General features: G+C 49.2%; 2 protein-coding genes across 2 annotated transcripts; one reads left to right on the forward strand and one right to left on the reverse strand.

The window, feature by feature from the left end:
- The first annotated feature begins 2481 nt into the window (after nt 1-2481).
- On the forward strand, nt 2482-14102 carry TRMT10B (tRNA methyltransferase 10B). Its single transcript, XM_066604390.1, has 8 exons — nt 2482-2829; nt 5699-5804; nt 8225-8352; nt 8916-9068; nt 11640-11718; nt 11805-11872; nt 13045-13168; nt 13947-14102. The coding sequence occupies exons 1-8, from the start codon at nt 2635-2637 to the stop codon at nt 14066-14068; spliced, it is 975 nt and encodes a 324-aa protein (XP_066460487.1). The 5' UTR covers nt 2482-2634; the 3' UTR covers nt 14069-14102.
- A 1737-nt stretch (nt 14103-15839) lies between these two features.
- Nucleotides 15840-34353, reverse strand: EXOSC3 (exosome component 3). The gene is made up of 4 exons (XM_066602017.1): nt 34087-34353; nt 25723-25872; nt 19623-19774; nt 15840-16121 (listed from the first exon to the last, which is right to left on the reverse strand). The coding sequence occupies exons 1-4, from the start codon at nt 34321-34323 to the stop codon at nt 15917-15919; spliced, it is 744 nt and encodes a 247-aa protein (XP_066458114.1). The 5' UTR covers nt 34324-34353; the 3' UTR covers nt 15840-15916.
- Between the last annotated feature and the right edge of the window lie 22594 nt (nt 34354-56947).

Genomic DNA, 56947 nt, shown 5'->3' on the forward strand with positions numbered 1-56947 from the left:
CTTTGTGTTCAATAGGACAGTCGAACACCGCGCGCCACGTCATGTGACGTGTACCATTGACAACAACGATCCTCCAACACGCGTGTAACACGCGCCAGGGGATCAGTACTTCAGAGACGTTCCCTTGCATCCACGAGTCTAGTTCATGTTGACAAGCGCAGCATCAGGCGCAGATTCTCAACCAGAGTAGAGAAGCCCGCAGTATAGTCCGACCCCGACAGCCCGCACAGTCGCTAGGCGCTGACGCAAAATTCGCGACCTGTCTGCAATGTTAATTGCGAACGTGCCGCTGGTCAGACAAATTCCAATGACTTCAATGGAAGACGCCTGCGCAAAAATGGAGCATTCTGCAATTTTTCTTCCCGCAATGAGTTTTTCCAAGCGTTTTTCCATAGCGTGCTATGGACGGTATGTACTGCGGACACCCACCGCAGATTCCGCAGCAAAAATCCGCCCGTGCGCCAGCTACCTCAGGTCACTCCCACACCATCATTTTTTTTTTTTTGCTGCATATTACGCGGATATAAAATACGTGGTACTAAACCTCCGTGTATTTCAGTGGCGCGGCTCAACTAGCGTCCTCCGCTGCGGATTTTACGTACCAGAAATCAGACGCAGCATGTCTTATTTTCGGCGTTTTAGCCTGGATTTCATGCTTAACCCGCCCCTTGAAATGAATGAAGTAAATACGCAATCGCACGTGTACTTGTGTTTTACCGCGTTTTTTACACAGGTCGCTATACTATCAAAGAGGAAAAAAACGTGACATCATCAGCTGGTCTGCCTTATTACTGCGCAAAATATGAAGAAAAACGCAGGCAAAAGCAGATAAAATGCAGTGAAACGCGGCGTAAAGGAAATTATAATAATTTTGTAAGCTGATTGCCGTAAATGTGGAATCTAAAAAATACCTGTGAATTTTATTTTTTTTTACCGGATCGCCCCAAAATGTAAACGTTTTATAGAAAAACATTATATGTACCCCAAAATGCTGCCATTTAGAAACACAACTTGTCGCACCAAGAACCGTCCCGCGGCGGCGGCGACGGAGAAATAAAAAGGTTATGGCTCCTGGGATGCGACGATAAACCAAACTGAAAAAACGATTGGTCTTTAAGGACTTGTTCACCGCGGCGGAAGTGCATTTCGGCCGCGCAAATCTGTTTTTTGTTTTTGAAATACGCCTACGCCCATATATATTGTTTTTCACGTGATCAAACACCATGTAAAAAAATACTATGTGCAGAAACCCATGGAAATGAATGGCTTCTGTTCGCCGAGGAGATCCGCGAATGTGAATGCGCCCTAAAACAGGTGCGTCACAGGAGGGCCCTTTCATGCGGCGGTATAACAGTGCTGCGGAATACGCTGTACATGCATTATACGGAAACATCTGCACGTTAGCAGATTTATTTCGGTCTGAATATTCCGCAGGAGCGCGTATTACACAACGCTGTGGCGGAATATTCCGTACGGTAAAAAATCCCTTAGAGGTTGACATAAATATCACTGCGCCAAAATGTCGGCGGTGACCACTGCAAAGTCATTACTAAAAAAATATAGTGACTATTCGTCAGTTCTACACAAAACTGTCCGGCTATGCAGGGGTTAAGCCGTCGTGTTACCGCGCACCCCTAGTATAATCCAGTATTCCTCCGCACCGGCGTGCACAAGTGATATCAGTCCGCGCACAGCCTCTCGTGCTGGAGTCACGTGACCGCCAGGTAAACACGTGACTTTGACGTAACGCCTTCTAGAGACGAGCCCACTTGAGGCTCTGCCGCTGTGTGATGACGTCACGGAGAGCGACGAGTGTGTAGCCCAGCTGGTTACAGTGGAGTGGTCTGTGAGTATCCTGGGGTGGGCAGAGAGGAAGACTGATTCTTCTGTCTGCTTCATAGTGGGAGAGTAAAGGAAAAGGGGGGTTCTGGCAAAAACGAGGATAGCCCACCTATAGTTAGATCCTGCGCTCGGGATCCTCAACGATCAACTGATCACATTATGCGCTGTCAGCGCAGCGGGCCGGGAACAAAGGTGAAATCAATGGGGCCTGAAGCCGGCTATGAGGGATCATTTACACGGGCGGAAGTGCATATGCTGCGCGTTTGCGTGACTGATATGCTCTTCCACCTGCGTATTTCACTCCGCCGGCGTGTATTCGTCTGTTCGATGCGCCGCCTGTTTGCGTACACTTAAAAAAATGCGTACGTAATCGCATTGACTTTGCATATTTGTACAGTGACTGCGCAGGTTTTCGGCGTATGTTCTGCTTCGGCTCCCATCGATGTCAGTGGCACTGGAGCCGGCTGGGGCACTTCCACTCCCGTCTCCTATGACATCCCGCCCGTGGCGCTGCAGTGTGTGCGGCGATCTGGGGATCATCTATACGTGATCTACCCGGAGGGTGGGCACCAGTGGGTTTTGCCCAGAAAACCCCTTTTAACTGTCTAGAGCTCCAACTTCCTGATAAAAGTCCGCCTGTTTGCTGCGTCCGGATGCCGTGACCCAAGTTCTCGTTGGTCATTCAGTCGGGGCGTGCCTTTACACTGAACAATTAGATGCCTGTGTAAGAGGCCCCATACCCATCATTAATGTTTGTATCTCTAGACGACTCGCACGGGACCACCAGAGGACATGATGAGGCTCACCGAGGACCAGATCTGCAGCGGGACGGTAACTTGTACAGTCGGCACAGAGGCTGATGGTGTAGAGAGGAAGGAGACCCCGGAGGAAACCCCCTCTTTACTGGATCACCTCCCTTTAATTCACATTGACTTCGATGGTGATGAATCCCAGCTGCGTTCTCAGGAAGACCACGCTTGTTGTTCGGTAAGTGTGCGCCCGCTGTCTGCCCGCACGATGGCAGTTATGTTGGGTCGGTGACAGGAACGTCTACAAAATGCATAGTTGCGGCAGATTTATTGAAAATGGCCAAGAAGTGTCTTTCAAGCTTTTCAGCATGTCTGAAAAAGGGGGACGTGGCTTCACAGGAAAAGGGTGTGGCCTAATTGTGACTTTTTGGCATAAAGAATGCTAAACCCGACCGGACCGTCCGAAGATCTATCATTCAGCGTGCGCCACTGCGACAAATCTAGATTAGAAGGCTGTCACATGAAAACTTTGCATATGCAATGCATTGAAGATAGACCCCAATGGGTTCGTTCACAAACACGTATTCTGCGTGTGCAATTATGTCTCCGTCCAAAAAAACGCAGCATGCTGTATTTTTCCTGTGCGTTTACGCAGGTGCAGAATACATCTTGGGCGCATTACACTAATTGGCTGATTCAGTAGCTGAGAGCAGCGGTGTGGTTTTCTTTTTTTTTTTTGCATGCGCAATTGCACACAACTTGCGTGTTCAAAAAGTACAATGAAATACACCAAAATACAACGAACATTCTGCAAAAACGCAGCACAAACCCTCTATTGTGAGACAGGCCTAAGGGTGGCTTCACACCAGCGGGCTTTTGTGCGTGCATACAGGCGGACAAAAACATGCTTCTATTTAAACCAATGCATTCCATATGGTGTGTGCACATGTCCGTGTTTTACAGGTACGTGCCTGTAAAGATGGGACATGCGTGCACCACAGGGAATGCACGCATTGTCTTCAATGTCATGAATGGATGAGTGCTGCCTCTGATTGGCTGAGCGTATGCGGCAGATGTGTTCTTCATCCCCGCGGGGACATGTCTGCGAGGTACGTTTTTGTTTTTTTTTTACACTAAAATTCTTGTTTTTCAGGGAAGGGCATACATGTAAAGCCCTGCCCTGAAGAACAATTACAGGATGCCGGCAGCTTAATCCAATACCGCAGCTGTCATCTGTGACAGCTGTGGTAGGGAATTCTTTATTCCCCACAGGGATGAAGAATTCCTTTGCTGCATCTGTCACAGATGTGACAGGTGCAGCAGGAAAGTCTTTATTCCCCGTGGGGATGAAAGAAACATCTGCCGCATGCAGCAGATGTGTTCTTCATCCTCGCGGGGACATGGCAGCGGCAAAGAGGTACGTTTTTGTTTTTTTTTTACAATAAAATTCTTGTTTTTTCAGGGAAGGGCTTATATGTAAAGCCCTGCCCTGAAAAACAATTCAGGGGTGCCGGCAGACCATTGCCTTCAATGGAGCCGCTGGCAGCAGCCGCGGCTACGTTGAAGGCAATACACGGACCTTCATACACGCGTGTTTTTGCACGCACCTATGTATGCACAAAAACACACTCATGTGAAGCCACGCTAAGTGTTTATAAAGGCCCGTCCTCGCAGCTCTATTTTTATGTGTAATATGGAGTACGCAGCAAATACCCATGTTAAATCCGCATAGCCTATATTGATACATAATACGTGCGTGAAAAAAGCTGCATGTGTTAAAATTGAATTTTATTCATTGCATCATAAAAATGATCGCGGTCGTGTTGGGATTTTTATGAAGACTTGGGAGTAAGGCTGCCCCCGGATTCTGCAGCAAATACCAGTCATGGCATGCTATGGAAAAGCAATTTTTCCTGCCCACGAGTGGAAATCAACTGTTTTTTTTTTTGTTTTTTTTTTCTTTCTCCTCACGGGGAAAAATTGCAACATGCTCTATTTTGAGGCGGATTCCGTGCAGACGGCTTCCATTGAAGTCAATGGAAGTAGTCCAACCTGCGGCCCTTCCACAAACATCATTATGGAAAGGCTGCAGGATCCGGCATAATCTGTACTGCACATTTGCGTCGGCACATCTACAGCACAGATAAAGAAGAATCCGGACAGGTACGCAGGAGTCACCGGCCTGGCACAAGGTCCGCATGCGGAATATGACCCGTCCGTGTGCAGGCGACCTAACACCTTTCTGCTAAGCCGCACCCACTTTTTTGTAAAATGTGGTACTTGTGGTGCAAAACTGAAAAAAGTTGTGAATTTTGTTTGTGTGTGCCAAAATGTTTGACTAAACGAAAAGCGTATGATACTGTGTTAGCCAGTAGAGCAAAATGTAGCCCACTGATCAGGGATATGAAAGTTTTATTGTCTCTAAATTGGTGTTAGGGGGTTACCAGGCCAGTGTGTTATCTGTCCTTCAGATTTCTCATTCTCCACTGAATCCCCACTGAGGTTCATTCCGGTCTTGAGTGTCTTTGTACTCCTAAATTCTCCAGTGACGTTGAATTCCTCTCTTTGATTGTGTGGCGATGAGATCTCCTCCTCGCTCTACGGTTTTGTCCCGTTTCTCTAACATAAAGCCCCTCAACAGGACATTTACTGCACAGGACCAGAAAATGTTTGACTATAACCCCCCGTCTTCCGGCACACATGCCTTGATGATCCAAAGCCATAGAGAATGCAACAGCATAAAATGTGAATTTGTATTACAATACAGTCCAAGCAATTCTCAAGTGTGAGAACGGCCGGACTGCATGTTTCTTCGTAACTTCTGTGTGTGAATATTTATTTGGATCTAGAGGGGGGCGTGCCCCCCCCCCCCAACCCCCCACTCCGACCCCATCCTCCTCTGCATCTGCATGTTATAATTATGTGCCATCCAAACTAGTTTCATTCATTAGCCTGACAAAGGGGGCGATATGCCTGAAAGCTCGCTGTAACATCATGTATTTTTGTTAGCCATTAACTGGTATCATATCTACAAGGTTACTTGGTTTCTCTTGCTGAGAACAGTCATACTTCATGCTTTTGTAACATTGTTATTTTACAATTCTCAGAGAAATGTCATGAGGAAGCAGAGACACTGGGAAAAAATAGTCGCAGCCAAGAAAAGTAAAAGAAGGCAGGAGAAGGAGACAAGAAAAGCCAAGCAGTGTGACGCCGGTAATGTCCTCTGAGATCTTCACCCTGTAGGGGATGCCCAGGGTCCTGGGACACTTCTGTTCAGGCACTTGGTCCATGTTCTGGATAAGCTGCAGATGGAGGTGCAGACAGTATGGTGGAGCGGTTGGCCAAACTTGCCTGTTGAATTTGGAGGATGCTAATTAAGGCATCTTTTACACGGCATGACTATCAGGCGAATTCAAAGGATAGTCGTTTGGTGTAAACATGGCCACCGACAGCAAGTTCAGAGAAGAGTTACCAAGTTGGCGAGCGGTCTACAAATCATGTCCTATGAGGAACGGTTAAAGGATCTGGGAAAGTTTACTTTGCAAAAGAGAAGGTTGAGAGAAGACTTAAAGGGGTTGTCCGGCCGCCCAAAGGGATTTTATTCCCCCATTAATTCCCTGTATAGTAAAAGCATCACACACTACAGCATTACACATAAAAATCGATGTTCTGTTAACCTTTTTATTCCTTTTCTTCTCCTTATAAAACTGACCTGCAGAATATTTCAAAGATGGCGCCGCTGGGTAGTTCCCATGATGCCCCGCTCTCTCTCCTCCTCAGCGTGCACGCTCCTGATGACTGGCACGTGACTGGAAGACTGGCATCCTTATGGGAGATGCACGCTGGGATGGGGAGAGCAATATCATGCTGTGAGTGACGGCCCGATATAGCTCTCTCCCTCCGTGCGAGTCTCTACTGCTTTCAATGCAGCCGGCAGCCGCCCAGCCCCATTCAAGCCAATGGGAGAGCAGTGCGATTTCCCCTGCTACAGCTGTGACAGCTGTAGCAGGAGACTCCATCTCCCTGGCATGTCCCCTCATCACTGGACACTGGGACAATGATGTCACCGTGTCCAGTGATGAGGGGACATGCTGTGCAGATGGAGTCTCCTGCTACAGTAAACTTACAGCCCCCTTCCCCTCACAAGTAGACTGACAGCACCCCTCACTACCACGGTGCGGCAATTACAGCAACAAGTACACTGATAGCACACAACCCCCCCCCCCCCATCTAGGAATGAAGGGGGGGGGGGGCACCCCTGTAGGTAAGTATAAAACTTCTGTATGGCTCATATACAGTGCACAAAGTAATATTATATTAGTGTATTGTAATGGCCATACAGAAGTGCATACATGAACTTGTCACAACGGGGAAAACCCCTTTAATAGGTGTCTACAAATATCTGAAGGGCTGTCACAGTGCAGAGGGATCAGCCCTATTCTCATCTGTACAAGGAAAGACTAGAAGCAATGGGAAGAAACTGAAAGGGGGGAGGCACAGATTGGATATTAGACAGTGAGGGGGATCAATGAGTGGAACAGGTTGCCATGGGAGGTGCTGAGTTCTCCTTCAATGGAAGTCTTCAAACAAAGGCTGGACAAATATCTGCCTGGGATGATTTAGTGATCCTGCACTGAGCAGGGGGTTGCACCCGATGACCCTGGAGGTCCCTTCCAACTCTACCATTCTGTTGAGGGTGACTAGCACTAGTAGTTTAATTTCAACTTACCAAATTTTTGCTGGTTGATCAAAAGTCGCTCGGTGTAAAGTCACAGCCAGTCGTATTTAAACTCCTTGCGAACAAATTTTTATGGAGATCCCCCCCCCCTCTATGAACGACATCTTGGCAAACTGATGAACGACTTCTTAGCGACCATCTGAACAGTAGATGCTCCTCGGAAAGGCACATCTAGTCTATTTGGTCACCCGTTTATTTCCAGTGTGTGAGGGGCGGGGGCGGGGCGGGGGCGGTCCTGCGCCTGCTTACCACTGGGCATACTATTTTTTTTGAAAGTGGAATGCCTATGTATTGAAAGCAATACTCTGTGAATAAAGCCATATGGTTGACCTAAAAATGGAGGGCAGAGGATGACTTCTGTGGGGTGTAATTCTGGGCTTCTTCTACCCCAAGGTTGTCCAGCTGCAGGTTTGGTTGCGTTTAGATTGACAACCAGCGATTGATAAATGTTTTTCGTGTCTCTGTTGGTTATTTCACTAGTTCTGATCCAGTAACAGCCGTGTTCCTCTCTAACGAGGGCTCTGTTCACAAAGCGCAGGTGTAATTACTGGAAACGGCCAGCAATGCATTGGAATGGAAACCACGATGTTGGTGTGACATGGTGTACCCTGTTCTATATACTGTCTAGGTGTTTAAAGGGGTTATCCAGGCAGCGCCTGCCTGGGGTTGGGGCGGAGCAGTGGCTTCCGCTGTCTGAATGACCCCTTTAAAACTTTAACCTGCTCCTTTGTATGAGAGCAAAGTATTAGCGGCATCACTGCCGCTCTGTACTAATAAGGTTAATGTCCCCCTCTGTGAGTCTTGTGGTCAGTAGGGTCCCTTTTTCTGCCAAGTATGAAGAGGCTGCGGCATTATGCGCACACGATATACTATCTTCTGTTCCTCTTTCTTCCAGGTGCCGACCGACAGCAACATAGCAAAAAGTTTTTAAAAGCCTTAACCAAAGAACGTCTCCTGGCAGCGAAAGTCTCCGGTTCCAGACTTTGCATTGACCTGAGTATGACCGATCACATGAGCAAGAAGGTAATTCCAGGTTTGATGTTGCCGTGCATTGTGCTGCAGGTTTTTCTTTGTTTGCAGCATATTATTTTTTATACCTCTTGCGCAGACCTCGTACACGGCTTCAACAATGCTGTAAGGGCGCTTGTGAAACTTCAGTGAAATCAGTAGTTATTTATTGTAGTTACTCCGTAAGAAATCTGAAGAACTTGGTTGCAATCTGTGCAAGTCCTGCATGCGCTCGTCGGCACCCGGGTGTATGCAGGAGGCTGCTAAGGGAGGCGCTCATCCACCAGAGAGGACCACAGCAGATTTACAAGAGGTCATCCTCTCCTATACTCCTCCTCACATGTGGCAGGCCTGTTGCAGAAAGTTCTGTACTGTCCCCTACATCTGAGTGGGGTCAGTATAAATCTGCACAGGCTACAGGAACAGCCCCTAATATATAATATATATGACACACGCACACTGGATGATCTGCCACTGACGTACCGCTAACACTTCCATCTGCAGTAGGCCAGGGACTTGTATTATTTAGTGTAATCTGTATAAAAGTATCTTAAGTCTTTTGTTCTTTGGTCTTCCAGGAGATAAGTCGTCTCGCTGCCCAAATCAGAAGGCTTTATGGGTCAAACAAGAAGGCTACAAACCCCTTTTGGCTGTACCTGACGGGGTTTGTAGAAGACGGTCCATTACACGATGAGTGCGTGAGAATGAACGACGGATTTGACCGTTATCTAGTAAGTTCCTGTCCTTGTAGACGTGTTAGAATCCATCAGAGAATTGTCTGAGCTTGTGGGAACTTCAGCCACTTTGTAATGTACTAAAAAAATATTTGTTATGATTTTATTTATATATATATATCAGTGAGTGTTAGGCCGGCTTCACACGAGCGTGACAGGCTCCGCTGCGGAATATTCCGCAGTGAAGCCCGTCACGGCGCTCCCCAGAGACCCCATACTTACCAGCGGAAGATAGCGTGAAGACGCTTCCCCGCCCACCGCCGTCGCGTCATGTGACACGCCCACCGCGTCACGTGACGCGGCGGTGGTAGGCGGGAAAGTGTTTTCACGCTATCTCCCGCTGGTTACAGCGGGAGATAGCGTGAACGGACGGCTTCCATTGACTGCAATGGAAGCCGTCAGCGCGTACAGCCCGTCCTCACCCGCAGCAAATAGAGCATGCTGCAGGTGAGGACGGGAGATTTCACGGTGCGAAATTCAGCGGTTGAATTTCGCATCATGAGCATTGTGCTATTAGGTTCAATAGAACCTAATAGCTGCGGGCAACGCTTAGAATTTCACAGAAATAGAGCAGCCGCAATTTGTTTTCCATGTGTGATTTCACGCGGACAAATCACGGCCGTCTGCCTACGATTGTGTCATCTAATGCAATCCTATGCAGGCGGGCACGGGCGGAAATTCTGTGGGAAATCCCGCCCGTGTGCAGGGGGCCTTAGGCAAATTTGCTGTCGAAAGCTAATCGGATGTTGGCATCTGCATTGTGGTTCTGCTTTGGATTTGGTGTCTGTGGTTCTAAAAACCACTACCTCCTCCTGGCACTTCGGGAGTGTTTTTCACAGGTTGCCATGGTTACGACCTGTAGGCATTCCATTCTTACAAGTCAGGTTTACTCGGTTAGAATGGCCAGGGGCAGCTTTTTTTCTACTCTACTCTCTGGAAGGGATTGCTGAGTGGGGATCTACACAGGAAGGAAGTATACAGCAGGGAATGGTGGTAAATACAGCTGCCTGTCGGCAGGGATGTGACGGCCATCTTGGAAAATGGCAATAGGGGAAACCTCAGAAACGGAGGACAGGAGAATAAAGTCCTATCTGCTCGATTTATACCCATAACCGGCTGTCCATAAACATGCTGCAAATACTAGATGTGGAAATGTTTCGAGACTTCCCTTCATGACTGGAATAACCCTTTAAGTGCCAGTTTCCTCTATTTAAAAAAGAAAACCAGTTCTTTAACAGGTGAGGTTGTATGTATAATATAAGGAGTGCACGGTAATGTATCCCCCTAATGATGTAACATGGTGTGCAAGGCTGAAAAATGTTGTCTGTCCAGTTTAGCCTATGTTGATCCAGAGGAAAGAAATTGCAGCTTTCTCTATACTGCCGTGATTTGCGATGTCTTCTAGCCCATGTTTCCCTACGGAGCCTCCTTGTTTATCGCATGTCACAAACTAGCGATTTTTCAGGAGATGTGATACATTTCCCTACCCCTTAAATAAGCCCTATCTGTATTCCCAGGAAAAAAAGAGTACTTACCTAGCAGGCGCAGTGCGGGTCCTGCAGCTTCTGTCTGAGGATCGGCTGTGCGTCCTGTGGTCCTCGTTCGCCCATAGAAGATCTCTTCATGGTTGTGGGAATCAAAAATCCCGCCTCCAGGGAGTAATGGCTCTGATTGGTTCATCCAGCCTTACATTGATTGCCTGAGCAGAGTTTGAAGAACCAATCCTGTGGAGGCGGGATTTATGAATTGGTAAATCAATTTTGTGGCTCTAACTCATAAATCCCGCCTCCACAAAGTGATTGGTTCTTCAAACTCTGCTCAATCAATCACTTTGTGGAGGCGGGATTTATGAGTTAGAGCCACAAAATTGATTGGCCAATTCATAAATCTCGCCTCCACAGGATTGGTTTTTCAAACTCTTTGCAGACTTTCAGGTATTTTTGGCTTTTTCAGTGAATATGTGTTTTTTTCTTTTTCCTCACCTCTGTTTTTCAAACTCTGGTTCATCCAGCTCTGCGTTGATTGACTGAGCAATCACAGCTATCGCATCAGTTCATCGAGCACTGCAGGAACCAATTGGAGCCATCGCTTCCTGGAGGCGGGATTTTTAAATCCCACAACCAGGAAGTGATCTTCTGTGGGTGAACGAGAACTGTAGGATGTCCGGAGGAGCTCTGGAAAGTAGTGGGAGGACCTGGTTTGTGCCTGCTAGGTAGGTAAGCATGCTAAAAAAAATTGCGGGAACACAGCTGTGATATCACTGTGATTTCTTTTAGCGAGAATATCTTTGTCGCCCGTGTGAAAGAGGCCTAAGGGAAAAAAGTATGTGCTAATTCTAATCTGGCAGTCAGAATAATCCCCAGATCAACAACTCATGTAGTTTATTAGGACTCTATAGCTCTAGAATCTGCTGGTCAGAGGGCTCCTTGTTAATCCCGAAGATCGTTGCCCTGACAAGGGTGCATGCTCCGTGCATTACATGCTTGTCTTCACCTAAATCTGCGATTTATCGGTTACTTATTCAGAGACTTCAGGTTAGGCAGTAAGTTGTTGATTTTCTATTTTCAGGTAGAGTCCACAGAAGACGGCTTTCTTGACCTGTTCCCACTGGAGGCCATCGTTTATCTCACCCCAGACTCCGACCACGGTAGGTAGGAAGAGCTTTATGTATTGTTCTATTGTCGGATACTCACACAACATGGAAAATGTGTCTATTTATATTTTTCTTTCAAGTTCTGGAAGACCTTGATCCTACAAAAGTTTATGTTCTTGGAGGCCTCGTGGATGAAAGTGTTCGGAAGGTCGGTTACAGAAAGATTTCAGCGCCTTGTGGTGTTATTGTCTTAATGGCTTCCATAGTGATGAAAAAATCCAACTGTCATTGTTTTGGAGTCCTTCATGTTATGTGCGAATAACTACTACTGAAAAACATGGAGAACGTGTGCCTGATTCTGCAATGTGTACACACAGCTTTGCTGCCAAAGCAAAACCAAAGAACTTCATTCTTAAAGGTTCCACCTCTGTGGTATCTTCTAATGCTGGTCTATGTGCCCTTTATCTAAGTTGAAGGGAATATCTCGCATCCGTTGTCACGTGGCAAGGTGAAGGGGGAAGGCTCTTAGATTGTGGAGTGACTGGTACCGAGACAAGTTTCCGAGACTCTGCATGTCAACCGGACAAGCAACCATCCCCTACAGCCTCAACTCTACAGCAATCTGCCTGGCCCTGCGTTGTAAATCAACTTGTCCTTCACTGGACAAGAGGAGAGAGGGGAAGGGACGATACCTACCGATCCCACCTCTGTCCTCAAACACTCTGCAGTATTGCAAGCTGGCAGTCGTTAGGATACAGGCTGAGTTGTATCTAGCTTTCCCAGACTTCTGCACGCATGCGAAGTGATCCGTCCTAAGGCATTCCAGAGCTCTACAACATGCATACAAAACCGCTGCCACCACCAATATCATAATGCCAAATTGGAAAGCCAGTCAAAACGCGTGCTTGTGAACGAGGCCATTGAAATCAATAGGTTCTATTCCCTGCATATTGCACACGCAAAAATCTCATGTGCGAATTCAGCTGAACACCCCTTTGTCAGCTGACTCTAGCTCTTTGGTAAGCGCAAAAAAATATCTGCTGGTCGGCGGCACATCTTCCAATGTGAACAGTGAGATGTGCAGCTGAGCAATGATGGTTGTAAGGGGCGAAAGTTACAGAAAAAGGGGGAAAACTTAGCAAAATCGCAGAAAAATGGCCATGTTACTTGCCAGGGGCCCCAGGATGTATCCAGTTTACATGCTGGATAGAAGGACTCCTAACTGCAGTGACCTGTTAGTACAAGTGGCCAGAAGTGACCAGAGCTGTAAAGCGTCTGGACAAGCAAGGAGTTTTGACTGTATTTGACTGTAATTTTAAGTGCAAATTTCTGTTACTGCAACGCAAACTTTATGTAACTTTTTTTTTTTTTCTTTGTAAGAAAGTAACCTTTCAAAAAGCTAAAGCCAACGGCCTGCAGACCGCGCGACTGCCGATACAGGAATACATGGTGAAGAAGGAGAACACAAAGAACTTCCACTCGGAGATACTGGCCATCAATCAGGGTGAGTGACACGAGTTCACATGGAAAGTGAGGTTTGTACATGAGTATATATGTATACTGATGCAGATCCCCTTCTGTGAATGCCACTACAAATATTACTTTTAGCTTTCTTTTACTCTGAAATAAAATTAATGCGTGTCGTAGTTATGGGCACACGTGGCGGATAGGGGCGGGAATTCCTTTACCTAAAATGAAGTTTTTGGTTTGAAAATACTCTCTAAAGTGCTGGCCATTAGGTCTTCCTTCCTCCTAACTTGTTCACTTACTGCTTGCAGGGAGATGTTAGAACAGGGTGAGGGAGGGAGGGGGTGAGTAATTGTGTTCATTGAACTGTATGACAGCAGGGGTGGAGGGACACTGCCTGCAAGTTAGTATTTACAAGTCATTTTTTTTTTTTACTGTATTTTCACTACAAAAATCACATCTCCACTGCTCACTCTTGCTGTATGATGTTCAACATGACTTTATACTTGTGAGTGTTACAGACGTTGCGATAGTCACTGTAGTTCTATAGGGTTCTCCGTCTCTTTTAGTTTAGACTTATTTTTCTTATGCGATGTACTTGAAATGAGGGCTGGCGATGGGTAGCGCTTTAAAATAAGTTGTTTCCGTTTCACAGCGGGAGGCTTTAGTTCTATCATAATATGAACTCCTTTTAGCATCTTTCTGTAAGCGGCCTCAAACAAGTTATAATTTTATATCTTCCAGTTTTTTGGATTGTTTTGTGCAGGAAGTCCTTCTGCTTCCAGCTCATTAATATACATTGTTCTATTCCGCAGTGTTCGATATTTTATGTAGCTACTGTGAAACCCGAAGCTGGCCCGAAGCCCTGCAAGCTGGAGTGTCACCAGGAAAAGGCTTTGTTCTTCGAGACGCGATTCTACCGGAAAATCCTCGATGAAGCAGTTTTACAACAAACTCTTAGAATATTAAAGTTTAACAAGAAATGGACTTTTTTTGGAAATCTTGTTTAACTTTCCTTTTTTAGTGGCAATAAATCCCAGGTTTGTACAACTCTTCAGAAGAAAATGAAAGCGTACTACTAATGGGTTAGAGAATCGGACGCAGCAAGTTGGGACACAAGTGTTTGGCGATTTACACTGCGGGCCTCCGACCCACCAACCTTCACAGTGAAGTACTTGTTGTGAAACTGCAAATATTTCCGGCTGTCTTATTTCCCCACCGGTAGGCCGGATTGTGTTTATTTTTAACGCTATTGTCAGTGGGACTTTAGTGTTAAACGCATCGCAAGTTTGTGCTTTGAGATTTGTGGGATGCGGTTTTAACATTAGAAAGTCCCATTGACAATCACATGAAAAACCGCAGCATCAAAAAAATGCAAGTGTGTGCGAGTCCTTATAGGGGTGAGAAAACTACACAAGATGTGCAAATATGAACCCCGTTCTTTTGAATGGGGTCAGTCATACACATGAGTGATGTGATATGCAGGACATCTCCGGGTCTTGATGGGGCCGGGGGCGGCATCACTTTGGGTGCATGCGGTGTGATGTGGTTTTGACGTGAACACTCCTCACACCTGTGGCAAAACCAGGCCGTGATTCATGGCCCCATCTCGCACTCGCCTGTGTGACTTTAGGCCGCTCTTGCACTTTTTTTTTTTATACCACTTATATGAGGGAAGTAACTATACATTACCGGCAATAGTGCCTCGAACAGTGCGTGAAATACGTGTGCACCAAGATAGTTATGTGAATCTGTTGGCACACAGCAGTGTACTGCATGCCTTAGGGTGGCTTCATAAGGGCATATCGTATGTAACATACAGACTTAGCCCTCCTGCCCACAAACGGATTTCCGCCGCGTAATTCGCAGCGGAAATCCGCGGCGGTGCCCACAGCTATTAGGTTCTATTGAACCTAATAGCTCAGGGCACACAGTGCGGAATTCCGCACCGTTAAATCTCCTGTCCTCACCCGCTGCATGCTCTATTTGCCGCGGGTGTACGCGCTGACGGCTTCCATTGCAGTCAATGGAAGCCGTCCGTTCACGCTATCTCCCGCTGTAACACAGAGGAAGATAGCGTGAAACCGCTTTCCCCCCTACCGCCGGCACGTCACATGACACGGCCGGCCGCGTCATGTGACGCGGCGGTGGGCGGGGAAGCGTCATGCGGGAGCGAAGAAGCCGGATCCGCTGGTAAGTATGGGGTCTCTGGGGGTCGCCGTGACGGGCTTCGCCGCGGAGCCCGTCACGCTCGTGTGCAGATGGCCTAAAACCCAGTGATAGCAAGGGGTCCCTATACATCTTTTTTTCACACATGCACAAAAAAAAAAAAATTAGGACCTACTCTATTTGTGTGCATTTGTGCACCAAGGTTCCCCCAGATGTCTATGGGAGGTGTGCAAGTGTGTGATAAACACATCTGGGCCTCATTAGCCATTTAAATTGGGGTGTCTTCATCTGCGATGCTGAAGCATGCACAACTACACATACGCCCTTATAGGCCTGGTGTCACAGGCTCCCTGCAGCTGGCAGGAAGGATGAGGGAGAGCAATGCAGGCATCAAAGGCGATGATAGGAAAGGGGAAGTCTATAAATGGGCTTGTACTGCAGTAAGATTAAAAGGGGTTGTCTGGATTTTTTTTTAAAATTAACTTCAAGCACACGCTGCCACCATGACAGACAGCAGGTCCGCCCGTTGTACAGTACACTTGTAGCAAAAATAGTACTTTATTAAAAAGGACATTAATATTTAAATGAGAACCTAGAAACGGCATTTGCGCCCCAATTACACATTATCTGAGAACTTCGCAAAGACCTGCTTCCTCTGGGCAGTCGTTAAATATTCACAGGCTTCCAGGATATTGGCTACTATCAGAGTCTGTTGGATGGTTCTGGCCTTCACCCATATTCTGCCATTCATGCCAATAACCAACTCCAGTGGGAAGACATTCATGAGTTCCTGGATGATGTCATTCTGAGGGGTCAAAAGCCTGAAATGAAAGCAGTAGATTGTTAGTAACCACAGATTAAGTTCTAGGAGCAAATATATCTTCCCATTTACCTACAGGATCAAGTCCCATTAACCCTTTGAGCCACTGTTGGACCTCATCTGACATTGAGAGTTCCCAGCATAGCTCTGCTGTCAAGGGAGGACCAACCCATTTCTAACACGATGCAGAAGAGAGCTCCGCCGTTGGAGCTCACTTCTGAGTAGTAAAATATACAATTATGCATACATTATATATCACACTATGCAGATATTCATGTAGTATAATGTACATTAACTTATGTTTCGTTTAAAAAAATTGCTAATTAAATCAGGACAAAGTGAAGCCAGCTTCAGACGAGTATTAAGGAGTACATTTTTGAACTTACGATACAGACAACTATATTGACTTCATTTAGAATAGATCCGAGGGCCAGCTAAAATATAAAGTCTTAGAATAGACAACACTAAAATTCAAGTAGTGCAGCCAGATTCTTGCTGCCATGACCTTTAGTAGGTGCAAAGCAAGGCTGCTAATACAGAAAGCCCCTACTTCCGAACAGGTTCAGTTTCAGGAATGTCCAAACAAATGCTTGTATGGAAGGAGATGGCAGATGGATCCCGCTGTATACGATGTTGGGTGCCAGCTGATTCTTACAGCTGACAATCGCACGCAACAGCTCCGATAAGTTGCGCTGCTCATCGGAGTCGGCTGTAAGAATCAGCCGGCATCAGACTTCAAGGTTCCCCCATACAGCCTTCTGTGATGAGATCGTGAGTTGCCAGGGCCCCAAGACTGCCTATACAGTGTGCCCATCATGCCTATGACATGGCTTGATAGATTTCCTGTCCGATCACTGAAGAGTAGGATGTAATGCTATAGCATTACATCATACTTAGACAGGTTTGTTCATATCTAGTGAAGTTTGAAAGTCGAACATTCACAAGTAGGGGACTATCTGTAGTCAACACTGCAAGACTTGTGCTGCAGATGTGGGAGTAAGGAGAAGGAACGCCAGAATTTCTGTGGTTTTAAGGGGTTTACAGAAACTTTCAAAGAAAAAGAAATATGGGCAAGAAATGGCACAAACTATGCAGTAATGAATGTCCCACTTGTCCGGTGCAGCCAATCACAGATCTCAGCAGTCATATGAATGATGCAGGAACTTCCTGGACAGCAGTGGCTGCACTGGACATCTACCTGGTGAGTACGGGATCAAACTACTAACAAACACTTGACAGTGAGCGTTTCTCATGCTCCCCCACTGGTGACATCATTGCAGGTCCTACAGCATATATAAAACACAGAGCCTGACCGACAGAAGAACAACACAGTTAGGGCTCTTAGAAGAGGAGAACAAAATAAGAATACAACTAAACCGCTATTATGTCAGATAACTCAGCGGTCCTGACAGAACACACTGACCTACCATCACCACAGAGATCCGGTGGGCTAAAGGACCTGCGGTGACGTCACTGCTGTGGGAAGAGCCATTGTGCAGTTTGGTAGAAAGTACTGTATATTGGATAAACCGACAGCCGCTACTACCAGGACCTGTGATGACATCACCATCATGTGATCACCTGTGTGCGTGGAGTCATGGATCACATGACCAGGGGCTGATCACTGTATCCAGGAGTCTGCTGAGCTGGTGATGTCTAGAAATCAGCATGATGTACCATGTAGTAGAGCTGTGTGTGTAATGGGTGGGGATCATAATGGATGTACCATGTAGTAGAGCTGTGTGTAGCGCATTGTGCTACCAGAAACACTGATACTGATTTCCTAATAATTACTAGTAGTTTGTATTAATGGGAACTGTCCTTTGGCATTCCATCAGTGTTTCCACCACTTTTTACAGCATTCAACATTATTCTTGTTGTTAAAACAAAGGCCACCACAGAAAGTCAACAGGACGATCCCTCACTACTAGACCTCTCCCAAGCTGCTGGTGGTGGTGGGGTGGGGTAATATCGCTGCTGGTGGTGGTAATATCGCTGCCGTTGGGGAAGGGGGGGGGGGGGGGGGGGTTAATATCGCTGCCGCTGGGGGGGGAGGGGGGTTAATATCGCTGCCGCTGGGGGGGGGGGGTTAATATCGCTGCCGGTGGAGAGGGGGGGGGGTTAATATCGGGGGGGGGGGGGGGGGTTAATATCGGTGGAGGGGGGGGGGGGGGGGTAATATCGCCGCCGGTGGAGGGGGGGGGGGGTTAATATCGCCGCCGGTGGAGGGGGGGGGGGTGTTTAATATCGCTGCCGGTGGGGGGGGGGGTTAATATCGCTGCCGGTGGGGGGGGGGGGGGGGGGTTAATATCGCTGCCGGTGGGGGGGGGGGGGGTTAATATCACTGCCGGTGGGGGGGGGGGTGTTAATATCACTGCCGGTGGGGGGGGGGGGTTAATATCGCTGCCGGTGGGGGGGGGGGGGGGGGGGTTAATATCGCTGCCGGTGGGGGGGGGGGGGTTTAATATCGCTGCCGGGGGGGGGGGGGGGGGTGTTTAATATCGCTGGGGGGGGGGGGGGGGGGGGTTAATATCGCTGCCGGTGGAGGGGGGGTTTAATATCGCTGCCGCTGGGGGGGGGGGGGGGGGTCAATATCGCTGCCGGTGGGGGGGTTAATATCGCTGCCGGTGGGGCGGTTAATATCGCTGCCGGTGGGGGGGTTAATATCGCTGCCGGTGGGGGGGTTAATATCGCTGCCGGTGGGGGGGGGGGGGGGGGGGGGGTTAATATCGCTGCCGGTGGAGGGGGGGGGGGTAATATCGCCGCCGGTGGAGGGGGGGGGGGGGGTTAATATCGCCGCCGGTGGAGGGGGGGGGGGGGGGTTTAATATCGCTGCCGGTGGAGGGGGGGGGGGGGGTAATATCGCTGCCGGTGGAGGGGGGGTTTAATAGCGCTGCCGCTGGGGGGGGGGGGGGGTAATATTGCTGCTGGTGGGGGGGGGGGGTAATATTGCTATGGGGTTACTACTACTGTGGGGTCGCTCTTACTACTGCGACCATTATAGGGGTCGCTACTACTACTACTACTGGGGCCACTGTTGGGGCTCGTTCACACGGGTGTAATTGTATTTCGGTCGCACAAATACGCTACATATTTGCGCAATAGAAAATCGCTTATGCCTGCATATTTGGGCATGCAAAAAAGAACGCAGATGGGCCCACTGAGATGGTGCGCAAATATGCAGTGAATACACAGGTTTCCTGCACATTCACCATCTATTTGCGCAGCCCAATCACTTCAATGGGCTATCGTGGTGCGTAGAACGCAACAAAATAGGTCCTGCTGTGTGACAATATACATCATGTGAATGAACTGAATGAGATCAATGGCTTCTATTCGCTGCCTATTATGTACGCAAATACGCCTGTGTTACTATACTGTCTTCCAACCGGCCCTTTAAAGGTCACCAGAAGCCTGATGTGGCCCTCAGTGTAAAGGACTTTGACACCCCTGCTCTAGTGTATTACCCCAAGGCTCTGTAGACAAGTGGAGGGTCACTTACTTTCTCACAAGTCCCAAGGAAACTTTAAACATAAAGCCGTCCTGTCCAAAGACTCCCATCCCGTTGGCTTTCCCGGAGCCATCTATACACGCCAACTCGGGCTCCATGTCTTTATTGGCCACGATGAACTGTCCGTAGACGAGATCTCCGACCTGCAATACAAGAAACACATTAAATAAGACGTTCGCTAAAAACATCTACAGGGGACCTTCCATCCGTCCTGGATCTTAGTAAATACCACTTCTCCATGGAGTTAAAGGGCAGGATGGGATATGAAGGGGGGGGGGGGGGGGGGGACGCATTGTGGAGTCTTTGTTAAGTCTGGAGACGTAGCAGAAGAAGTAGGCCAGCGGTTATTAGCTCTCCCTTGTCTGCTAGTGACATCCCCAGACTGTAGGGGGCACAACACTGACAGTACAGCATTATCATTCCATTTGTCAGCTTATGCTGGCGCTCGATGAGGTGCGTGCAACACTGCGGAATCCCGCTGGACACCACATCTGGGACCAAGTGGCCATTTACAATCAGTGCATCTGCGTCCCGTTCGGATGACCGTGCCCTACGGGCAGAAAGACAGGAATTAGGTTTACCTGTTAATTCCTTTTCTGGAGTCATCCTGACAGCATACACATGGAGGATGTCCACTGGACCCCTGTTGGGACAGGAAGCGGAAAAACATACAAAAGGCACCTCCCGCCACCAGCTCACCAGTGTGTACCAAATAACTACAGTGACCCGGCTTTGCTTAATCACTCATTTTTAATAACGAAACTTATAGTACAATACGTTACTTCACGTAGAGAAGGATAACTGAAGGGGAGGGAAAAGCCCCTATGCTGTCAGGATGACTCCAGAAAAGGAATTAACAGGTAAACCTAATTCCTGTCTTCCCCTCGTCATCCTGACAGCATACACATGGAGGAATACCAACAATCACAGGCTTTAGGGAGGGACCACTGCTTGCAGAACTTTCCGCCCAAAGGCAGTGTCCCGGCTGGCCCCCACGTCCAGACGGTAGTGTTTTACAAAAGTATGGGTGCTTGACCATGTGGCGGCTCTGCAAATCTGGTCGGTTGTCGCCTGGGCTCTCTCCGCCCAGGAACAGGCGACCGCCCTAGTAGAATGGGCTCTAACTTCGCCCGGGAGTGGGATCCCTTGGGATCTGTATGCCTCTTCTACGGCCCTCCTGACCCACCGCGCTAGGGAGTCCTTAGTAGCGGCCCCTCCTCTGCGTGGACCCTGAAATTGAATGAAGAGGTTATTAGATTTCCTAAAGGTATGTGAGACCTCTAAGTACTTCAGAACTGCTCGTCTCACGTCTAGGTTATGGAACCTCTGTTCCGTAGTGTTCCGGGGTTCCTGGCAGAAGGAGGGAAGTACTATTTTTTGCTCTCTGTGAAAGTCCGTAAGGACTTTCGGTTGAAAGAAGGGGTCGGGTCTAAACTCTATCTTGTCCGGGAAGATGGTCATATATGGGGTTTTTATAGAGAGAGCTTGGATTTCCCCGATCCGCCTGGCGGATGTAATGGCCACTAGGAAGGCAACCTTATATGAGAGGGTCTTAACTGAGAGTTCTTCCAGGGGCTCGAAGGGATGTGCGCAAAGGGCCTGTAAAACAAGATTCAGGTCCCATGGGGGCATGGTTCTTCTTATAAAGGGGTGAAGTCTAACTGCTCCTTTAAGGTATTTTTTGACTAGCCTATGGTCGGCTAACGGGAAGTCAAAGAAGGCTCCTAGGGCGGCCACCTGGACCTTAAGGGTACCAGGTTTTAGGCCCATGTCCAGTCCATCCTGAAGGAACTCTAGAATCTTATTAATGTCTGGTTGTTGGAGGTCGTGAATACTGTGCCCCAACCACTTAGAGAAGGTGTCCCACACCCTGGTGTATATGTTCCTGGTGGACTCTTTGAGACTCTCACATAAGGTGGTGGTCACCCTCCCTGATAGGCCCTGGTTCAGATATTTTACCCGCACAGCTTCCAGGCCGCTAGTCTGAACTGTCGGGTTTTTGGGCAAATCAGGGGACCCTGTTGTAGGAGGTCGTCTCTCCACGGCAGATGTAGGGGCTCCTGTGTTGATAGAGCGGCCAGGAGCGGGAACCAAGGTCTCTTGGGCCAGAATGGGGCTACCAGGATAACGGAGCCCGGGGACCCCTGGATCTTCTTTAGAACCCGAGGGATCAGGGGAATAGGTGGGAAGGCGTATGTCAGGTCCCATTCCCATGCTTGGGATAGTGCGTCTATTCCCAGGGAGCCCCCGTCTGCCCCCCTGGAAAAGAACCGGGGACACTTGTTGTTCTCCCGAGAGGCAAACAAATCCACCTTTGGAGTCCCCCATCTTTCTGTAATCAGTTGGAATGCCTCTGGATGTAGTGCCCACTCCCCAGGGTCTATTCTCCTGCGGCTGAGGTAGTCTGCCATGGTGTTCTCTGGGCCCCTTACGTGGAACGCTGAAACGGAAGGCATCCGCTGCTCTATCCACCCGAGCACTTTCGCCGCCAGGTCTTGTAGTCGGGGGTTCCGCGTGGATCCCTGGTGGCGAATGAGGGACACAGTTGTTATGTTATCCGAGAATATTTTAATGGGTCTACCCCCGATCTCTGTCTCGAGGTCACGGATGGCCCTCCAGACCGCGCAAAGCTCCTTGTAATTGGAGGATTGAGTGGCCTCTTTCTGGTTCCAGACCCCCTGGACATAGCGACAGCCTAAGTGGGCCCCCCAGCCAGTTGCGCTCGCGTCAGTGAAGATGGATACTGGGGATGCCGGGTCCCAACTTGTGGACCTGGCGAGGTTGGAGATAGACGTCCACCACCCCAAGGAGGACCTTACTTTGTGAGTGAGGGTGACTTCCTGATCCAGGGAAGCTGGAGATTTGTCCCAGTTGCTCAGGATAAAGTCCTGGAGAGTTCTACCATGTAACTGGGCCCACGGGACTACTCCAATACAGGCTGTCATGAGACCGAGGACCCTCATGCCTCTCCTAAGGGAAACCTGGGAGGCTAACGAAAGTGCCCGGCTTTCGTCTTGGATCGTTTTTTGCTTTTCTAGCGGGAGGGAGGAGCACTGGTGGTGTGAGTCCAGGATAACCCCTAGGAACTTTTTGCTTTGTTCGGGCTGAAGATTGGATTTGTCGAAGTTAATGATCCAACCTAGCGACTCGAACAGGCGGAGGGTGAGGTTGACCCGGTGCTGGAGTTCCGAGGGTGATCCTGCTATAAGCAGGAAATCGTCGAGGTATGGGACAATTAGTACTTTGTCCGTCCTTAGTGCTGCTACCATCTCCAATACTAGCTTGGAGAATACCCGAGGTGCGGAGGAAATCCCGAACGGCAGGCATGCGAATTGGTAATGTGAGACTGACCCTTCCATCATCAGGGCGAATCGAAGAAGCTGTTGGGAGTCTGAGTGTATAGGAATATGATAATAGGCGTCTTTTAAGTCCACCGTGGCCATGACGCTATCTGGTGTGATTAGGGGGATCGCTGATCTTACTGATTCCATTTTAAATCTTCGGTATGTTATAGATTTATTCAGGTATTTCAGGTTGATTATAACTCTGTAGGCCCCGTTAGGCTTCTTAATAAGAAACAAGGGGGAGTAGCAGCCTTTGAACCGTTCCTCTACGGGAACTGGGATAATGGCCCCCCGGGGATAGCAGGTCCCGTACCCCCGACTGGAGGGCCCGGGCCGACGCGGGTGACTGGCAGGGGGTAACCACGAACCTCCGGGGAGGGGGGGCGGAAAGCTCAATTGTGTAGCCCTCTGAGACCAGGCGAAGGGCCCAGGGATTGGAGGTTATTTCGCTCCATCTATTGGCGAACCCCCTAAGTCTGCCCCCCACCTGCCGGATCCCGATGGGCGGATTCTCACCCTTTCCGCCTTTGGGGTAAGACCAGCGTCCGGTTTTCCCCTTCCCCCTGTATGTTCTCGGGGGGACAAAGGGAGGAGGGTAGGAGGAGGAAGGCCGCTTGACGGGTCTGTCTGCTGGTAGCCCCTGACTTTTGTCTGAGGCCTTCTCCAGGAGTGTATCCAGGGAAGGTCCGAAGATGCGATGTCCCTGGAAGGGCAAAGAGCAAAGCCTGTTCTTGGAGGCATTGTCCCCTGTCCAGGCTTTTACCCAGACGGCCCTCCTGGCTGTGTTCGAAAGTGCCGCCGACCGGGCCCCGAACCTTACTGACTCCATCGAGGCGTCCGCCAGGAAGCCGGTGGCCTGTTGGAGGAGGGGAAGGCAGTTGGCGATATCTTCCCTCGAACCCCTTTGCGAGACCAGGGCCTGGAGTTGGTCTAGCCAGACCGTCATGGATCTCGCTACCGACGTGGCCGTAATGTTGGTCTTCATGGTGAGGGCCGCCGACTCCCAGGCCTTCTTCATTGCCGCATCCACTCGTGAATCCAGTGGGTCCCGCAACTGGGAGATGTCCTCAAAGGGGAGGGCAGCCTTCTTCGAGACCCTGGCGACCGCCAAATCCACCTTCGGGACGGTGTCCAAGAATTCAATGTCTTCCGGGGTGAAGACCATACGCTCTCTAAACTCCTTAGACAGGAAAAACTTGCGTTCTGCCTGTTTCCACTCGGTCAAGATGAGCTGTTTTAGGATATCGTTGACCGGGAATGATGGTTTGGGCTGAGGTATGAGTCCCCGGAACAGGGTATCCTGGAGGGATGGCTGCTGTGGTGCCTGTTCCTCCACCTGCATGGTGTGACGGACCGCTGTTAGTAGCTGCCCCAGATCCGCCGATGCGAAGAAGTACTTCCTCGTTTCTTCCATGGGCGGTATGGATTCTGAGGGGGAATCCTCTAAGAACCCTTCCTCCGAGTCTGATTCTTCTATCCGTGACCGCCTTACCCTTTTCGTGGGGGGCGGAACGGAAAGAGACGAGAGAGAGGCCTCGATCTCCTCGCGGATCATAGCTCGGATGTCTGATATGCCCGAGGGGCCTTCCTCCCGGACCACCTTCTCTGTGCAGGCTGCGCATAAGGGTTTGGTGTGTCCCTCGTCCAGTCGCCGCAGGCAGACTGGGCACTTGCGCACGCGCTTCTTGGCCTCTCTGCTCTTTTGTGCTTCTCTGTCCTAAGAGACGGAGACAGCAGAAAAAAAAAGGGGGGGGGTTTTCCAGCACCTGACCCTTCGTTACCCCTGGTGTGAGCCCCCAGAGGTTTACTCACCAGCGGGTTGCTCTCCGTGTCCTCTCTGGCCGACATCTTTACTTAGGTGCAGACCGAAGACATGTGGGGAATCCTGCTTTCTCCTTTTCTTTTTTTTTTTTTTTTTTTTGGATTTTCAAATTTGGCGCCTTTTTTCCCTGAGGCCCCGCCCCCCCCGTGACGCGGCCGTGCTGACGTCATGCCGCCGCGCCGGACCCGGGGGATACACTCTGCGTCGGCTCTGAGGAGGGCGCATAGATGGCCGGGGACGTCGGATCGAGCGCAACCGCTCGACCCCCCCCCCCCCCCCCTCGCTGGCATACCTGCTCACGCCGACAGAGGATCGCTGGAAGCCAGGGTCCCGGGCCGACGTCCAGAGCGGGTGCCTGATCCGGAGGAGGCTTCCAAGCCCTGCAGGTACGGGCTGTATCTTCCCAGTGCGACAACCCCACTGGGCAGCGCGCTAGGGAAGGGTTCCCCGCAGGGAACGTGGTGCTGGTTTTGGATCCTGCGGGTGAGGGTCCCCACGTAGGGTCTCACCCGCGCAAGCTCTGCCAGCCCGACCAGAGAGTCGTCCCCCCACGGGCGGACAGGCTGCATAGGAATTTTCTTCTTTCTTCTTGCCTCCAGCATACCCCTGGAGGCTTCCGCTTGGACTGTCCTGTAGGGACAGGAAGACACTGGTGAGCTGGTGGCGGGAGGTGCCTTTTGTATGTTTTTCCGCTTCCTGTCCCAACAGGGGTCCAGTGGACATCCTCCATGTGTATGCTGTCAGGATGACGAGGGGAAAAGTACAATTACGTACGCCGATACGGGCGCAAAAAAAGCCTCGTGCATAGTGCAGAAATGTTGTGTAATTCCACGGGGTGGGTGGGGGTGCTATAGAAGGTGGTCAGGACCAGGACTAAGCGGTTATAAGGCGTGTAGTCAGAGCGCCGGCCGCGGTGTAGACTCACCCTCACGTTGGGTCGGTTCTTCTTAGTTGCACCTTCAAACGCCAAAAACGATAGTGACGCTTGGTCGCTACCGGCGACGTCCAGCTTGAAGATATCCCCGGACTTCATGGTGACGATCCCGATAACATGGTCGCCCTTCACCGGAACATACTGTAGGAGACAGACATTACTAGATCTTCACCTGTGGCGGGAGTCTGAGCAGGACAAGCCCCACCCCCATGGGCGGAGTCAACAGAGCCCCTCAAAGGGTTCCGTGTAACAGATTTTACCCCTCAGATAGTAAAGGGTTAATAACCCCCACCCTGCGCTCTACGCACCACAAGTTTAGCATCCTGATTTCCCCCGCAGTGTGCGCGATATGTTTAACCCCGTGAGGGCCGCCCCTTTGTTCAGCCTTCCCTCCTCTCCGGCGCCGTCACGCTCTGCCGTTGTAGATTTCAGTGGTGCCATTTAATGGCCCGAAAAACTTTAAGTGGGAAAAAATATTTTAAAAAAGGTACTATTAAAAAATAACACTTTAACAATTTTTTTTTTATGCCAGCCATAACTTTTTTACATTTCTCCATCCGCCCGGCTGTGTGGGGCTCGTTTTTTGTTAGATTTCCCGCAGTTCCTGTTGGTACAACTTTTTGACCGTTTTTTAAAGTTTTTACTTGGAGACGGAGCGCCCAGAGTTGTGCGATTCTGAGTTGCGTTTTTATTTTCCGGACGGCCTTTACCATTCAGGATAAAGAACGAGGAACTTCCACAGTTCAAACTTTTAGGCCTCGATCACATGGGCGACACGGCCCCGCCACGAGAAAACCGCAGAGATATCGCATCGCTGGTCCGGGCGACACGGCACCGCCACGAGAAAACCACAGAGATATCGCATCGCTGGTACGTGTGACACGGCACCGCCGCAAGAAAACCACAGAGATATCGCATCGCTGGTCCGGGCGACACGGCACCGCCGTGAGAAAACCACAGAGATATCGCATCGCTGGTCCGGGCGACACGGCACCGCCGTGAGAAAACCACAGAGATATCGCATCGCTGGTCCGGGCGACACGGCACCGCCGTGAGAAAACCACAGAGATATCGCATCGCTGGTCAGGGCGACACGGCACCGCCGTGAGAAAACCACAGAGATATCGCATCGCTGGTCCGGGTGACACGGCACCGCCACAAGAAAACCACAGAGATATCGCATCGCTGGTCCGGGCGACACGGCACCGCCGTGAGAAAACCACAGAGATATCGCATCGCTGGTCCGGGCGACACGGCACCGCCGTGAGAAAACCACAGAGATATCGCATCGCTGGTCCGGGCGACACGGCACCGCCGTGAGAAAACCACAGAGATATCGCATCGCTGGTCCAGGCGACACGGCACCGCCGCGAGAAAACCACAGAGATATCACATCGCTGGTCCGGGCGACACGGCACCGCCGCGAGAAAAAAAACCCAGAGATATTGCATTGCTGGTCCGGGCGACACGGCACCGCCGCGAGAAAACCAGAGAGATATCGCATCGCTGGTCCGTGCGACACGGCACCGCCGCGAGAAAACCACAGAGATATCACATCGCTGGTCCGGGCGACACGGCACCGCCGCGAGAAAACCACAGAGATATCACATCGCTGGTCCGGGCGACACGGCACCGCCGCGAGAAAAAAAACCCAGAGAAATCGCATCGCTGGTCCGGGCGACACGGCACCGCCGCGAGAAAACCAGAGAGATATCACATCGCTGGTCCGGGCGACACGGCACCGCCACGAGAAAACCACAGAGATATCACATCACTGGTCTGGGCGACACAGCACCGCCGCGAGAAAAAAAACGCAGAGATATCGCATCGCTGGTCCGGGCGACACGGCACCGTCGCGAGAAAACCAGAGATATCGCATCGCTGGTCTGGGCGACACGGCACTGCCGCGAGAAAACCAGAGATATCGCATCGCTGGTCCGGGCGACACGGCACCGCTGCGAGAAAAACCAGAGAGATATAGCATCGCTGGTCCGGGCAACACGGCACCGACACAAGAAAACCACAGAGATATCACATCGCTGGTCCGGGCGACACGGCACCGCCGCGAGAAAAACCACAGGGATATCGCATCGCTGGTCCGGGCGACACGGCACCGCCGCAAGAAAAACCACAGAGATATCGCATCGCTGGTACGTGTGAGACGGCATCGCCGCGAGAAAAAAAAAACACGGAGATCGCATCGCTGGTCCGTGCAACACGGCCCCGCCGCGAGAAAAACCAGAGAGATATAGCATCGCTGGTACGGGCGACACGGCACCGCCGCGAGTAAACCACAGAGATATCACATCGCTGGTCCGGGCGACACGGCACCGCCGCGAGAAAACCACAGAGATATCACATCGCTGGTCCGGGCGACACGGCACCGCCGCGAGAAAACCACAGAGATATCGCATCGCTGGCTTGTGCGACACGGCACCGCCGCGAGAAAACCATAGAGATATCGCATCGCTGGTCCGGGCGACACGGCACCGCCGCGAGAAAACCACAGAGATATCGCATCGCTGGCTTGTGCGACACGGCACCGCCGCGAGAAAACCACAGAGATATCGCATCGCTGGTCCGGGCGACACGGCACCGCCGCGAGAAAAAACGCAGAGATATCGCATCGCTGGTCCGGGCGACACGGCACCGCCGCGAGAAAACCACAGAGATATCGCATCGCTGGCTTGTGCGACACGGCACCGCCGCGAGAAAACCACAGAGATATCGCATCGCTGGTCCGGGCGACACGGCACCGCCGTGAGAAAAACCACAGAGATATCGCATCGCTGGTCCGGGCGACACGGCACCGCCGCGAGAAAAAACGCAGAGATATCGCATCGCTGGTCCGGGCGACACGGCACCGCCGCGAGAAAAAACGCAGAGATATCGCATAGCTGGTCCGGGCGACACGGCACCGCCGCAAGAAAACCACAGAGATATCACATCGCTGGTCCGGGCGACACGGCACCGTCGCGAGAAAACCAGAGATATCGCATCGCTGGTCTGGGCGACACGGCACTGCTGCGAGAAAACCACAGATATCACATCACTGGTCCGGGCGACACAGCACCGCCGCGAGAAAAAAAACGCAGAGATATTGCATCGCTGGTCCGTGCGACACGGCACCGCCGCGAGAAAACCAGAGATATCGCATCGCTGGTCCGGGCGACACGGCACCGCCGCGAGAAAACCAGAGATATCGCATCGCTGGTCCGGGCGACACGGCACCGCCGCGAGAAAACCAGAGATATCGCATCGCTGGTCCGGGCGACACGGCACCGCCGCGAGAAAAACCGCAGAGATATCGCATCGCTGGTCCGGGCGACACGGCACCGCTGCGAGAAAAACCAGAGAAATATAGCATCGCTGGTCCGGGCAACACGGCACCGACACAAGAAAACCACAGAGATATCACATCGCTGGTCCGGGCGACACGGCACCGTCGCGAGAAAACCAGAGATATCGCATCGCTGGTCTGGGCGACACGGCACTGCTGCGAGAAAACCACAGATATCACATCACTGGTCCGGGCGACACAGCACCGCCGCGAGAATAAAAACGCAGAGATATCACATTGCTGGTCCGGGCGACACGGCACCGCCGCGAGAAAAACCACAGAGATATCGCATCGCTGGTCCGGGCGACACGGCACCGCCGCGAGAAAAACCACAGAGATATCACATCGCTGGTCCGGGCGACACGGCACCGCCGCGAGAAAACCAGAGATATCGCATCGCTGGTCCGGGCGACACGGCACCGCCGCGAGAAAACCACAGAGCTATCGCATCGCTGGTCCGGGCGACACGGCACCGCCGCGAGAAAACCACAGAGATATCGCATCGCTGGTCCGGGCGACACGGCACCGCCGCGAGAAAACCAGAGATATCGCATCGCTGGTCCGGGCGACACGGCACCGCCGCGAGAAAACCACAGAGATATCGCATCGCTGGTCCGGGCGACACGGCACCGCCGCGAGAAAACCAGAGATATCGCATCGCTGGTCCGGGCGACACGGCACCGCCGGTCCGGGCGACACGGCACCGCCGCGAGAAAACCACAGAGATATCGCATCGCTGGTCCGGGCGACACGGCACCGCCGCGAGAAAACCACAGAGATATCGCATCGCTGGTCCAGGCGACACGGCACCGCCGCGAGAAAACCACAGAGATATCGCATCGCTGGTCCGGGCGACACGGCACCGCCGCGAGAAAACCAGATATATCGCATCGCTGGTCCGGGCGACACGGCACCGCCGCGAGAAAACCAGAGATATCGCATCGCTGGTCCGGGCGACACGGCACCGCCGCGAGAAAAACCACAGAGATATCGCATCGCTGGTCCGTGCGACACGGCACCGCCGCGAGAAAACCACAGAGAGATCACATCACTGGTCCGGGCGACAAGGCCCCGCCGCGAGAAAACCAGAGATATCGCATCGCTGGTCCGGGCGACACGGCACTGCTGCGAGAAAACCACAGAGATATCGCATCGCTGGTCCGTGCGACACGGCACCGCCGCGATAAAAAAAAAACAGAGATATCGCATCGCTGGTCCGGGCGACACGGCACCGCCGCGAGAAAAACCAGAGAGATATCGCATCGCTGGTCCGGGCGACACGGCACCGCCGCGAGAAAACCAGAGATATCGCATCGCTGGTCCGGGCGACACGGCACCGCCGCGAGAAAACCACAGAGATATCGCATCGCTGGTCCGTGCGACACGGCACCGCCGCGATAAAAAAAAAACAGAGATATCGCATCGCCGGTCCGGGCGACACGGCACCGCCGCGAGAAAAACCAGAGAGATATCGCATCGCCGGTCCGGGCGACACGGCACCGCCGCGAGAAAACCAGAGATATCGCATCGCCGGTCCGGGCGACACGGCACCGCCGCGAGAAAAACCACAGAGATATCGCATCGCCGGTCCGGGCGACACGGCACCGCCGCGAGAAAACCACAGAGATATCGCATCGCCGGTCCGGGCGACACGGCACCGCCGCGAGAAAACCACAGAGATATCGCATCGCCGGTCCGGGCGACACGGCACCGCCGCGAGAAAACCACAGAGATATCGCATCGCCGGTCCGGGCGACACGGCACCGCCGCGAGAAAACCAGAGATATGGCACCGCCGGTCCGGGCGACACGGCACCGCCGGTCCGGGCGACACGGCACCGCCGGTCCGGGCGACACGGCACCGCCGGTCCGGGCGACACGGCACCGCCGGTCCGGGCGACACGGCACCGCCGGTCCGGGCGACACGGCACCGCCGGTCCGGGCGACACGGCACCGCCGGTCCGGGCGACACGGCACCGCCGGTCCGGGCGACACGGCACCGCCGGTCCGGGCGACACGGCACCGCCGGTCCGGGCGACACGGCACCGCCGGTCCGGGCGACACGGCACCGCCGGTCCGGGCGACACGGCACCGCCGGTCCGGGCGACACGGCACCGCCGGTCCGGGCGACACGGCACCGCCGGTCCGGGCGACACGGCACCGCCGGTCCGGGCGACACGGCACCGCCGGTCCGGGCGACACGGCACCGCCGGTCCGGGCGACACGGCACCGCCGGTCCGGGCGACACGGCACCGCCGGTCCGGGCGACACGGCACCGCCGGTCCGGGCGACACGGCACCGCCGGTCCGGGCGACACGGCACCGCCGGTCCGGGCGACACGGCACCGCCGGTCCGGGCGACACGGCACCGCCGGTCCGGGCGACACGGCACCGCCGGTCCGGGCGACACGGCACCGCCGGTCCGGGCGACACGGCACCGCCGGTCCGGGCGACACGGCACCGCCGGTCCGGGCGACACGGCACCGCCGGTCCGGGCGACACGGCACCGCCGGTCCGGGCGACACGGCACCGCCGGTCCGGGCGACACGGCACCGCCGGTCCGGGCGACACGGCACCGCCGGTCCGGGCGACACGGCACCGCCGGTCCGGGCGACACGGCACCGCCGGTCCGGGCGACACGGCACCGCCGGTCCGGGCGACACGGCACCGCCGGTCCGGGCGACACGGCACCGCCGGTCCGGGCGACACGGCACCGCCGGTCCGGGCGACACGGCACCGCCGGTCCGGGCGACACGGCACCGCCGGTCCGGGCGACACGGCACCGCCGGTCCGGGCGACACGGCACCGCCGGTCCGGGCGACACGGCACCGCCGGTCCGGGCGACACGGCACCGCCGGTCCGGGCGACACGGCACCGCCGGTCCGGGCGACACGGCACCGCCGGTCCGGGCGACACGGCACCGCCGGTCCGGGCGACACGGCACCGCCGGTCCGGGCGACACGGCACCGCCGGTCCGGGCGACACGGCACCGCCGGTCCGGGCGACACGGCACCGCCGGTCCGGGCGACACGGCACCGCCGGTCCGGGCGACACGGCACCGCCGGTCCGGGCGACACGGCACCGCCGGTCCGGGCGACACGGCACCGCCGGTCCGGGCGACACGGCACCGCCGGTCCGGGCGACACGGCACCGCCGGTCCGGGCGACACGGCACCGCCGGTCCGGGCGACACGGCACCGCCGTGAGAAAACCACAGAGATATCGCATCGCTGGTCCGGGCGACACGGCACCGCCGCGAGAAAACCACAGAGATATCGCATCGCTGGTCCGGGCGACACGGCACCGCCGCGAGAAAAACCACAGAGATATCGCATCGCTGGTCCGGGCGACACGGCACCGCCGCGAGAAAAACCACAGAGATATCGCATCGCTGGTCCGGGCGACACGGCACCGCCGCGAGAAAAACCACAGAGATATCACATCGCTGGTCCGGGTGACACGGCACCGCCGCGAGAAAACCAGAGATATCGCATCGCTGGTCCGGGCGACACGGCACCGCCGGTCCGGGCGACACGGCACCGCCGGTCCGGGCGACACGGCACCGCCGGTCCGGGCGACACGGCACCGCCGGTCCGGGCGACACGGCACCGCCGGTCCGGGCGACACGGCACCGCCGGTCCGGGCGACACGGCACCGCCGGTCCGGGCGACACGGCACCGCCGGTCCGGGCGACACGGCACCGCCGGTCCGGGCGACACGGCACCGCCGCGAGAAAACCACAGAGATATCGCATCGCTGGTCCGGGCGACACGGCACCGCCGCGAGAAAAACCACAGAGATATCACATCGCTGGTCCGGGCGACACGGCACCGCCGCAAGAAAACCACAGAGATATCGCATCGCTGGTCCGGGCGACACGGCACCGCCGCGAGAAAAACCACAGAGATATCACATCGCTGGTCCGGGCGACACGGCACCGCCGCGAGAAAACCACAGAGATATCGCATCGCTGGTCCGGGCGACACGGCACCGCCGCGAGAAAACCACAGAGATATCGCATCGCTGGTCCGGGCGACACGGCACCGCCGCGAGAAAACCACAGAGATATCGCATCGCTGGTCCGGGCGACACGGCACCGCCGCGAGAAAAACCACAGAGATATCACATCGCTGGTCCGGGCGACACGGCACCGCCGCAAGAAAACCACAGAGATATCGCATCGCTGGTCCGGGCGACACGGCACCGCCGCGAGAAAACCACAGAGATATCGCATCGCTGGTCCGGGCGACACGGCACCGCCGCGAGAAAAACCACAGAGATATCACATCGCTGGTCCGGGCGGCGTCGCTGCGTCTTCTGGCAGCAATACCACAATGCCAGGATTTTCAGGGGAGGCTGGAAATATAAGCCCTTCCCTGAAAATAAGCCGTAGCTGAAAAAGGAAACACAGACACACACACACCTGGGGGGGGGGGTTACACGTGAACATTTTTAATTATGTTTACCCACGTTTCTGTCCCACAAGGGGACGTGATGGCTCAGATAATACGCGGTGCGGGTTACTTGGCGCGGTTGTCATCCATCATGTTCCTTACTGACAGTACCAGCTCCATCAACACCGGGGATCGCAATATCGTCGCAAGAAAAAAATTTTTTATTAAAAACGGAGGCTCCGTAGGGAAACGGGTGCCGTGAAAAAAAGGAAAGAACAGAGGCCGGAAACGCAGCGATGTCACAACATGCGGATGGGAATGAAATGACGCACGGATTTTCTAGCTCTGCGGTTTCCCTCGATACCGAATCCCGCGGTTTTCTCGCAGGTGTGAAGGCCGCCTCCGGCTAGGGCTGACCGTGCCACAAGGTTGCCATGGTAACTAACATCCCATAACGGGAGCGCGCCCTGTCCGTCTCCAAACCCGCATAGACAGCAGCAGCCAAACGGCTAAATCACCGGGATCAGCGCTCAGCCACGCTGCGGTTACCGGCGCCCGGTTCTGAGCCCCCATCACATGCCCACACTCGGCGGGTGAGTCCAGGACAAGTGATGCCGCCCTTACCCGCTTCTGGTGGGAGTCCACCCAGTAGAGCGCCGGCTCCCGGTGCCGCAGTAGTCCGCACTTGGTCACCTGCAGGTCCTCCGCCTGCCGCATCAGCCCGGGGCCGCACAGCACTCGCGTCCGCGGGGAGGAGGTCGTGGTGAGGGACAGCGGGGCGTCGGCTGCCACAGCCGGGAGACGGAGCACATCCCCCGGTAACACAACCTGCCCCACCGCATCCTGCACCGCCACCGCCATGCTGCCAGCACACACAGGCTACAGGACCTGGGATGATGTCATGTCACGTGAGTAGTCACGTGTGTGGGAGGAGTCTTTTAGTCAGTGATCATGTGACCACGTTCTTTTAATCACGCGATAAGGATGTTCGCTTCATACTAGAATGTTAGTGTTGTCTTCTATGCAGAGCCCGGCCCTGTACGCGTTACATGCGTGTGCCGCAGAGCCCGGCCCTGTACACGTTACATGTGTGTGCCGCAGAGCCCGGCCCTGTACACGTTACATGCGTGTGCCGCAGAGCCCGGCCCTGTACACGTTACATGTGTGTGCCACAGAGCCCGGCCCTGTGCACGTTACATGTGTGTGCCACAGAGCCCGGCCCTGTACACGTTACATGTGTGTGCCGCAGAGCCCGGCCCTGTACGTGTTACATGCGTGTGCCGCAGAGCCCGGTCCTGTACGCGTTACATGTGTGTGCCACAGAGCCCGACCCTGTACGCGTTACATGCGTGTGCCGCTGAGCCCGGCCCTGTACACGTTACATGTGTGTGCCGCAGAGCCCGGCCCTGTACACGTTACATGTGTGTGCCGCAGAGCCCGGCCCTGTACACGTTACATGTGTGTGCCGCAGAGCCCGGCCCTGTACGCGTTACATGCGTGTGCCGCAGAGCCCGGCCCTGTACACGTTACATGTGTGTGCCGCTGAGCCCCGCTCTGTACGCGTTACATGTGTGTGCTGCTGAGCCCCGCACTCTACGTGTTACACGTGTGTGCCGCAGAGCCCGGCCCTGTATTTTTTACATGTGTGTGCTGCAGAGCCCGGCACTGTACGTGTTACATGTGTGTGCCGTAGAGCCCGGCCCTGTACACGTTACATGTGTGTGCCGCAGAGCCCGGCCCTGTACACGTTACATGTGTGTGCCGCAGAGCCCGGCCCTGTACACGTTACATGTGTGTGCCGCAGAGCCCGGCCCTGTACACGTTACATGTGTGTGCCGCAGAGCCCGGCCCTGTACACGTTACATGTGTGTGCCGCTGAGCCCGGCCCTGTACACGTTACATGTGTGTGCCACAGAGCCCGACCCTGTACACGTCTCGTGTGTGCCGCAGAGCCCGGCCCTGTATTTTTTACATGTGTGTGCCGCAGAGCCCGGCACTGTACGTGTTACATGTGTGTGCCGTAGAGCCCGGCACTGTACGTGTTACATGTGTGTGCCGTAGAGCCCGGCACTGTACACGTTGCATGTGTGTGCCGCAGAGCCCGGCCCTGTACACGTTACATGTGTGTGCCGCAGAGCCCGGCACTGTACACGTTACATGTGTGTGCCGCAGAGCCCAGCCCTGTACACGTTACATGTGTGTGCCGCAGAGCCCGGCCCTGTACACGTTACATGTGTGTGCCGCAGAGCCCGGCCCTGTACACGTTACATGTGTGTGCCGCAGAGCCCGGCCCTGTACACGTTACATGTGTGTGCCGCTGAGCCCGGCTCTGTACGTGTTACATGTGTGTCTGTAGAGCCCGGCCCTGTACGTGTTACATGTGTGTGCCGCAGAGCCCGGCCCTGTACACGTTACATGTGTGTGCCGCAGAGCCCGGCCCTGTACACGTTACATGTGTGTGCCGCAGAGCCCGGCCCTGTACACGTTACATGTGTGTGCCGCTGAGCCCGGCCCTGTACACGTTACATGTGTGTGCCACAGAGCCCGACCCTGTACACGTCTCGTGTGTGCCGCAGAGCCCGGCCCTGTATTTTTTACATGTGTGTGCCGCAGAGCCCGGCACTGTACGTGTTACATGTGTGTGCCGTAGAGCCCGGCACTGTACGTGTTACATGTGTGTGCCGTAGAGCCCGGCACTGTACACGTTGCATGTGTGTGCCGCAGAGCCCGGCCCTGTACACGTTACATGTGTGTGCCGCAGAGCCCGGCACTGTACACGTTACATGTGTGTGCCGCAGAGCCCAGCCCTGTACACGTTACATGTGTGTGCCGCAGAGCCCGGCCCTGTACACGTTACATGTGTGTGCCGCAGAGCCCGGCCCTGTACACGTTACATGTGTGTGCCGCAGAGCCCGGCCCTGTACACGTTACATGTGTGTGCCGCTGAGCCCGGCTCTGTACGTGTTACATGTGTGTCTGTAGAGCCCGGCCCTGTACGTGTTACATGTGTGTGCCGCAGAGCCCGGCCCTGTACGTGTTACATGTGTGTGCCGCAGAGCCCGGCCCTGTACGTGTTACCTGCGTGTGCCGCTGAGCCCGGCCCTGTACGTGTTACCTGCGTGTGCCGCTGAGCCCGTCACTGTACGTGTTACATGTGTGTGCTGCTGATCCCGGCACTGTACACGTTACATGTGTGTGCCGCAGAGCCCGGCCCTGTACACGTTACATGTGTGTGCCGCAGAGCCCGGCCCTGTACGTGTTACATGTGTGTGCCGCAGAGCCCGGCCCTGTACGTGTTACATGTGTCTGCCGAAGAGCCCGGCCCTGCACGTGTTACATGTGTGTGCCGCTGAGCCCGGCCCCGTACGTGTTACATGTGTGTGCCGCAGAGCCCGGCCCCGTACGTGTTACATGTGTGTGCCGCAGAGCCCGGCCCCGTAAGTGTTACATGTGTGTGCCGCAGAGCCCGACACCGTACGTGTTACATGTGTGTGCTGCAGAGCCCGACACCGTACGTGTTACATGTGTGTGCTGCAGAGCCCGACACCGTACGTGTTACATGTGTGTGCTGCAGAGCCCGACACCGTACGTGTTACATGTGTGTGCTGCAGAGCCCGACACCGTACGTGTTACATGTGTGTGCTGCAGAGCCCGTCACCGTACGTGTTACATGTGTGCGCTGCAGAGCCCGACACCGTACGTGTTACATGTGTGTGCCGCAGAGCCCGGCCCTGTAAGTGTTACATGTGTGTGCTGCAGAGCCCGACACCGTACGTGTTACACGTGTGCGCTGCAGAGCCCGACACCGTACGTGTTACACGTGTGCTCTGCAGAGCCTGGCACTGCACGTGTTATATGTGAGTGCTGCAGAGCCCGGCCCTGTACATGTTACATGCGTGTGCTGCTGAGCCCGACACTGTACGTGTTACATGTGTGTGATGCAGAGCCTGGCACTGCACGTGTTATATGTGAGTGCTGCAGAGCCCGGCCCTGTACATGTTACATGTGTGTGCTGCTGAGCTCGGTCGGTGTAATGTTCCCCGGACGGGGTTGCAGGTAGCTTCCAGAGCTGTCAGCCTGCAGTACTTTAGTGTGAGAGCGCCCACTTCAGCTGGTGGCTATGGTGACCTCAGTTCCAGCCTCCCATCACTGTACAGTAGGGGTGTCAAACTCATTGTCTCCGAGGGCCACATCAGCCTTCTGGTTGCCTTCAGAGGGCCAATTGTATAGTAAGGGCTCAGCCACATGGGTGTATGTGCGCAGTATATTACTGGCGCTATTTTTGCACACATAATACACGAGTAGAACCCAATGTGGGAGCGCGTGAAAACATACGCAGCAGAACGGATTTTAGTGCGCATTACGCTCCGCTATAGGCCACTGAAGTTAATGGGTGAGCGCAAATACGCAGTGCATGTGCACGAATCCCGCGTGTTCACTGCATATCTGCGCTCTATTCCAATTAGCCTTCTGCATTCTTTTTTGCGTGTACAAATATGCAGTGAATTTGTGCACATAAAAACATGGCGGAGCAGCTGAAATACGCGGGCGTACAGGACTGAAATTAACTTATGCCTGTGTGAGCGAACCCTAATAGTGACCCCTATAGTGGTTGTAGTAGTAATAGTGACCCCCATAGTGGCCCCAGTAGTAATAGTGACCAACATAGTGGCCCCAGTAGTAATAGTGACCCCCACAGTGTCTACAATAGTAACAGTGGCCCCAGTAGTAATAGTCACCTCCTACATAGACCACAGTTATAACAGTGACCCCCTGATTGTGGTCCCAGTAGTAATAGTGACCCCCATAGTGGCCCCAGTAGTAATAGTGACCCCCATAGTGGCCCCAGTAGTAATAGTGACCCCCACAGTGTCTACAATAGTAACAGTGGCCCCAGTAGTAATGGTCACCTCCTGCATAGACCACAGTTATAACAGTGACCCCCTGATAGTGGTCGCAGTAGTAATAGTGACCCCCATAGTGGCCGCAGTAGTAATAGTGACCCACATAGTGGTCCCAGTAGTAATGTGAGGGAAAATTCTGCGTACAGCACCAATCAGGCCCACCCCAATGCCCCGCTGCCGGCGGTAAAGAAGAGACACCACACACGGAGGTCTGGTATAGTTCCTCTCACGGGGACATGACTGCGCACTTTATTACAGATTACATGGGATCTTGTATCCTTTGGTCTCATCACTAGGAATGGGTGATGGGCTCATTGGCTCAAATTCACCGCATAACTATATATGTAAAGTCCGGATTTCCGGCTGATGCACTGATAGTCATATACGTAGTTGAACAGTCGTTATCTAGATATGGCGCTTCTGGGAAAACAGCCAAGTACACGGCCTTCGTGTTCGGTTCTGTATCATCTCTGAATTTCTGGACACATCTCTCTCGGTCTTGCAAACTTTTGGAATATCTGATGTAAGGCGACATATAAGTTTTTCTCATTTTAACTTTGAATAGAACTTGCATACAGGTATAAAAGCATAAAGAACATATGGCAATATATACATATACCCTCACAGTAATAGTGACCCCCATAGTGGCCGCAGTAGTAATAGTGACCCACATAGTGGCCCCAGTAGTAATAGTGACCCCCCACAGTGTCTACAATAGTAACAGTGGCCCCAGTAGTAATGGTCACCTCCTGCATAGACCACAGTTATAACAGTGACTCCCTGATAGTGGTCCCAGTAGTAATAGTGACCCCCATAGTGGCCGCAGTAGTAATAGTGACCCCCATAGTGGCCCCAGTAGTAATTGTGACCCACATAGTGGCCCCAGTAGTAATTGTGACCCACATAGTGGTCCCAACAGCAAATCGTGAGCCCCATAGTGTATGCAATAGTATCAGTGTGTGGCCCAGTAGTAATAGTGACCTCCTATATAGACCACAGTAATAACAGTGACCCACATAGTGGCTCCAAAAGTAATACTGGCCGCAGTGGTAATAGTTCCCCTATAGTGGCCCCAGTAATAACAGTGTCCCCCATAGTGGTTCCAGAAGTAATAGTGTCCCCCACAGTAGTCCCAGTCGTAATAGTGTCCCCCACAGTAGTCCCAGTCGTAATAGTGTCCCCCACAGTAGTCCCAGTCGTAATAGTGTCCCCCACAGTAGTCCCAGTCGTAATAGTGTCCCCCACAGTAGTCCCAGTCGTAATAGTGTCCCCCACAGTAGTCCCAGTCGTAATAGTGTCCCCCACAGTAGTCCCAGTCGTAATAGTGTCCCCCACAGTAGTCCCAGTCGTAATAGTGTCCCCCACAGTAGTCCCAGTCGTAATAGTGTCCCCCACAGTAGTCCCAGTCGTAATAGTGCCCCCCACAGTAGTCCCAGTCGTAATAGTGCCCCCCACAGTAGTCCCAGTCGTAATAGTGCCCCCCACAGTAGTCCCAGTCGTAATAGTGCCCCCCACAGTAGTCCCAGTCGTAATAGTGCCTCCATAGTAGTCCCAGTAGTAATAGTGCCTCCATAGTAGCCCCAGTATTAATAGTGCCTCCATAGTAGCCCCAGTAGTAATAGTGCCTCCATAGTAGCCCCAGTAGTAATAGTGCCTCCATAGTAGCCCCAGTAGTAATAGTGCCTCCATAGTAGCCCCAGTAGTCATAGCGCATTCACAGTAGTCCCAGTAGTAATATATATGCCTTCATTGGTCTGTGGCTGGGCAGCATCCCTACAGGCTTTCCACTCATCCAGCTCTGTTACGGTGGCAGCTGCTGCTGAGTCTGCGATCGCTGACCTCTCACCTCGGCTTCTGTGCTGCATATTGGACAGCGCATGCAGATACAGGAGGGCAATGGTCACAGACTGTACTGCCACCGGACCAGAGATGCAGGAGGGGTGAGTAGAATTCCTATTAGGTTTGATACACGGCCAGTGGGCCACATAAAATAAGGGGTTGAGCCGGATTCAGCTCGCCGGCCTTGTGTTTGATATGTGTGCTGTACAGCCTGCTGCAGCTAAAGCTTTTTCTTGCATTTTGAAACATAAAAAGCATTAGTATACTATTTACTTGTGGGGGCACTAAGGTGGTATTATTTACTTGTGAGGGCACTAAGGGGGTATTATTTACTTGTGGGGGCACTAATGGGGTATTATTTACTTGTGGGGGCACTAATGGGGTATTTACTCTTGGGGGCACTAAGGGGGTATTATTTACTTTTGGGGGCACTAAGGGGGTATTATTTACTTGTGAGGGCACTAAGGGGGTATTATTTACTTGTGCGGGCACTAATGGGGTATTATTTACTTGTGGGGGCACTAATGGGGTATTTACTCTTGGGGGCACTAAGGGGGTATTATTTACTTTTGGGGGCACTAAGGGGGTATTATTTACTTGTGGGGGCACTAAGGGGGTATTATTTACTTGTGGGGGCACTAAGGCCTCCTTCCCACGAGCGTGACGGGCTCCGCCGCGTAATATTACGCTGTGAAGCCCGTCACGGCGCCCCCCAGAGCCCCTATACTTACCTGCGGGAGATAGCGTGAAATCGCTTCCCCGCCCACCGCCGCCGCGTCACCGCGCGTCACCGCCCGTCTCCGCGCGTCACCGCCCGTCACCGCCCACCGCCCTCGCGTCACCAGCCGTGTCACGTGCACGGCCGGCCGTGTCACGTGACGCGGCCGGACCGCGTCATTTGGCGTCATATGACGCTCGGCGGTGGGCGGGAAAGCGTTTTTTCACGCTATCTCCCGCTGGTTACAGCGGGAGATAGCGTGAATGGACGGCTTCCATTGACTGCAATGGAAGCCGTCAGTGCGTACAGCCCGTCCTCACCCGCAGAAAATAGAGCATGCTGCGGGTGAGGACGGGAGAAATCGCGGTGCGTAATTCCGCGGTGGAATTACGCATCGTGAGCATTGTGCTATTAGGTTCAATAGAACCTAATAGCTGCGGGCAACGCAGCGGATTTTCGCCGCGAATTACGCGGCGGAAATCCGTTCGTGGGAAGGCCTCCTAAGGGGGTATTATTTACTTGTGGGGGCACTAAGGGGGTATTATTTACTTGTGGGGGCACTCTAAAAAAACTGCATGTAGGCATTACTGCATCATGGAAAGGGCCAAAGCATTAACTGAAGAAACTCCTGGTAACTGTTTATGGGCCTGCATGCAGTTTTTTGGAAGGGAGACAACTGGGATTATTACCTACAGTAATTGTACCAATAAAAGTGCTACACAGTTCCCATATTTTATTTCTATATAGATCATGAATATCACCATTCCCATAAACACGAGGCTTATTTTGAAGAAGGTGTAGAATAGAACATGCTTGGTAGGCACTACCTCGAAACTCTCTTTAATTCAGGCCTTTCATCAGACTCCTATTTGTATTCAGACCCTTAAATTAGTTCAGACTCAAATTTTACACAACATAATTTTAAATTAATTCCACCCCCAGACCAGAACCCTCAATTAATTCAGACTTCTAAACTAATCACCTCTCCAGGTTACAACTCAACATTCATCAGACCCCAGATCAGAAAAAACAAGCATTTACGTACATCTGCTCTCTCCTGGCTTCTCATGTCTTAAGCTTGCAGCACAGAAGCCATCTAGCCAGCGTCAAGACCTTCTGTGCACTTCAGCACACAACTATGGGGTTTGGTCATAACTATGACCTGTGTGGGATGGATATGAGATAGATAGATTGTACACAAATTGATAGAAATTGATACTGTAGAAAGACAACAAATAGATGGATATGATTATATATATATATATATATATATATATATATATATATATATATACACACATATATATATATATATATATATATATATACACACACACATACATACATACACACACACACTGCAGATAGATAGATCTGAGATAGACAGAGATAGATAGATATGAGAGATAGATATGCTGTAGCTAGATAGATATGAGATGGATAAATAGATATGTAGATTGTACACAAATAGACAGAAATTGATCGTGTAGAAAGACAATAGATAGATACGATAGATAGATATAGATAGATATGAGATATGTACTATAGATAAATAGATATATACCGTAGATAGATAGATAGATATGAGATAGATATACTGTAGATATGACAGATAGGAGATAGATAATGTAGATAGATATGTAGCGTCCCGCGGCAACCGAGACATGAGGCCCATGTCCACTGAGGAGCTGGCGGGGGTAGAGGTGTCATTTGTCATGGTCGCTCTACCAGACTCCTCTCCTGAGGGACACACCGAACCTCAGGCAAGGCACCACTAGGCCTCTTCCAGGCAACACTGGGACAGCGGTTACCTGTATAAGTGTTGTGGACGTGAAGTTGTCACACGTGACACCACCGTTCTTTTCACAACGTTGAGTATCCGGCAGATGAATAAAGAGTCCACACACACACAAACAGTTGCAACTTGATAACTCGGTCACTGGGAACGGGCAATGACCGGTGAACTTTACTTGAAGCTTGGCAAAGTACAGCTTTACACACCAGTGCAAGAAAAACAGAGACTGTGAAGTCAGGGAGGAGACACAGGATGACACCGCTCCTACAGGCCAAGTTATCTGTAAGGTACCGCTCCTGGAAAGGGAACACTCCGGAGGATGATGGGGGTAGGAACACTCCACAGACACTCACTCAGTATTTGAAGACAGCTCTGCACAGCAGACTCCTCACTTCACTCATTCTTCGGAGGCGGTTCCTGTTATGAAAGACTTCAGGATATCTCTCCTCTTCCATCACTTCACCACATGAGGGTTAAAGGTACCCCCATTTGGCTGGCACTCCACTCTCACTCACTGTAGAGGATGATGAAAGACTCCCTACCACACCCCAATGACTATCATTTATAGGGTACAAGCATCAGGAGACTAGACAGATATTGATACTCTTCCAAGACATGTCCCAGCTATTTTCAGACATTAACCTCTCACATGCTGCAGCTGTGCAATACACAAAACAGCAGACAAGACAATTTGTACAGTGCATCCACATTGAAGACATGACATGTATGACAATTATGGAGGAGCCAGAAATAGTTGTTTCGGGCCACTATGGATAGATATGAAATAGATAGATAAATATGGGATGGGAAGATATGAGATGGATAGATATGAGGTGGATAGATATGAGGTGGATAGATATGAGGTGGATAGATATGAGGTGGATAGATATGAGGTGGATAGATATGAGGTGGATAGATATGAGGTGGATAGATATGAGGTGGATAGATATGAGGTGGATAGATATGGGATGGGAAGATATGGGATGGGAAGATATGGGATGGGAAGATATGGGATGGGAAGATATGGGATGGGAAGATATGGGATGGGAAGATATGGGATGGGAAGATATGGGATGGGAAGATATGGGATGGGAAGATATGGGATGGGAAGATATGGGATGGATAGATATGGGATGGATAGATATGAGATGGATAGATATGAGATGGATAGATATGAGATGGATAGATTTGAGATGGATAGATATGAGATGGATAGATATGAGATGGATAGATATGAGATGGATAGATATGAGATGGATAGATATGAGATGGATAGATATGAGATGGATAGATATGAGATGGATAGATATGAGGTGGATAGATATGGGATGGGAAGATATGGGATGGGAAGATATGGGATGGGAAGATATGGGATGGGAAGATATGGGATGGGAAGATATGGGATGGGAAGATATGGGATGGGAAGATATGAGATGGATAGATATGAGATGGATAGATATGAGATGGATAGATATGAGATGGATAGATATGAGGTGGATAGATATGAGGTGGATAGATAGATAGATAAATATGGGATGGGAAGATATGAGATGGATAGATATGAGATGGATAGATATGAGGTGGATAGATATGAGATGGATAGATATGAGATGGATAGATATGAGATGGGAAGATATGGGATGGGAAGATATGGGATGGGAAGATATGGGATGGGAAGATATGAGATGGATAGATATGAGATGGATAGATATGAGATGGATAGATATGAGATGGATAGATATGAGATGGATAGATATGAGATGGATAGATATGAGGTGGATAGATATGAGATCTATAGATATGAGGTGGATAGATAGATAGATAAATATGGGATGGGAAGATATGGGATGGGAAGATATGGGATGGCTAGATATGGGATGGCTAGATATGGGATGGCTAGATATGGGATGGCTAGATATGGGATGGCTAGATATGGGATGGCTAGATATGGGATGGCTAGATATGGGATGGCTAGATATGGGATGGCTAGATATGGGATGGCTAGATATGGGATGGCTAGATATGGGATGGCTAGATATGGGATGGCTAGATATGGGATGGCTAGATATGGGATGGCTAGATATGGGATGGCTAGATATGGGATGGCTAGATATGGGATGGCTAGATATGGGATGGCTAGATATGGGATGGCTAGATATGGGATGGCTAGATATGGGATGGCTAGATATGGGATGGCTAGATATGGGATGGCTAGATATGGGATGGCTAGATATGGGATGGCTAGATATGGGATGGCTAGATATGAGATGGCTAGATATGGGATGGATAGATATGAGATGGATAGATATGAGATGGATAGATATGGGATGGATAGATATGGGATGGATAGATATGGGATGGATAGATATGGGATGGATAGATATGGGATGGATAGATATGAGAAGGATAGATAGATATGAGATCGATAGATAGAAAGATAGATATGAGATCAATAGATATGAGGTGAATAGATAGATATGAGGTAGATAGATGGATAGATAAATATGGGATGGATAGATATGAGATGATGGATGGATAGATATGAAATAGATAGCTGGATAGATAGATATGACAAATAGATTAGAGATGGATAAATAAATATGAGATAGATATGAGGTGGATAGATAGATATAAGATAGATAGATGGATGAATAAATATGGGATGGATGGATATGAGATAGATAGATATGGGATGGATAGATATGAGATGAATGGATGGATAGATATGAGATAGATAGATAGATACGAGATAGATATTAGATGAATAGATAGATAGATACGAGATAGATATTAGATGAATAGATAGATATGAGATTAGATAGATATGAGATGGATAGATGGATAGATAAATATTGGATAGATAGAGGGATAGATAGATACGAGATAGATAGATAGATAGATATGAGGTAGACAGAAATGAGATGGATAGATATAGATACGAGATAGTTAGATACGAGATGTATAGATAAATAGATATGAGATAAAATAGATATGGATAGATAGAAATGAGATTAGATAGATATGAAATGGATAGATAGATATGACATAGATATGAGCTGGATAGATATAGATACGAGATAGATATATACACGAGATAGATATATACACGAGAAAGATGTATAGATAGATGGATATGAGAAACAGATATGGATAGATACATATGAGATTAGATAGATATGAGGTGGATAGATAGAGATAAGATAGATAGATGGATATATAAATATGGGATGGATAGATATGAGATGGATGGATAGATACGAGATAGATAGATATGAAATACATATGAGATGGATAGATAGATAGATATGGGATTAGATAGATATGAGATTAGATAGATATGAGATGGATAGATATAGGATCCATAGCTGGATAGATAGATATAAGATACATGAATAGATAAATATGGGATGGACAGATATGAGATGGATGGATAGATATTAGATAGATAGATACGAGATAGATAAATAGATATGAGATAGATAGATACGAGATAGATAAATAGATATGAGATAGATAGATACGAGATAGATAAATAGATATGAGATAGATAGATACGAGATAGATAAATAGATATGAGATAGATAGATACGAGATAGATAAATAGATATGAGATAGATAGATACGAGATAGATAAATAGATATGAGATAGATAGATACGAGATAGATAAATAGATATGAGATAGATAGATACGAGATAGATATGAGATGGATAGATACTAGATAGATATGAGATGGATAGATACGAGATAGATATGAGATTAGATAGATATGAGCTAGATAGATATGTGATTGATAGATCTGAGGTGAATTGATAGATAAATATGGGATGGATAGATATGAGATGGATGGATAGATATGAGGTAGATGGATAGATAGATGTGAGATAGATAGATAGATAGATGCATAGATAGATATGAGGTAGATGGATAGATATGAGATAAATAGATATGAGATGGATATATGATATGAGAGAGATAAATAGATAGATATGAGATGGATATATAGATATGAGATCAGATAGGTACGATATAGATAGATGTGAGATGGATATATTAAGATGAGATTAGATAGATACAATATAGATAGACTGTAGATAGATAGATATGAGATAGATAGATGTGAAATGGCTATATAGATATTAGATTAGATAGATATGAGATAGATAGATGTGAAATGGCTATATAGATATTAGATTAGATAGATACGATATAGATATGATATAGATAGATATGAGATGGATAGATAAATACGAGATGGATAGATAGGTATGAGATAGATGGATAGATATGAGATAGATAATTATATAGATGGATGGATAAATATGAGATAGATGGATAGATAGATACGAGATAGATATTAGATGAATAGATAGATAGATATGAGATTAGATAGATATGAGATGGATAGATAAATATTGGATAGATAGATAGAGGGATAGATAGATACGAGATAGATAAATACAAGATAGATAGATAGATACGAGATAGATAGATACAAGATAGATAGATAGATAGATAGATAGATAGATATGAGGTAGACAGAAATGAGATGGATAGATATACATACGAGATAGTTAGATACGAGATGTATAGATAAATAGATATAGATAGATAGAAGTGAGATTAGATAGATATGAAATGGATAGATAGATATGACATAGATATGAGGTGGATAGATATAGATATATACGAGATAGATGTATAGATAGATGGATATGAGAAACAGATATGGATAGATACATATGAGATTAGATAGATATGAGGTGGATAGATAGAGATAAGATAGATAGATGGATATATAAATATGGGATGGATAGATATGAGATGGATGGATAGATACGAGATAGATAGATAGATATGAAATACATATGAGATGGATAGATAGATAGATATGGGATTAGATAGATATGAGATTAGATAGATATGAGATGGATAGATATAGGATCCATAGATGGATAGATAGATATAAGATACATGGATAGATAAATATGGGATGGACAGATATGAGATGGATGGATAGATATTAGATAGATAGATATGAGATAGATAGATAGATAGATAAATATGGGATGGATAGATACGAGGTAGATATGAGATTAGATAGATATGAGCTAGATAGATATGTGATTGATAGATCTGAGGTGAATAGATAGATAAATATGGGATGAATAGATATGAGATGGATGGATAGATATGAGGTAGATGGATAGATAGATGTGAGATAGATAGATAGATATGAGGTAGATGGATAGATAAATAGATATGAGATGGATAGATGATATGAGATGGATAGATGATATGAGAGAGATAAATAGATAGATATGAGATGGATATATAGATATGAGATCAGATAGGTACGATATAGATAGATGTGAGATGGATATATTAAGATGAGATTAGATAGATACAATATAGATAGACTGTAGATAGATAGATATGAGATAGATAGATGTGAAATGGCTATATAGATATTAGATTAGATAGATACGATATAGATATGATATAGATAGATATGAGATGGATAGATAGATACGAGATAGATAGATAGATAAATAAATAAATATGAGATAGATAGATTAGATAGATATGAGGTGGATAGATAGATATGAGATACATGGATAGATAAATATAGGATGAACAGATATGAGATGAATGGATAGATACGAGATAGATAAATAGATATGAGATAGATAGATACGAGATAGATGGATAGATAAATATGGGATGGATAGATATGAAATGGATGGATATGGGATGAATAGATATGAGATAGATAAATATGAGATATATATGAGATTTATAGATAGATAAATATGAGATGGATAGATAGATATGAGATAGATATATGGATAGATAGATATTAGATGGATGGAAAATATGAGATAGATGGATAGATATAGATAGATGGATGGATAGATATGAGATAGATAGATATGACAGACAGATATGAGATAGATATAAGATAGATAAATATGGGATGGATAGATATGAGATAGATAAATAGATTGATAGATGAATAGATAGATATGAGATGGATAGATATGAGATAGATGGATAGATAAATATGGGATGGATAGATGTGAGATGGATAGATAGATATGAGGTAGATAGATAAGAGATAGATAAATATGAGATGGATAGATAGATATGAGATAAATAGATAGAAAGATAAATATGGGATGGATAGATGGATGGATGGATAGATATAAGATAGATAGATAGATATGAAATACATATGAGATGGATAGATAGATAGATATGGGATTAGATAGATATGAGATTAGATAGATATGAGATGGATAGATATAGGATCCATAGATGGATAGATAGATATAAGATACATGGATAGATAAATATGGGATGGACAGATATGAGATGGATGGATAGATATTAGATAGATAGATAGATAAATAAATATGGGATGGATAGATACGAGATAGATATGAGATTAGATAGATATGAGCTAGATAGATATGTGATTGATAGATCTGAGGTGAATAGATAGATAAATATGGGATGGATAGATATGAGATGGATGGATAGATATGAGGTAGATGGATAGATAGATATGAGATAGATAGATAGATAGATAGATAGATAGATAGATAGATAGATATGAGGTAGATGGATAGATAAATAGATATGAGATGGATAGATGATATGAGAGAGATAAATAGATAGATATGAGATGGATATATAGATATGAGATCAGATAGGTACGATATAGATAGATGTGAGATGGATATATTAAGATGAGATTAGATAGATACAATATAGATAGACTGTAGATAGATAGATATGAGATAGATAGATGTGAAATGGCTATATAGATATTAGATTAGATAGATACGATATAGATATGATATAGATAGATATGAGATGGATAGATAGATATGAGATGGATAGATAGATACGAGATAGATAGATAAATAAATATGAGATAGATAGGAGATTAGATAGATATGAGGTGGATAGATAGATATGAGATACATGGATAGATAAATATAGGATGAACAGATATGAGATGAATGGATAGATACGAGATAGATAAATAGATATGAGATAGATACGAGATAGATGGATAGATAAATATGGGATGGATAGATATGAGATGGATGGATATGGGATGAATAGATATGAGATAGATAAATATGAGATATATATGAGATTTATAGATAGATAAATATGAGATGGATAGATAGATATGAGATAGATATATGGATAGGTAAATATGGGATGGATGAATGGATAGATATGAGATAGATTTATGGAAAGATAGATATTAGATGGATGGAAAATATGAGATAGATGGATAGATGGATGGATAGATATGAGATAGATAGATATGAGATAGATAAATATGGGATGGATAGATATGAGATAGATAAATAGATTGATAGATGAATAGATAGATATGAGATGGATAGATATGAGATAGATAAATATGGGATGGATAGATGTGAGATGGATAGATAGATATGAGGTAGATAGATAAGAGATAGATAAATATGAGATGGATAGATAGATATGAGATAAATAGATAGAAAGATAAATATGGGATGGATAGATGGATGGATGGATAGATATAAGATAGATAGATGGATAGATAGATAAATATAGGATGGATAGATGTTGGATGGATGGATATGAGTTGGCTAGATGAATGGATGGATAGAAATGAGATAGATAGGTAGATAGGAGAGAGAGCGATAGATATGAGATAGATACGAAATAGATATGAGATGGATGGATAGATAGATATGAAATTAGATAGATATGAGATGGATATGTACATATGAGGTGAATAGATATGAGATAGATAGATGGATAGATATGAGATAGATAGATGGATATGAGATGCATAGATATATAGATATGAGATAGATAAATAAATAGATTTGAGATAGATAGATATAAGATAGCTAGATAGATAGATGTATCTTGATGGGTAAGTAATTGCTATAGGCAGGCTGGTAGTATATGAAGCATAATTTATGACATTATGATAGAAGTATGTGTTATTCCATTATTCATGCAGTGGTGGTCATCTGGAGGAGGCATCATCTGTTTTCTTTGATTTAATACTATACCCAATTGATTGTGCATACCTTATGAGAACTCGCGGCGTATGATATGGTATTCCTTGTTAGCTGCCCTGGGACACAATGTTTCTCAGATCTCTTCTTCAGCGTTATTACAGTTTTGTTTCATGCTTTATCATTCCATGTTTCATTATATGATATATTTTCAGTTCCATCCAGAAATGTAGAATCATCCAACAACGGGTATAATTATGTGCTGTAGCTGCGGGCACAGCTGCCGTGAGATGTATGTAATGAGAGGTATCTTCTGTGCTTGCCATATGGCTAGTCGCCTCTGTCAAGAGACATGGATTATAGAGGCCGGGGCCTGAAGACTTACAAGCTCTGCACTGGGGGTCTACATATGTGCCCCATAGATCTTTGTCAAAGAACTCATGGCACAAATTTGAGACTGAAACTTGGATTTCTGTTAAAACCTGGATTTCCGCTAATGACATTGCTCTATTGTAATTTAATGGGGCTAATCCGCAGCTTTCCATGGCAAGGATGAAAATGCTGTGGATTTTAAAATTATCCAATCATTTACCTATTGTCTTATGCTGATTCTTTCCGCGACACGTGGATGGTGTATAAAATACCTTGCAGCAGCCTCGTGTGCATCGCAGATTTTACTGTACTTTTTGCGCACGCAAAAAACCCCCCAAAAACACCAATGCTTTTATTAGTTCCCTGCTTAAATGCGAAGGAAAATAGAGCATGCTCCGGATTTGTTTGTGCAACCGAATTTCGCACACCAAATACCCGTATGTGAAGAAACCCATGGAGAGCAATGGATTCGATTTTCTCCATGCAAATTTTTCATGCACAATTACGCTCGTGTGAATCCGGTCATAAATTGCAGATACAGAGCATCAATGGGCATGAAACATAAAACCATACCCCAAGCACTGGTGGCTTTATACCTGCATATTAGCATGGTACACATAAAACATATTGTTACTCCACCCATCAGTATAATCCATCATTATTCTATGTATTCTCTCCGATCCAAGCTAAAAAAATGGTTTGGCAAATACAAAAAAAAAAACCCTTACCCTTCTCCAAGTTGTCACCGCTCCCCCTCCCTAAGGCTAACTTCACAAGGGCAAGCGCGATATGAGAATCCCATCCTCATATCGCGCTCCCCACCATGTAAATTCCCAGAGGATGCAAAGCGCTTTCATGTCAAAGCCTAGCACATGGTGCGATGATGCCGGTCCCCTTGAAAACAATGAGCGGTGCGATGCAAGAGCGCAAACAAAAATAGAACATGCCGCGATTTGTTTCCTGCATCGCGGTGACATGCAGGAAAACATCGCTCATATTTATGGGGTTCATATTTGTGTGAGATTTGAGAGCCTCGCAACACACAAATCTCACGCAATTTTCTCGCCCGTGTGATGCCGGCCTTAATCCCATCAACTTTTCAACAATACCTCAAAGCAACCAGCACTTGTATAAACTATCCATTATATATATCAGACCATCTTCCCCAGAGTTCCTCAAACTTAGTCAAACAACCTCTTTTGATATTTCCCTCTCTTATCTTTCTGACAAAATCTGACATAGATATGAGGATGGATAGATAGATAGATAGATAGATAGATAGATAGATAGATAGATAGATAGATAGATAGATAGATAGATAGATAGATAGATAGATAGATAGATAGATAGATAGATAGATAGATAGATAGATAGATAGATAGATAGATAGATAGATAGATAGATAGATGGATGGATGGATAGATAGATAGATGTGGGATAGATAGATAGATGTGAGATGGATGGATGGATGGATGGATGGATAGATAGATAGATAGATGTGAGATGGATGGATGGATGGATGGATAGATGTGGGATAGATAGATAGATAGATAGATAGATGTGAGATGGATGGATGGATGGATAGATAGATAGATGTGAGATGGATGGATGGATGGATAGATAGATAGATAGATAGATATTAGAACTTAGTCAAACAGCCTCTTTTGATTCTTCCCCCTCTTATCTTTCTGACAAAATCTCCTACTGTCGGGGGCAGGCTGCATCCAATGGGCAGTAATCAGCGTCCGCACCCTATGCATTGCTCTTATGAAATCCCAAAAGACTATGCCCATCAACAATACCCAATATACAAATCCTGGGATTAAGACCAGTATTGACAAGATATATGAATTTTCTTTAGTGCCCCCATTCCAAAATGCTCCCAATTTTCCACAACCCCAGACCCGATGCATTAAATCTGCACATCCATATAATATTTCGGACAGTCTGAGTGTAATCTAATACTCATGTCAAACAACTATAATGGAAATTATAAACTCTATGCACTAAATACAACTGCGATCCCCGTTGACTTCATCTAGAGATATCATTAGACTCATACACAACACTGCGGCCCGTTCATCTTGCTGATATGGTCTAACCCTATTTCCCATTTTCTTTTACCTTTATTAAGATATTTCACTCTTCGTAGTTTAAGAACATCCAAGAAAATTCACCAAAGGGCGTTGAACCGTAAGCGCAGATACGGATTGGGCCTGAGCAGTAAATACATGTCGTAACAGAAGGAACTGGAAGCGATAACTATGGGGAACGCCAGAGGTGTAACTTAAAGTTTCTGGGCCCCAATGCAAAACCTGGAATGGGGCCCCCATGTATAATGCTTTATTCATAGTACTGGGCTCCTTATATGGAGAGGAGAGACCTAATGGGCCCCCTAAGGCTCCTGGGCCCGGGTACAACCGCATCCCCTGCATCCCCTATAGTTATGCCAGTGCGAACATCATAAAGCTACCTAAATTGTTCATAACTATAAAAAAGACCCCCAGAATGTAGCTGATCCAAAAGATTACCCCTCTCTTCTCCCATGGTAAAAATCCCTCCAACCTAACAAATTGGCAATATCGGGTGCCTCCAGGCGAGTAAAAAGACTGCCGATATGCAGAAAAACGCAAGGCAGCATAATCACGGACTGAAATACGCCTGCAGCTGTGAACGCACCCTGAATGGGTGTATGGGAGGGGTATAGTCACTATATTGGGCATTCCTATATAACAGCTTGCAGACGGACGCGGCTCTACGCCGCAGGTCAGACGGATCTTACACTGAACACTTCGGTGAGGCTGTGTGGGAGTTGGGAACAACCGGCAGTTCCTTGTGTAAGGACTGTGGCAGCTTGTGGTTGAGTATATGGCGAGTCCATCTGGGCGATGGGGAGGTCTGCTCCAGAGACATATGGAAACCTGCTAAGGCGGAGACCAGAGCTTCAGCCGGCGGCCCCGTCTGTTCAGTTTGGATGCCGTTTTTCAGTGAAGCCGAGGATGGAAGAGCCGAGGGCACGTAGAAATGCTGTGTAGATCCGCTTGGACTTTGAACTCAGTGCAGCGGATTTGCGCAGTGACCGAGGTTCGATGAGGTAGGTCTGTGCTTGTATCGACGCGTAGTACTGCACTGTTACGCACGCATGGCCAATTGAGGCGCACGTGCGGCACCCACCTTCCATGGTCTAACAGGCTATTTAGCCTAATAAGGTCCAGATGTGTTCTTTTTCCTGTGGAATTACGCAGTGTATTGCGCATTTGCGTGCATAGTGAGCGTGTATTCGCGCTCCCGTAGACTTTTATGGCGCCTTTGGTGCCCAAATACACTGGAAAATAGAGCGGAACCTATTTTTTTTTTGCATACACAAGACACGCTCATGAGAATGAACGCATGGACATCAATGGGTTCTATCTACCGTGCATCGAGCACGTATATTTTACACACAAAAATGCGCAAATATGTCCGTGTGAAGCAGCCATGGAAAAAAAAAAACTGCTTAGTTTCCATCTTTATTTATGCGCTATCAGAGCTTATTCACACTGCTGTATTGGTGCGGCGTTTTAAGCCGCAACGATTGTCGTTTGAACAAACGACTCTGACTTTTTTTTCAAATGCTGAGCGTTTACATGTAAGGATAAGCGTTTGAACTCCTCGCCATTTCCCTTGTATTCTATGTAAACACTAGATTTGCTGTTTTGCTCACGTCGGCATTTGTTTATATGAAGAATCTCTGGCCAGGAGGTTTTTAATTAGTGCAAAGAAAAAGCCATTGTCTACTGAGTCATGAGTTAGGCTTCTTTCACACGAGTGTATAGCGGCCCGCCGCCGTTTTCACGGCCGGCTGATATGCGCTATGATCTGATGCATTGGATTCCAAAGCATCAAATCACATGGGTGTATTTGTGAGACATAAAAACACATAGACAAGCCAATATAGCGCCGGGCGTTTTTACATCGGACCCAACACGTAGTTTTGGAACAATGTTTTGGGCTGAATACATCAGTCGCTGCATGGGCTCCTATAGGAGCCCATAGCAGCGGCCGTAGGTGGGAAGGAGTTTAGCAGCGTGGCTGCTAAACTCCCTCCCTCTGTTCTTCTCCCCCCATGCAGGCTCACCTGTCTTCCCCCCCGCTCGTTCTATGCAATGGGAGGGGGTGGAGCCAAGCGCCTGTCTGCTCAGCCTCCTCCCATTTATGCTAGGGGCTGGGGTGGAGCTCAGTGCCCACCCTCTCCCTGCCCCTTGTCCATAGCCATCAATGGGAGGAGACAGGGCTGACTGGTGCTTAGCTCTGCCCGCCCCCTCCCATTGCACAGAACAAGCGTGAGCCTGCGATGGGGAGGGAGGGGAAATGGGCGATGGCCTGGTGAGCTCGGCGCCGGGCTCACCAGGCCACCTGAACAGGCGCACAAACGTTTGATTTGTGCGCCCGTTCACCAAAATTTCTCTCAACCAGCCATGAAAACGGACGGCCGATATGCACTCGTGGGAAAGAAGCCTCATTGTGAGGCAAACAATCACCCCTCGTCTCAAGTCGTTGGAGCGATAGAACGAATCCCAATTAAACTTAACGACAATCGAACCAACTAACGACTATTTTTATGCAAGCTGTGAGTTTTGCATGCAGAATACGCAGTGAATAGATCCCACGTGTGCATTTTTTTCCCTCTTATTTAGATCGCGTGAAAAAATACGCGACATGTTCTATACTGTGTACATTTGCTCAGTGCAAGAGCCCATTGAAGTCAATGGGTTTACGTAAATGCGAAAACCTGCGTAATCGTGGTGCATATACACACAAAATGAGCGCAAAAACACACGGCTTTATGCACAACTACGCTTGCCACTGCACAGCATAGTTGCACAGGAACGAGAGATTTCTATTCTATTCCATTCAAAATAGCGTGAAGACAGGTCCTGCCTGATCTTTCTCGCATGTAGTATTAACTGGTGACAATCCTGATAGTGAAAACGAAACCATTAAAATCAGTGGTTTCGTCCCGTTATGCGGTTGTTGATCATCATGGCCACATAGCACAAATTCACATCTGGCCGCAGGCAAAAGCACATTTCGCCCACACAAATACGCCTGGTGTTCACGCGGCAGAAAGCCAGCCTAAGGCCAGTTTCACAGGGGCGAATTTGCATGTGTAAAAGTCACATGCGCAATACACAGAGAATAAAACCCATGGATTTCGGTGCGTTCGTTTACATGTCTGTATTTTCTTATGCATTGCGGTTTTGCAAAAAAAAAAAAAACAAACAAAAAAAAAAAAAAACAGCATGCTCTACTTTCCTGCATATTTGCGCACCAAAAGGTCCCCATAGACGTCACCGGGGTGCGCAAATACACACGCAATGTGCTGGAAGATCTGTGAAATACTGCGTAATTACGCTGGAAAAAGAACACATCTGGAACTCATTACACTAATTAGCCATTTCAATTGGAGCCTCTTTGTTTGCCGCACGCAGTAGAATACGGTGATGCGCATGCAAAAAAAAAAAAAAAAAAATCAGCATTCATTCCGCAAAAATGCCACACACGCTTGTATGAAGGGGTCATAAGGCTGGGTTCACGTGGAGCAAATTTGCCACGGATTTTCCATGCGAACCCTTCGCACGGAAATTTTGCGGCATTTAAAGTGGATGATAATCTGAAAATCTTGTCCACGAGCTGCGGAAAAAATCCACGCAAAATCCGTGCGGAAAGTGACATGCGATGTGGAAGTTAATTCCGCGACATGCCAATTGTAGCGCCGCTTGCGGAATTCACCTGTTCTCAATAAGGGGGTGATTCCGCATAAAAATACCCAATAAAATCCT

This window comes from Eleutherodactylus coqui, chromosome 5, assembly GCF_035609145.1.
Source record: "Eleutherodactylus coqui strain aEleCoq1 chromosome 5, aEleCoq1.hap1, whole genome shotgun sequence".
NCBI lineage: Eukaryota > Metazoa > Chordata > Amphibia > Anura > Eleutherodactylidae > Eleutherodactylus > Eleutherodactylus coqui.

What these genes read in the sequence shown, in the direction of transcription:
- TRMT10B (XM_066604390.1), top strand. Translation starts at nt 2,635, where the DNA reads ATGATGAGGCTCACCGAGGACCAGATCTGCAGCGGGACGGTAACTTGT. An exon ending in CCGATCACATGAGCAAGAAG is followed by an intron (nt 8,353 to 8,915) that starts GTAATTCCAGGT and finishes TTGGTCTTCCAG; the next exon opens with GAGATAAGTCGTCTCGCTGC. An exon ending in TGGATGAAAGTGTTCGGAAG is followed by an intron (nt 11,873 to 13,044) that starts GTCGGTTACAGA and finishes TTTCTTTGTAAG; the next exon opens with AAAGTAACCTTTCAAAAAGC.
- EXOSC3 (XM_066602017.1), bottom strand. Translation starts at nt 34,323, where the DNA reads ATGGCGGTGGCGGTGCAGGATGCGGTGGGGCAGGTTGTGTTACCGGGG. An exon ending in AGAACCGACCCAACGTGAGG is followed by an intron (nt 19,775 to 25,722) that starts GTGAGTCTACAC and finishes CTTGTATTGCAG; the next exon opens with GTCGGAGATCTCGTCTACGG. An exon ending in TCCTTGGGACTTGTGAGAAA is followed by an intron (nt 16,122 to 19,622) that starts GTAAGTGACCCT and finishes CTTTCATTTCAG; the next exon opens with GCTTTTGACCCCTCAGAATG.